The sequence below is a fragment of the Salvelinus namaycush genome, unplaced genomic scaffold, assembly GCF_016432855.1.
Source record: "Salvelinus namaycush isolate Seneca unplaced genomic scaffold, SaNama_1.0 Scaffold503, whole genome shotgun sequence".
Lineage (NCBI taxonomy): Eukaryota > Metazoa > Chordata > Actinopteri > Salmoniformes > Salmonidae > Salvelinus > Salvelinus namaycush.
The window spans coordinates 1,058-73,146 of record NW_024061202.1 but is presented as its reverse complement, the minus strand read 5'-3'; the positions used below and the strand labels follow the sequence as shown (position 1 = coordinate 73,146).

The following is a 72,089-nucleotide window of genomic DNA, read 5'->3' as shown; positions in this document are numbered from 1 at the left end:
ATGAACATGAAGTACCCTGAACATGAATAGATCAGTCTGGCCCTAAAAGATCAGATGGCATCAACATGTAACGAAACCAGGAGATATGAATCATCAAGTCATCCTACAGGTTCTAATACAACATTTACTCATGTAAAGATGAAGAGCATGTACTTTATTTTACAGGATGATATAATGCAAGAAGCAAGCAATGGAATGATTTAGTGAAATGTGAAGATGTAGACTCAGTAAAGGGGTCTTTCATCCCTCTGTGGCCTGGAACAATTCTTCAGCCTCAGAGTAGCATGGTTCTGATTATGGACTCTGCTGAACTCCTGTATATATATATATATATATATATTGGAATGACATTTCGATGTCGACGGAGGACCAAAGATGCCATAATTAAAATGAATATAGAGAAACCCACACAAAGGAAATACTGACAGATTTGATTCCACAGTCCAAGTCCTGCAGTCAGAGTTAGGATGTGAATATTTGTAAACTCTTTCAGTTGTGTTCCGTGGGTGTCACTGAGTAGGCTGATGCCCCATATCATGGACCCAAGATCCACAGGCATTAGGAAGGCCTTGCCTGTGCACGTGACTAAACCCCACAACCCCCTTCTTAGCTGTCAATCTTGCTGATTTCCACCAATCAGAGTTGATGTCAGAGTGATTAGAGGGACAATAGAGTGCTGAGTACCAGGCAGTTAGCAAGTGTGGTAGACTACTAATGACCATCACCAGCATCAGAGCTTGGAGAAGCCTAATTACTACATGGTCACGTGGAATTTGACTGCCTTCATGTCCTGTAACTGCCGGTGTGGTGGTAATACAGTCACCATAACAGTCCTACTCCTTCCTCCATTTCCCAGAAATGAACTGGTTCATATACATTGTTCAGCATATCACACCAACAATGAAGTAAGTAAAACAACAGTTTAATATCAGGATTTCTTCATGTATTTATTTGAATGGAATGTGAGTCAGTTCCTGTAGTACAGTAAAGACAACTGTCAGTCTTCTACATCTTACTTCCAACACCTTTCATCTACAATTAGAAAACAAAAAATACACATCAATAACCAGCTGCAAAGAAGTAACATTTAGTGAAAGAGTATGTATATACACACACCTTGGTGGAACAGTTGATAGCAGTGCCTGGTGGAGTCTCAGTACCCGGGATCTTCTGTCCGGTACTGGTCACACCAACAGTAACCTACCAGAAAGACATGTTGCATATACAATATAAACACATTGAATTGTCACATTCAACTGAATTGATTATTTTGTGCGTGTGCACCAGTGTTAACCTGTAGAGCCCCAACATTGCTCGGGGGTGTATTGTCCATTGTAATCACACGTGGGGACGTAGGCTCCAATTGAGCCATTTAAAGCGGCATGTCTAGCATCCTCACATGGGGTCTTGGGTCGTATCATAGCATCTGTACACAGGTAACATACATTGTAATGTGACCATAACATTGCAGGACAATATACATTTCTGGACATACATTCTGGAATCTTGGGGTGTGTCCCATATGGGCCTTATACAGAAGTAGTTTCCTGGCTAAATATTGAAGTTCTGCTACTTGTTTAAAAGGCCTGTGGAGTCAAATTCCAGTTTCTGTGTTTTGTAGAAGACCTGATGAAACTAAGACTGGAAATTGTATCAGTGTTATTTCCTGATAGTTGCTAGACAATCCAATCATACATCCAGTTGAATGATCAAACCGTTCATATCAGAATACCTCAGTCCAGCATCTAGACACCAATATACATCTCTGGAACTAGAGGAGTGGCAGGTAGCCTGCTGTTTGAGAGTTGGGCCAGCAGTTCAAATCAGTGAGCTGACAAGTTCATATATCTATCTATGTGCCCTTCTGCAAGGCACAACCTTCATTTCTCCAGTGTCAAGGTTGATAATGTCTGACCTCTCAGAGGGTGTTCCATGGAGAACTGGTTATGAATAGAAACGCATTTCCATTCACACCTGCATATTAATACCTACATGTGTGTGAAGTAGGACAGAGCAACACCAACAAATGTTTTTATTAAAATGTAGGTGAGTAGGTGTGAGGTATGTCACGCTTACCTCCCAGAGCAAAAGCTGTGCTGACAAGCAGAAGGATGGTCAATATCGCCATGGTGATCGTCTCCTGAGAGAGAAAGAGTGTAAGATTAGTTGAGCATTTTAAATCTGGAATGGCTGTGGGTACTAGAGGAGAGGTTAACTTCTTTGGGCTGCAAGCCCGAAGCCGGGCACAATATGACAACAGCCACTTCAAGTGCAGGGCGCGAAATTCAAAATATATTTTTTAGAAATATTTAACCTGATGAGGACAGAGGGCGCTGTTGTCACTTTGGGGGAAAAAACGTGCCCAATTTAAACGGCCTCGTACTCAATTCTTGCTCGTACAATATGCATATTATTATTACTATTGGATAGAAAACACTCTAGTTTCTAAAACCGTTTGAATTATATCTGTGAGTGAAACAGAACTAATTTGGCACAAACTTCCTGACCAGGAAGTGGAAAGTCTGAAATCGAGGCTCTCTTCTAAGTCCTGCCTATAAATGGGCATGATAGCTATTAGTATACATGCACGTCATACACCTTCCCCTGGATGTCAAGATGCAGTGAGAGAAGAAATGAGGTGATTATCTTGGTCTGAGATGGAATACGTCCTCTTGGAATGACGTGTCACCGATTTCATGTTTTCAGGAAGGCGCGAAGAGGACAGTGGGATTGCCTTCTGAATAGCTTTCGTTATAGGCGACTACTATCTCCGGCTTTGATTTTATTTGATACATGTGACAATATCATCGTAAAGTATGTTTTTTCAATATAGTTTTATTAGATTTTTGAAATTTATTCGGGACGTTAGGCGTGTTGCGTTGTGTGCCCTTTGTTCAGAATGGAGAGCTTCGCGCCACTTGGCCAGTGTGCTTGCTAGTTCAAGAGGGAAAAACGATGTTCTAAATCCAAACAACGACTGTTCTGGACAAAGGACCCCTTGTCCAACATTCTGATGGAAGATCACCAAAAGTAAGAAACATTTTATGATGCTTTTTCATATATCTGTCGAACTGTGTACTAGTAGTTTTGCGCCCAGGTTTTGGCCACTCTCTCGCTATAACATAAGCCTTATGTCGTAATGAAGATATTTTTAGAATTCTAACACTGCGATTGCATTAACAGAGATACTAGCTAGTGGAGGTGGTGATTCTGAACTGGAGGGATTAACAGAGATACTAGCTAGTGGAGGTGGTGATGCTGAACTGGAGGGATTAACAGAGATATTAGCTAGTGGAGGTGGTGATTCTGAACTGGAGGGATTAACTTCTTATGGCTGCAGTCCCGTTAACGGGATCGATATGACAACAGCCAGTCGAAGTGTCATATCGAATTTCTGTCTCCTTCGACCCCCCTTCACATTAGAGTCATCAGACTTAGTTCTATTGACTGTTTTCATCTAGTGGAAGACGTATGAAGTGCATGTATACTGATATATATCAAGGACATTTATACGCAGGGCCTAGAACAGAGCATCGATTTCAGATTTTCCACTTCCTGTCAGGAAGTTTGCTGCAAAATGAGTTCTGTTTTACTCACAGATATAATTCAAACGGTTTTAGAAACTAGAGAGTGTTTTCTATCCAATAGTAATAATAATATGCATATTGTACGAGCAAGTATTGAGTACGAGGCCGTTTGAAATGGGCACCTTTTATCCGGCTACTCAATACTGCCCCTGCAGCCCAAACAGGTTAACCTGTTAAGGCTAGGGGGTGCTGTTGTCACTATTTATGGAAATCGTGTAATTTTTGAAACGGCTTCCTACAAACTTCTTGATCGTACAATATGCATATTATCTAAGTGGAACAGAACTCATTCTACAGCAATTTCCCTGACATGGAGTCAGATTTCACACATTTTGGCCCCTGTTCTGGAGTCAGTTTTAAGGCCACTGTTATTCCTATTAGTATACGGACACTGCTTACGTCTTCCCCTGGATGCCTTTACGTGATGACGCTTTGAATGGTATCGATTGCCCAATCACAGCCACTATAAATGAAAAAATCCTGTAGGTAGGACCTCTTTTCTAGGTGCGTCATGCGCGCGGAGGATACCGACCTACTGTTTTTCCAAGCATTAGTGTAGCCTGTTATATTTCTCCGGTCATATTTTTACTCGTTATAGGAGTTAAAAACATCATAAGGTAGTTAATTTAAAGCGTTTTATAGCAATTTATATCCGTTTAGTGCGATTTTGGGACATTTATTTCTGAGCCACTGTGAATCTCTGGGCACCGTTCCAGTTCATGCCGAACGCAATGTGCATTTCTGCATGGCAAGAGGACAGCTTTCGACCAAAAGACGATTAGACCCAAGAAAGGATTCTTTGCCCAAGATTCTGATGGAAGAACAGCTCAAAGTAGGAACAATTTATTATGATAAATCGTGTTTCTGTCGAAAAATGTTAGTGGCTTAGGACGCCATCTTTTTTGACGTAGCTTCGCTTGGCGCAAACTGTATTGAAAAGTAAGGATAATTTAAAAAATGTAATTCCGCGATTGTATTAAGAATTAAATTGTCTATCAATCGCTGTCCACCCTATATTTTTTAGTCACGTTTATGAGTATTTATGTATACGACTAGATCACTGTCTAATATGGCGCACGGCATTTTCTGACCAGCTCGGCTACTTTTCTCATTGTATAACCACGATTTTGGTGGCTAAATATCCACATTTTCGAACAAACTGTATATGTATGTTGTAATATGATGTTACAGGAGTGTCATCTGAAGAATTCTGAGAAGGTTAGTGAAAAAATTAATATCTTTTGGCGATGTTGACGTTATCGCGCTCTTTGGCTAGAATCAATGCTGGGGTAACGTTTGCATATGTGGTATGCTAATATAACGATTTATTGTGTTTTCGCTGTAAGACACTTAGAAAATCTGAAATATTGTCTGTATTCACAGGATCTGTGTCTTTCGATTAGTGTATGCTGTGTATTTTTACGAAATGTTTTATGATTAGTAATTAGGTAAGACACGTTGCTCTATCTATTTATTCTAGTCGATTTGTGACGGTGGGTGCAATTGTAAACTATGATATCTACCTGAAATATTCACATTTTTCTAACAAAACCTATCCTATACCATAAATATGTTATCAGACTGTCATCTGAGGAGGTTTTTTCTTGGTTAGTGGCTATCAATATCTTAGTTTAGCCGAATTGGTGATAGCTAGTGGTGTTGGTGGACAAAGAAAAAATGGTCTCTTTTGCTAAGGTGTTTACCTAATAGATTTACATATTGTGTCTTCCCTGTAAAACATTTTAAAAATCGGACATGTTGGCTGGATTCACACGATCTGTATCTTTCATTAGCTGTATTGGACTTGTTAATGTGTGAAAGTTAAATATTTTAAAAAAATATTTTTTTTGAATTTCGCGCCCTGGCTTTTCAGTTGGGGGGGGGGGGGGGGGTGCCGCTAGCGGCACCCCAGTCCTAGACAGGTTAAGGAAACACACTGTTAGGTACAAAACTTAAGCAACTGCCAAAGCAGCATTTCCTAAACCCAGTCCTGAGGACCCCAAGAACTGAGTACGGGCAACACGGCACTACTAGTCTTCTGCCAAAACTCAGGTATCATCTCTTCAACCACATACGATAGATAAGCCTGGCACACAGGAATATGGATCCTTTCCAAATGGCTCCTCATTCCGTTTGTAGTGAACTACCTTTGATGAGGGCCTACAATGCACTACATAGGGAATGGGAAGCATTATAGATATTGTCAGACACTACCCATTTACTGCAAAGATACGGATTAGTCTACTCTCTTAAATTCAGGGCGCCGCTCCACAAAAATGCACAACAATATAGTGCAGTACATTTGACAAGGGCCACATAACATCAAGGTACCATTTGAGATGCAGATAGTCTATTAAATAATGATGCACTCTCACCTTCTGCACGCTTCCAAGGGATTCAATGGGTGTCTCTCTCTCTGTTGTCTGTGAGTTATGGTCTCCCTCTTCCACCTCCCCTTTTAAAGGACCTGTCACAGGTGTGACTAGTTGCCTCATTAACCTTTTCTCAATAGGGGGTGCTATTTGCACTTTGTAATAATTTCGTTCCCAAATTAAACTGCCTCGTACTCAATTCTTGCTCGTACAATATGCATATTATTGATACTATTGGATAGAAAACACTCTCTAGTTTCTAAAACCATTTGAATTATATCTGTGAGTAAAACAGAACTCGAGTTAGAGCAATTTTCCTATGAGGATGTGAGAATGCTGAATTCTGCAAGCTGTTCTGAGGTCGGTTTATTAATTTGCCTGTCTTCTATTGGTTGAATTGCACTGCATACGCCTTCCCCTGGATGTCAGCGAATAGTGAGAATTGAAATGGTGTCGCTAGGCAGATCTGAGAGCTTATAAATGGGTTGGCAACGTGGGGTCCTTCCTTTCTTATCTTCGCCATGACGCAAAAAGGACCTCTGGAAGTCGTATTAGAAAGCTCCCGTTATAGCCCTTAGATATATCCGGCTCTGTTTTTATTCGATATAGGTGTTAAAGACATCATAATGTTGTTATTTTAAACCGAGTTATATCAGTTTGTATCAGTATATTGCGATTTTCGGATATTTATTAGTGCTGCGTTATAGTGAATTGGACACGTCTTTGCCACATGGCTAATGTTTACTGCTAATTCCAACGTTGAAGACTACATTCTACAAGCGAGCAACGATTCTTTTGGACAAAGGACAACTTGCCCAAGATTCTGATGGGAGTTCATCAAAAAGTAAGAAGTATTTATGATGTTAATTCGTTGTTCTGTTGAAAAATGTAAAACGCATATTCCTCCATTAATTTCGGTGCGGTCTCGCTTTAACGCACGCTGTATGTCGTAGTAACGTTAATTTTAAAAATCTAACACAGCGATTGCATTAAGAACTAATGTATCTTTCATTTGCTGTCCAACCTGTATTTTTTAGTCAAGTTTATGATTAGTTACTGATTAGAATAGGTGCCTCTCCCAAGATTTCTCCCGACATATTGTTGGCAGCTTGGCTACTATTCTCATTGTATAACCACGATTTGTGCCGCTGTCGTGTCTTTGCTATCGTTAAATTGAAGACTTATAGTTTTTATCATAGATTCCTGTAATTAGGGCTTACGCTATCACTTGAGTAAAATCGTAACTAATTAACTATGAATTCGAGGGCACCAGGGAAAGTTATTAGATTACAAAGTTATAATTTCCCAATATAACCTTTCAGATATTTTCATATCTGATCAATAGTCTTCTGATTAATGATTTATTTACTGTACCTCACATCAGTCTCAGTCCAAACATCGTAAATCGTTGATTATCTGCACGAACCCAGTCTTCACTATGAGTCATCCATACATCAATTGTCTTAAATCATTTATTTATTACTAACTAATTAATTCACGGAAATGCATAAACAAACAAACAAACTTAAAATAGTTACATGAAATGATGGGAGCAATATGCCCTAGTGGGCTGAACCGGCATGGCGGCTTGTTAGACAAAAGGGATGGATGGGGGGTCGATTCAGAAGTCACTACAGAGTATACTCTTTATAACAATTGACATGCTAATCCTTACACATGAACGCTCACTCATTCGGGAACAATTGCAATCAATATATATATATTTACGCTCATTGTTTGTGTCGTCTTGATCGTCGGAGAGAAGTTCGTTTTGTTGGAGCTCCTTCTGTCGTAGTTATTGTGGATTGTTCAGAGTGACATTCGTTATAGAATGCTTGTTTCGGCGGTTGTCTTTCTTCGCGTTCAATGATACCGAATTCCTAGCTGCAGACTAGTAGTCAATATCAAAGACTTGTTCTCATTCGTCTTAAGAGTTTAACCACGTGGTATGGTTAAAGATGCACCAATGGTACTTTAACCTTCGTTCTCCTCCTAATGGAGAAAAGCATGGTCTAAATGGTAATTTCTTTAAGTTGGCTTTTATTCAGATAGCAGAAAGGGGTGGTCCCATGGTCTCTGACCCAACTGGCTCAGGGGCGGTCCTTGGATTTAGTTCAAATACAACAGGGAGTTGTATTTTCCTTCATTAAACAGTTCAAAATCATATTACACAATTATACAAACAGTATCATACTCACTCATTCATTTTATACAACACACAGATGTAAACCTCATATCTGAGGTCATTATATAAACAGCGGTATGGTAATGTGGTCCCACAGTCTCTCATGAATTTCCCACGTGGTGACAAATGGACCGGTTCATAGCTGGACTGTCCACCGATCTTTCATACTTTTGCAGGAATATGAAATATGTTCGTACCCCAAGTTCTGTGAGGTGGAAGAGAATTCCTTTGTCCTGAAAGTTTACCCTCTCTCTTAATACTGTTTGTGGTGGGGGGATTCTCAGGAATTTACGACATCTCTCTGTGATCACCGCATGGGTTGTGGTGGAAAGGGAGAGGCAGGGAGAGGGGGATGGGGTTTGCAGTACCCAAGCAGGCAACATCATGACACCGCTAAATATGCACATTTTCGAACAAACTCTATATGTATTGTGTAATATGATGTTATAGGACTGTCATCTGAAGAAGTTTGAGAAGGTTAGTGAAAAAATTAATATATTTTGCTGGTTTATACGTTATCGCTATTGTTGGCCTGAATCAATGCTGTTGTGTGGTTGGCTATTGTAGTAAGCTAATATAATGCTATATTGTGTTTTTGCTGTAAAACACTTAAAAAATCTGAAATATTGGCTGGATTCACAAGATCTTTGTCTTTCATTTGCTGTACACTGAGTATTTTTCAGAAATGTTTTATGATGAGTATTTAGGTAATTCACGTTGGTCTCTGTAGTTATTCTAGCTGCTTTGGTGAGAGTTGTGATGGTGGCTGCAATGGTAAACTATGATTTATACCTGAAATATGCACATTTTTCTAACAAAACATATGCTATACAATAAATATGTTATCAGACTGTCATCTGATGAAGTTGTTTCTTGGTTAGTGGCTATTTATATCTTTATTTGGTCGAAATTGTGATAGCTACCTATGCAGGAAAAAAATGGTGGAGTAAAAAAAGTTGTGTCTTTTGCTATCGTGGTTAGCTAATAGATTTACATATTGTGTCTTCCCTGTAAAACATTTTAAAAATCAGAAATGATGGCTGGATTCACAAGATGTGTATCTTTCATCTGGTGTCTTGGACTTGTGATTTAATGATATTTAGATGCTAGTATTTACTTGTGACGCTATGCTAGGCTATGCTAGTCAGCTTTTTTACTGATGGGGGTGCTCCCGGATCCGGGATTGTGTGCAAGTAGAAGTTAACCCAACGAGAGATCCCGTTGTCGGGCCATTAGTTAGTGGTGTTATTCTATTAACCTGTTTGGGATAGGGGGCAGCATTTTCACTTTGGATGAATCGCGTGCCCATAGTGAACTGCCTCCTACTCTGTCCCAGATGCTAATATATGCATATTATTATTGGATAGAAAAAAACTCTAAAGTTTCTAAAACTATTTGAATTAAGTCTGTGTATAACAGAACTCATATGGCAGGCAAACTTCCAAACAGGAAGTGAGAATTCTGAGAAGGGTCGATGTGAAAGTCATCGCCTATTCAATTCCCTGTAATATATGGATCTGTTTGCACTTCCTATGCCTTCCACTAGATGTCAACAGTCTGTAGAACGTGGAATGAAGCCTCTAGTGTGATGTGGGGCCGGATGGGAGCTATTTGAGTCAGTGGTCTGGCAGAATGCTAGTTCCTGGTCACGTGCGCTAGTCATGAAACGGCAATGTGTGCCATTACTTATACAGACATGAAGAAATGCTCCGTTTGGAACGTTATTGGATATATATGATAACAACATCCTGGACATTGATTCTCTACGAAGTTTGACCAGTTTTTTCGACTTGTAATATAACTTTTTGAAGTTTTCGTCCGACATTTGCCTGCATCTGCGCCAGCGTTTGGACACTTGTACTACACATGCTAGCTAAAGTTGCTCATCTTGCAGGTGCCTTGGTGGAGAGTGGGGTAACATCTCACAGCAAGAACGGTGCAGTCCATGAGGAGAAGATGCACTGCAGTTCTTAATGCAGCTGATGGCCACAGCAGATACTGACTGTTACTTGTGATTTTGACCCCCCCCCCCTTTGTTCAGGGACACATTTTTCCGTTTCTGTTAGTCACATGTCTGTGGAACTTGTTCAGTTTATGTCTCAGTTGTTGAATCTTGTAATGTTCATACAAATATTTACACATGTTGAGTTTGCTGAAAATAAACGCATTTGACAGTGAGAGGACATTTCTTTTTTGCTGAGTTTATATGTAACATGTTTTTAACTTGTCCATTTCTGGTAGGTTACTGTTGGTGTGTGAACAGTACTGGACAGAAGATCCGGGGTACTAATACGCCACCAAGATCAACTGTTTCACCAAGGTACACACTCATTCACTAAATGTTAATCCTTTGCAGCAGATTCTGAATGTTGTTTTTGTCTGTAATTGTAGATGTGAGCGTAGATGAAAGCCATTGGAACGAAGATGTTGAAAAGACGGACAGTTGTCTTTACTGTACTACAGGAACTGATTCACGTTCCATTAAAATAAATGAAGAAATCCAGAGATTAAACTGTCAATTTTACTTTCTTTATTGTCGTTTTGATATGCTGAACAATTCATCTGAACCTGTCCATTTCTGGGAAATGGAGGAAGGAGTTGGATTCTTTTAAATGAACTTTTTAAGACAACATATTTTGCTACAGGGGTACAATAATAACCATCTTACACAATAAACCTATTGCAAGACATTCCCTACATAGTACACTGCTTTTGACCAGGGCCTATAGGGTCACAACTAGTCCACTATGTAGGGAACAGGGTTCTATTTGGGACATACGTCATCCATCTATTCCATTGTCCTGTTCTTCCAGAAATACAGAAAGTCACGTTGATGACAAGGTTTGGTGAAAGAGAGCCTTGATCCTCACAAAGAAAAGGCACGCTAGCTATTCACCCTCTCCCACCTCTCCTCCTCACAAAGGAATGCTGCTGGTCCTAGGGCATATCTCTCTTCCAATACTTTAGCCTTGACATTGATCTATCACCTCTTATCTTGCAGACTGTTTTAAATTAAATCACACAGATATTATGTGGTTTATGGTATTTTTTGCACAATACTTTTGCACTACGATTATGTAAAAACCCACAAACTTCTGCTAAAAATAGCCACCGCTAGCTGAGAATCATTGGGAGTGGTGGGGCAGGCTGTGCCTGTCCTCCTCTCTTTTCGTTGCATTTTCAACGGTCTGAAAGATGCTGGAAATGAATATCTTGTTAATGCAAAGACCAGGAAACTCTGGAAATAAATACAAGTCGATTATTTCAATTAATGGCTCTGAATGCGCTGTCAGCATGCAGCCAAAAGTTACCAACCACTTTTGGAGCTAACTAGCTAGTGCTCAAATGGAATTCTTATGTCGACAGCCGATGAGAGTTGTGTTCATAACATGGCTAACTTACCTAGCTAACATTACCTAGCTAACAAAACAAGTTATATTAACAGGATAGATAGCTGGCCATTAGCAACATTGGGTTGTCAATGAGACAGAGCTCGCTAACCAGCTGAGCCAGAAAACAATATAACAAAATAATAATTTTGTATTTGAAAGAACTCCAACAGACTCTGCATTTCAGGAATCACAGTAGCAAGTATCTCTGGTGCACTGTTAAAAATATGTAGCCATTTAAACTATTCGTTTTTCAATAAACTCTACCTTTTTTGTAATCCTCTCAATGGATTTCATGTGTTGTAAACATGAGCTCTTCCAAGTTGTTGGACTTGACGACGGTTGCTATTCATTGGAGCTCTACGATCAGTTGCCCAACATTCTGGGGCAAAAGGTCAGTTAGACAGACGGCAGATAATTCAAATGAATTCAACATTCCAGAGCTTATAGTTAAAATGATGCTGCAACTAAAGTCTATCTGGTGACATCACAATGATGACAAGAGGTTTTCCTGCTCATTATTTATCTCCTTCTGAAATGTCATTGTGTTTCCAAGACATTGTAATGCACTTCAGACTACATCTTCATCAGCTTCAATTAGGTAGAATTAAGTATCTTCATAACCATATTGTGACCCAATATGCAGCACATGAATGTGTTACAAAAGTTGAATACCTTCACTTTGAATTGACTCCAACCCTGTCAAACAGGTAGATATCGGACAGGTCCAGCAGGTTTTGGGCTGGACAGAAAGTATGTGGAGGGTTGAAGGATGTGAGAGAGAGAGAGAGAGAGAGAGAGAGAGAGAGAGAGAGAGAGAGAGAGAAAAATAGAGGGAGGGGTCTGACTGGACAGGTCCTTAAATAGGAGTTGAGGGAGAGGTAGAACTCAACTCACAGGCAGGACAGAGAGAGAGAGAGACCCAGTGAAGACCTTTGAAGATCTCTGAAGAAGTGAAGCTACAACTGAAGACTTCAGAAGGTGAGATTTCAACATCTGTTCATCTAATACTGTACCTGTCTATGTCCCAACTGACCTCCTATTCCCTTAGTAGTGAGCTACTTTAGACAAGGGTCCATATTATCTTTGTGGCCCTGAGCTATTCTCTATGTTGTTCACTGTGGGCCCTGGTCCAATGTAGTGCACTACATAGGGGATAAGAAGCCATTTGGGAAGCATCCATGTTCCTGTGTGCAAGGAGAATCTATTGTCAGTGGTTGAAGAGATGATACCTGGGATCACCAGGACCGAGTTGGGAAAATGCTGCCTTAGCAGTTGCATAAGTTTTGTAGCTTACACAGGGTTTCCTTAACCTCTCTGTCACGGATCCCTCCAGTACTGTTGCTCTTTCTGTGCACCGGTTTCGGAGGCCAACGTCACCGGCCTCTAGGAACTGAACTGTGTCATTACCCACACCTGGTCCACATATTCTCCCCTGAATAGTAATTGTATGTTTGTGGCCTTTGTTCTCAATTACAGTAGGTTATGTATTAACACAGGGTTTCCTATCCTCTCCTCTAGTACCCACAGCTATACAGTAGGTTATGTACTTAACACAGGGTTTCCTCTCCTCTCCTCTAGTACCCACTGCTGTACAGTAGGTTATGTACTTATTAACACAGGGTTTCCTATCCTCTCCTCTAGTACCCACAGCTATACAGTAGGTTATGTATTAACACAGGGTTTCCTCTCCTCTCCTCTAGTACCCACAGCTATACAGTAGGTTATGTACTTAACACAGGGTTTCCTATCCTCTCCTCTAGTACCCACAGCTATACAGTAGGTTATGTATTAACACAGGGTTTCCTATCCTCTCCTCTAGTACCCACAGCTATACAGTAGGTTATGTACTTAACACAGGGTTTCCTCTCCTCTCCTCTAGTACCCACAGCTATACAGTAGGTTATGTACTTAACACAGGGTTTCCTATCCTCTCCTCTAGTACCCACAGCTATACAGTAGGTTATGTACTTAACACAGGGTTTCCTCTCCTCTCCTCTAGTACCCACAGCTATACAGTAGGTTATGTACTTAACACAGGGTTTCCTCTCCTCTCCTCTAGTACCCACAGCTATACAGTAGGTTATGTACTTAACACAGGGTTTCCTCTCCTCTCCTCTAGTACCCACAGCTATACAGTAGGTTATGTACTTAACACAGGGTTTCCTATCCTCTCCTCTAGTACCCACAGCTATACAGTAGGTTATGTATTAACACAGGGTTTCCTATCCTCTCCTCTAGTACCCACAGCTATACAGTAGGTTATGTACTTAACACAGGGTTTCCTCTCCTCTCCTCTAGTACCCACAGCTATACAGTAGGTTATGTACTTAACACAAGGTTTCCTTTCCTCTCCTCTAGTACCCACAGCTATACAGTAGGTTATGTACTTAACACAGGGTTTCCTATCCTCTCCTCTAGTACCCACAGCTATACAGTAGGTTATGTACTTAACACAGGGTTTCCTTTCCTCTCCTCTAGTACCCACAGCTATACAGTAGGTTATTGTTAGTGGAATTAAATAATTCCTACAATATACTCATTAATTAAATTCAATCTGTCTATTTATAAGAATTTGTAAGATACTTATTAACATAAAATAGACAGGATACAGTCTTATCAAAATTTGATAATAGTAGTATTTATTCTCGGAGCAAGCTACCATTTGATCATAAACACAGGTTTATATACAAGATATGACGTCATAGATTACAGAATTAAGTCTCATTGTCCTGACAAATAGAAAACAGGTTCAAAAGTTCATTCTAACCTCACAGGGCACTCACATGAAACACCATATAATCATTTATCCTGAAGGCTCACTATAATTGATTACCACTTTAGCAGACAACTCAAGATAATGGAAAACCTAAAAAGTTATCTAAGCACCTCAGGGCTAAGTTGGGTCAGTTCAACCATAGTTTAACGACCCTTTCTGCATATTTTATGACCCACAACACAAATCTCTTTTCACCAGGCATGCAGAGTTCAATTAGTTATAGTTTTATCTAAAGCTAGAATTTGTTTTAACTATTTATTAACAAAATTCCTAACAGTTATGTACTTAACACAGGGTTTCCTCTCCTCTCCTCTAGTACCCACAGCTATACAGTAGGTTATGTACTTAACACAGGGTTTCCTAACCTCTCAGCCATTCCAGTGATTTGGGGTTTTCCAGTACAACATATCTCTCTCTCTCTCTCTCCAGACTATCACCATGGTGGCATTGACCATCCTTCTGCTTGTCAGCACAGCTTTTGCTCTGGGAGACACCTTTGCTCCCATAGGTAAGAGTGACACACCTCACACTTACAGTTGAAGGTGGATGTTTACATACAATTAGGTTGGAGTCATTAAAACCTGTTTTTCAACCACTCCACACATTTCTTGTTAACAAACTATAGGTTTGGCAAGTCGGTTAGGACATCTACTTTGTGCATGACACAGGTCATTTTTCCCCAAAATTTTACAGACAGATTATTTCACTTATAATTCACTGTATCACAACTCCAGTGGGTCAGACGTTTACATACAATAAGTTGACTGTGCCTTTAAACAGCTTGGAAAATTCCAGAAAATAATATCATGGCTTTAGAAGCTTCTGATGGGCTAATTGACATAATTTGAGTCAATTGGAAGTGTACCTGTGGCTGTATTTCAAAGCCTACCTTCAAACTCAGTGCTTCTTTGTTTGACATCATGGGAAAATCAAAGGAAATCAGCCAAGACCTCAGAAAAAAATGTAGACCTCCAAGTCTGGTTCATCCTTGGGAGCAATTTCCAAACGGCTGAAGGTACCATGTTCATCTGTAAAAACAATAGTACGCAAGTATAAACACCATGGGACCACACAGCCGTCATACCACTCAGGAAGGAGACGCGTTCTGTCTCCTAGAGGTGAACGTACTTTGGTGTGGAAAGTGCAAATCAATCCCAGAACAACAGGAAAGGACCTTGTGAAGATGCTGGAGGAAACAGCTACAAGAGTATCTATATCCACAGTAAAACGAGTACTATATCGACACAACCTGAAAGGCCGCTCAGCAAGGAAGAAGCCACTGCTCCAAAACCGCCATAAAAATGCCAGACTATGGTTTGCAACTGTACATGGGGACAAATACTGTACTTTTTGGAGAAATGTCCTCTCGTCTGATGAAACAAAAACAGAACTAATTCGCCATAATGGACATTGTTAAGTTTGGAGGAAAAAGGGGAGGCTTGCAAGCCAAGAACACCATCCCAACCGTGAAGCACGGGGGTGGCAGCATCATGTTGTTGGGGTGCTTTGCTGCAGGAGGGACTGGTGTACTTTACAAAATAGATGGCATCATGAGGATGGAAAATGATGTGCATATATTGAAGCCACATCAAGACATCAGTCAGGAAGTTAAAGCTTGGATGCAAATGGGTCTTCCAAATGGACAATGATCCCAAGCAGACTTCGAAAGTTGTGGCAAAATGGCTTAAGGACAACAAAGTCAAGGTATTGGAGTTGCCATCACAAAGCCCTGACCTCAATCCTATAGAAAATTTGTGGGCAGAACTGAAAAAGCATGTGCAAACAAGGGGGCCTACAAACCTGACACAGATACACCAGCTCTGTCAGGAGGAATGGGCCAAAATTCAACCAACTTATTGTGGGAAGCTTGTGGAAGGCGATCCGCAAGAGGACAGTGTACAGTCTAGCCATTCTCCCAAGTACTTGTATGAGGTGACTACCTCAAGCTCTAAACCCTCAGAGGGGAGAGGGGCATTCTTCTTACCAAACCACATGACCTTTGTTTTGGAGGTGTTCAGAACAAGGTTAAGGCCAGAGAAAGCTTGTTGGACACTAAGATAGCTTTGGTGTAGAGCATTTAACACAAAATACAGGTAGGGGACAGCTGAGTATAAGACTGTATCATCTGCATATCATCTGGATGAGAGCTTCCTACTGCCTGAGCTATGTTGTTGATGTAAATTGAGAAGAGCGTGGGGCTTAGGATTGAGCCTTTTGGTACACCCTTGGTGATAGGCAGCAGCTGAGTCAGCAGATGTTCTGACATTATACACTGCACTCTTTGAGAGAGGTAGTTAGCAAACCAGGCCAAAGACCCCTCAGAGACACCAATACTCCTTAGCCGGCCCACAAGAATGGAATGGTCTTCCATATCAAAAGCTTTGACCAGGTCAATAAAAATAGCAGCACAACATTGCTTAGAATCAAGGGCAATGGCGACATCATTGAGTACCTTTTAAGTTTGCAGTGACACATCCATAACCTGAGCGGAAACCAGATTGCATACCAGAGAGAATACTATAGACATCAAGAAAGCCAGTCAGTTGATTATTGACAAGTTTTTCAAAACTTTTGAAAAACAGGGAAAAATAGCAATAGGCCATAAACAGTTAGGATCAGCTTGATCTCCCCATAAAAAAAAAAAAAGACAAACCGTGGATGTCTTCCAAGCCATGGAAACCTCCCTAGAGAGAAGAGACAGTTTAAAAAGGTCAGCCGTGACACCAGATAAATTAAGGTTGTGCCTTGCTCAAGGGCACATAGACAGATATTTCAACTTCTCATCTCAGGGATTCAAACTAGCAACCTTTGTGTTACTGGCCCAACTCTCTAACCGCTAGGCTACCTGCCACTCCTCTTGTTCCAGAGATGTATGTTGATGTATAAGATTGAGATTCACAGCCCAAGGTTCCAGCAATGTATATTGTGTCCATACGCATGTCCATACATTGTCCAGCAATGTTATGTTATGTCCACATTACAATGTATGTTACCTGTCTATCAAGATGGTATCATACAACTCAAGACCCCTTGTGAGCGTGCTCGAGATGCCGCGCTAAGGCGCCCAATTGGAGCCTTCATCCCCACTTGTGACGACGATGGACAATACACCCCTGAGCAATGTTCAGGCTCTACAGGTTAACACGCACACACATACAAGCCCACAGTAAATTCTCCAATTCAGTTGAACGTGACAAATTCAATGTGTTACAGTAAAATGTGTAAATATTATATATTTAACAGGTTATTAACATGTCCATTTCTGGTAGGTTACTGTTGGTGTGTCACCAGAACAGGACAGAAGATCCCGGGTACTGAGACTCCACCAGGCACTGCTATCAACTGTTAGCAACTTCTAGCCACTTGTCCACCAAGGTATATACACACAACAACACACACACTCTCACTCATTCACTAAATGTTATTTCTTTGTAGCTGGTTCTGGATGTTTATGTTGTTGTTGTGTCTGTAATTGTAGATGTGGACAGAGATGAAAAGCGTTGGAACGAAGATGTTGAAGACTTTGACAGTTGTCTTTACTGTACTACAGGACCTGATTCACATTCTATACAAATAAATGAAGAAATCCAGAGATTAAACTGTTGATTTACTTTCTTTCTTGTTGGTGTGATATGCTGAACAATGTATCTGAACCAGTTCATTTCTGGGAAGTGGAGGAAGGAGTAGGACTGTTATGGTGACTGTATTACCACCACACCGGCAGTTACAGGACATGAAGGCAGTTAAATTCCACGTGACAATGTAGTAGTTAGGCTTCTCCAAGCTCTGATGCTGCTGATGGTCATTAGTAGTCTACCACACTTGTTAACTGCCTGCTACTCAGTACTCTATTGTCCCTCTAATCACTCTGACATCAACACTGATTGGTGGAAATCAGAAAGATTGACATCCGAGAAGGGGTTGCGGGGTTTATTCACGTGCACAGGCAAGGCCTTTTTATGCTATGGCTCTTGGGTCCATGAAATGGGGCATCAGCCTACTCAGTGACACCCACGGAACACAACTGAAAGAGTTGACAAAATATTAGCATCCTAACTCTGACTGCAGGACTTGGACTGTGGAATGAAATCTGTCAGTATTTCCTTTGTGTGGGATTCTTTATATTCATTTTAATTATGGCAGCTTTGGTCCTCCGTCGACATCGAAATGTCATTCCAATATATATACAGGAGTTCAGCAGAGTCCACAATCAGAACCATGCTACTCAGAGGCTGAAGAATTGTTCCAGGCCACAGAGGGATGAAAGACCCCTTTACTGAGTCTACAGCTTCACATTTCACTAAATCATTCCATTGTTTGCTTCATGCATTATATCATCCTGTAAAATAAAGTACATGCTCTTCATCTTTACATGAGTAAATGTTGTATTAGAACTTGTAGGATGACTTGATGAAAGATGATTCATATCTCCTGGTTTCGTTACATCTCATCTCATTCCAAAATCATGGAGTTGGTCCCCTTTTGCTATAACAGCCTCCACTCTTCTGGGAAGGCTTTGCACTAGATGTTGGAACATTGCTGCGGGGACGTGCTTCATTCAGCCACGAGCATAAGAGCGGACGGGCACTGATTTTTGGCGATTAGGCCTGGCTCACAGTTGGCGTTCAAATTCATCCCAAAAGTATTCAATGGGGTTGAGGTCAGGTATCTGTGCAGGCCAGTCAAGTTCTTCCACACCAATCTAAACAAACCATTTCTGTATAAACCTGCATGGGGGGATTGTCATGTTGAAACAAAGGGCCTTCCCCAAACTGATGTGACAAAGTTGGAAGCACAGAATCGTCTACAATGTCATTGTACGCTGTAGCATTAAGATTTCCCTTCACTAGAACTAAGGGGCCCGAAACATGAACAACAGCACCAGACCATTATTCCTCCACCAAACTTTAGTTGGCACTATGCATTTGGGCAGTTCGCCTTCTCCTGGCAGACTTTATACAAACTGACTTGTTGAAAAGGTGGCTTCCTATGACAGTGCCACATTGAAGGTCCCTGAGCTCATCTGTAAAGCAATTCTACTGCCAATGTTTCCCTATGGATATTGCATGGCTGCGTGATGGCAGAGTCAGGATTTGGAGTAAGCTGCATCAGTCCACGGCCACAACCTATCTGGTGTCAACGGTACAGGCTGGTGGCGGAGGTGTAATGTTTCCCTGGTACATGTTAAGTCCCTTGATACCAATTGAGCAATGTTTCCAAGCCCTGAAGAATTCAGGATTTTCTGGAGGCAATGGGCTGGAGGCAATGGGGGGCTCTAACCCAGTACTAGATGGGTGTACCTAATAAACTGTATACGTCTATTCATTTTTTAAACTGGTACCGGTCTACCTTCAGACAAGCCATATTGTCTTTCGATGGTGAGGTCATATTAGTGTCTATTGATGGTGGGGTCATATTAGTGTCTATTGATGGTGGGGTCATATTAGTGTCTATTGATGGTGGGGTCAAATTAGTGTATTGATGGCAGGGTCATATTAGTGTCTCTTGATGGTGGGGTCATAGTGTATTGATGGTGGGGTCATATTAGTGTCTATTGATGGTGGGGTCATATTAGTGTATTGATGGTGGGGTCATATCAGTGTATTGATGGTGGGGTCATATCAGTGTATTGATGGTGGGGTCATATTAGTGTATTGATGGTGGGGTCATATTAGTGTATTGATGGTGGGGTCATATCAGTGTCTATTGATGGTGGGGTCATAGTGTCTCTTGATGGTGGGGTCATAGTGTCTCTTGATGGTGGGGTCATAGTGTCTCTTGATGGTGGGGTCATATTAGTGTCTCTTGATGGTGGGGTCATAGTGTCTCTTGATGGTGGGGTCATATTAGTATATTGATGGTGGGGTCATATTAGTGTATTGATGGTGGGGTCATATTAGTGTATTGATGGTGGGGTCATATTAGTGTATTGATGGTGGGGTCATATCAGTGTATTGATGGTGGGGTCATATCAGTGTCTATTGATGGTGGGTTCATATTAGTGTATTGATGGTGGGGTCATATCAGTGTATTGATGGTGGGGTCATATCAGTGTCTATTGATGGTGGGTTCATATTAGTGTATTGATGGTGGGGTCATATTAGTGTATTGATGGTGGGGTCATATTAGTGTATTGATGGTGGGGTCATATCAGTGTATTGATGGTGGGGTCAAATCAGTGTATTGATGGTGGGGTCATATTAGTGTATTGATGGTGGGGTCATATTAGTGTATTGATGGTGGGGTCGTATTAGTATATTGATGGTGGGGTCATATTCGTTTCTATTGATGGTGGGGTCATATTAGTGTATTGATGGTGGGGTCATATTAGTGTCTATTGATGGTGGGGTCATATTAGTGTCTATTGATGGTGGGGTCATATTAGTGTCTATTGATGGTGGGGTCATATCAGTGTCTTTTGATGGTGGGGTCATATTAGTGTATTGATGGTGGGGTCATATTAGTGTCTATTGATAGTGGGGTCATATTAGTGTATTGATGGTGGGGTCATATTAGTGTGTATTGATGGTGGGGTCATATCAGTGTCTAGTGATGGTGGGGTCATATCAGTGTCTATTGATAGTGGGGTCATATTAGTGTATTGATGGTGGGGTCATATCAGTGTCTAGTGATGGTGGGGTCATATTAGTGTCTAGTGATGGTGGGGTCATATCAGTGTCTAGTGATGGTGGGGTCATATTAGTGTCTATTGATGGTGGGGTCATATTAGTGTATTGATGGTGGGGTCATATCAGTGTCTAGTGATGGTGGGGTCATATTAGTGTATTGATGGTGGGGTCATATCAGTGTCTTTTGATGGTGGGGTCATATTAGTGTATTGATGGTGGGGTCATATCAGTGTATTGATGGTGGGGTCATATTAGTGTCTATTGATGGTGGGGTCATATTAGTGTTTATTGATGGTGGGGTCATATTAGTGTCTCTTGATGGTGGGGTCATAGTGTCTCTTGATGGTGGGGTCATATCAGTGTATTGATGGTGGGGTCATATCAGTGTATTGATGGTGGGGTCATATTAGTGTCTCTTGATGGTGGGGTCATAGTGTCTATTGATGGTGGGGTCATATTAGTGTATTGATGGTGGGGTCATAGTGTCTATTGATGGTGGGGTCATATTAGTGTATTGATGGTGGGGTCATATCAGTGTATTGATGGTGGGGTCATATTAGTGTCTCTTGATGGTGGGGTCATAGTGTCTATTGATGGTGGGGTCATATTAGTGTATTGATGGTGGGGTCATAGTGTCTATTGATGGTGGGGTCATATTAGTGTATTGATGGTGGGGTCATATCAGTGTCTATTGATGGTGGGGTCATAGTGTCTCTTGATGGTGGGGTCATATTAGTGTCTCTTGATGGTGGGGTCATATTAGTGTATTGATGGTGGGGTCATATTAGTGTATTGATGGTGGGGTCATAGTGTCTATTGATGGTGGGGTCATATTAGTGTATTGATGGTGGGGTCATATTAGTGTCTATTGATGGTGGGGTCATATTAGTGTTTTGATGGTGGGGTCATATTAGTGTCTATTGATGGTGGGGTCATATTAGTGTCTATTGATGGTGGGGTCATATTAGTGTATATTGATGGTGGGGTCATATTAGTGTATTGATGGTGGGGTCATATTAGTGTTTTGATGGTGGGGTCATATTAGTGTATTGATGGTGGGGTCATATTAGTGTCTATTGATGGTGGGGTCATATTAGTGTCTATTGATGGTGGGGTCATATTAGTGTCTATTGATGGTGGGGTCATATTAGTGTATATTGATGGTGGGGTCATATTAGTGTATTGATGGTGGGGTCATATTAGTGTATATTGATGGTGGGGTCATATCAGTGTATTGATGGTGGGGTCATATTAGTGTATTGATGGTGGGGTCATATTAGTGTATTGATGGTGGGGTCATATTAGTGTATTGATGGTGGGGTCATATTAGTGTATTGATGGTGGGGTTATATTAGTGTGTTGATGGTGGGGTCATATTAGTGTATATTGATGGTGGGGTCATATTAGTGTCTATTGATGGTGGGGTCATATTGTATATTGATGGTGGGGTCATATTAGTGTGTATTGATGGTGGGGTCATATTAGTGTATTGATGGTGGGGTCATAGTGTCTATTGATGGTGGGGTCATATTAGTGTATTGATGGTGGGGTCATATTAGTGTCTATTGATGGTGGGGTCATATTAGTGTTTTGATGGTGGGGTCATATTAGTATATTGATGGTGGGGTCATATTAGTGTATTGATGGTGGGGGTCATATTAGTGTCTATTGATGGTGGGGTCATATTAGTGTCTATTGATGGTGGGGTCATATTAGTGTATATTGATGGTGGGGTCATATTAGTGTATTGATGGTGGGGTCATATTAGTGTTTTGATGGTGGGGTCATATTAGTGTATTGATGGTGGGGTCATATTAGTGTCTATTGATGGTGGGGTCATATTAGTGTCTATTGATGGTGGGGTCATATTAGTGTCTATTGATGGTGGGGTCATATTAGTGTATATTGATGGTGGGGTCATATTAGTGTATTGATGGTGGGGTCATATTAGTGTATATTGATGGTGGGGTCATATCAGTGTATTGATGGTGGGGTCATATTAGTGTATTGATGGTGGGGTCATATTAGTGTATTGATGGTGGGGTCATATTAGTGTATTGATGGTGGGGTCATATTAGTGTATTGATGGTGGGGTTATATTAGTGTGTTGATGGTGGGGTCATATTAGTGTATATTGATGGTGGGGTCATATTAGTGTCTATTGATGGTGGGGTCATATTGTATATTGATGGTGGGGTCATATTAGTGTGTATTGATGGTGGGGTCATATTAGTGTATTGATGGTGGGGTCATATTAGTGTATTGATGGTGGGGTCATATTGTATATTGATGGTGGGGTTATATTAGTGTCTATTGATGGTGGGGTCATATTCATGTATTGATGGTGGGGTCATTAGTGTGTATTGATGGTGGGGTCATATTAGTGTCTATTGATGGTGGGGTCATATTAGTGTCTATTGATGGTGGGGTCATATTAGTGTCTTCTGATATATATTTTTTGATCTATCCACCTTCTATGGGGTTCTTGGAAGAACCTTTTGTGGGCCATTTTCAGTGCCAAGAACCGTAAGGTTCTAAAAAGAACTGCGGACCTTAGAACTCCAGTTGAACCTCACATTTTTAGAGCGTACTTGGACTAGGATTCAGAAGGCACTCGCACATCTGAGCTAGCTTTGTTGCAGGTGCATGATTACAGTTGAATAAGATAGGTGGGGTTCATCAATAAACCTCCTTAGCTGGTGGGGGTTCTTGCAGGAACCTACCTGCCCAACAAACATTTAGATAAGGACAGTAGAAGCAGGCTCTTAACTGAAAAATGGAATGATGAAGGTGAGGTTTGTCCCTTGTATGACAAATATTGTTTGATACCATCTTTTCCTGTGTCAATCTTAAACAGAACATGGACACAATTCAATGGATAAGGTTAGCTGTATTGCGTGCAGAAGACTTGTGTCCGCAGGTATACAGACGAGGTACGTCAATTGGTATTGGTATGTTATGCAGAGCACATTCATCCTCCCGTACCTCGTCAATTAACTTTTTAGGGATAGGGGGCAGCATTTTCACTATGGATTAATCGTGTGCCCATAGTGAACTGCCTCCTACTCTGTCCCAGATGCTAATATATGCATATTATTATTACTATTGGATAGAAAACACTCTGAAGTTTCTAAAACTGTTTGAATTATGTCTGTGATTATAACAGAACTCATATGGCAGGCAAAATTCCAAACAGGAAGTGGAAATTCTGGGGCTGGTTGATGTTAAACTCATTGTCTATTCACATCCCAGTAAGATATGGATCTGACGGCACTTCCTACGCCATCCACTAGATGTCAACAGTCAGTAGAACGTGGAAGGAAGCACTAGTCATGATATGGCCATGTGTTCCATTGCTCTGTAGACAAAAACGAACGCTCCGGTTGGAACGTTATTGGAGATATATGATAACATCCTGAAGATTGATTCTCTACTTAATTTGACCAGTTTATTCGACCTGGAATATAACTTTTTGAAGTTTTCGTCCGAGATCAACTGGACCGTCGCAAGGGTTTGGACATGTGAACTAAACGTGCTAGCAAAAGTAGCTAATTGGACACTAGTAATGGACATTATCGAACAAATCAACGATTTGTGGAACTAGGATTCCTGGCACTGCATTCTGATGAAAGATCAAGGGGAATATTTATGTAATTTGTTGACTCCAACATGGCGGAGAAATGTGTATTTCTGAGCGCCGTCTCAGATTATTGCACGGTAAGCTTTTCCTAAAGTTTTTTAAAAATCTGACAGCTGTTGCATTAACAAGTGTATTTTTAATTATATGTAAAACATGTATCTTTCATCAAAGTTTGAATATTTGTTATTTGACGTGGCTCTAATTACTCCGGATATTTTGGAGGCATTTCTGAACATAGCGCCAATGTAAACCGAGATTTGTGGATATAAATATGCACATTATCGAACAAAACAAATGTATTGTGTAACATGTCCTATGAGTCATCTGATGAAGATTAGTGATTCATTTTCTCTATTTCGGCTTTGACTATCTTTGGCTGGGAAAAATGGCTGTGTGCGTTTTGGAGATCTAGCATAAATGTTGATCTCGCTGTACATTTATCAGACACCATGGGTATATTAACAAGATGTTTCTTTCATTTGCTGTATTGGACTTGTTAAGGTGTGAAAATATTTTCTAAACAATATTTTTTAATTTCGCACGCTGCCTTTTCAGCGGAATGTTGTGGGGGGGAAACGTGTGTCCTAGAAATGTTAATACCCTATAGGACTCTACATTATGGACAAAGTATGAGAACTTTTAGCAAAAGTCAATCACCACAAACACCGAGGTATGAAATCTGTCGTGAGATAGTTTTGTTAATCTGTATAATAAAAATGTTCAGACTGCAACCTCCCTACACCACTGATGAATGTAACTGGAATCCTGTTCGATGTTGCAGTGCAAGGTGAGCATTCTGGCTACGGATAGAGAACATCAACACCCCAGATATAAAACATTGGACTTGAAGCTCCGCTGGCATTTCACCTCATGACTGAATTTTTGCTTTAAGGATCACTTACAAGGGATTCCCCCTAGTTACAACTTGAAGAAACCCTAAAGGGTACTCCAGGAACCTGTGCCTGAGTGGCACAGCAGTCAAAGGCACTGCATCTCAGTACAAGAGGCATCACTACAGTACCTGGTACAAATCCAGGCTATAGCACATTCAGCCATCATTCGGTTTCCTATAGGATGGCGCCGTCGTCATTGTAAACAAGTGGACTTTTTTTAGTGTGTAGTGACAAAGGACAGGCATAATGCTTAATGGCCTCAGTTCTTTAAAACTGAACTTCAGAAACAAACTTCATGATAGGTTAAACATGTCTTTTGAACCTCCTAAACATACTGCGTCATTTCACAGGTAAACATTTACAAAAAGTTAAGCACAACGACAGTTATATGTCCTGGTGACACAGTCGAGCATGGCACTTCCAACATCAGGGTTGTGGGTTTGAGTCCCACAGGGGACCCGTAAGAAAGAATACTATCTTCAACGTATCATTCATGTTCAATAACTCATTAGACAAAATAGTGTCCACATTTTATTGGCTGCAAACAATTCCTCAATATTTGTGTAGTAAATGAGACTTCATTTAACAGCAACAAAGTATTTGACGTTACCATGAAGTATTGATGCAGAACTACGGAATAGCATTGCTGCTTTTAATGTATAGTCTGACGAAGAGGCAGGAGTCTCAGGGAGCACACCGAGGGCAAGCTCATTACACATAATTCATCGTTCCAGCGCTGTTGACCTGAAGACGAAACACAACCTAAATATTCAGCTGTAGACAGACAACAGTAGGAAAGTCTATGAGAATAAATAGTTAAATGAACTAAGAATAAGTTTAATTTGATGACTGGATCAGTGAATGACAGCTTACTGTACCTCCAAAGTTGATATGAATACAAGTGTCTCTGGCACCAGCATCAGGCCTTCCTTTTGCCCAGTTCTGGTGATCAAAGTTGGCGCCATCGCTCCAGAACCACTGCCTGTCCTGGGGGGGGGGGGGGGGGGGGAAGTGGGGTTTCAGAATAAACTTAATGTATAGTCTTTCTTCGACCACCTGAAACTAAGCTACCACAACACACCGACTGATGCTTGTGTAAAGAACTTGGAGCCTACTCCTCACATTTGCAATCATCCCAATGCATTTCAAAGACCATAACTAGTCTACAACTTGAAGCTAGAAACCCCATACACATGTTTACAAGCAGACTGCCTGGAATATATTACTTCGATCGCATTTATACTTAACTACAACTGTTTTACATGTGTATAAAAGCCTCCTACTGAAGTTGACAGTTAAATGCATTAAAGTAATTTAGTAAATTCATCTAGAATGACTTACAGGATCAATTAGGGTTAAGGGTGTTGCTCAAGGGCATGTCAGATTTCAGGCTGTGAGCTCTGGCATTCAAACTACCAACCTTGCCTTTATTGCCCCCATGGCCTTAACGGCGAGGCTACCTGTCACCTGGGTAATCTTGACATTTTATTAGGAACCCATTTGAGTATCTGTTAAAAAAAGCAGCTACTCTTCCTGGGGTCCACACAACATCACATTAGAACATCACACAACTCAGACAACTCACAAATTACAGGTAGCCTACATGCCAAACCTCACATTTTTAACAAGGTTTGCTTTTCACTTGCGAAAGATGGAACGGCGTTACTTGCAATAATGGCTCTATATGACGCTGTGCTTAATGGTCCCACCTTAACAGAATAAAAGCCGCCAATCCAGGTAGGAGGGAAACCAACAGTCTTCACCAAGACCAACGCCTGTAGAAAGTGATCCTCCTCGGAGCTGTGCACAGATGCCAGGTTTGCGCCAAGGTACTTCACAACGTTGGGTACAGACACCAGTTGATCACCAAGGGACACACAGTGCCTCTAGAGAAGAAAGTATTTATTTAACTAGGCAAGTCAGTTTAGAAAAATATTATCTACAATAATAGCCAAGCAATTAACAAAGACATTTCATCTATTAGTCAGTCTACCAGCCTAGCTGAGAATTTGTCTTCTGGACTCTCAACCAAATATTGACCATCACAACTAACTCCCTTTTAAAACATTTCTTAAAGATACTAGTTTATCTGCGTCTTAAGCCATGTCCTGTGGGTCCCAATATACAGGCGGCACAACTCCACATTAAATATTCAAAAGTATAGAAAATTCCCATCTTAAAGGGAAGTCCAGTATTTTACAGTCATGTGTTGCCGTTAAAGAACGTATCACCTTTAAGGTCATGTCAAAGAGCTAATTTCAACAACACTTCCCCTTCAAATTCACAGTAGATGTAAGGGTGATACCTCTGCTTCAGGCCAGCTCCTTGTAGTCTTTACAAACATTAAGCAGCTTGATCCATATTTGGTCCAACCGGAAGGACACAAGTCTTCTTCTAGAAGTGAATCTGTAAGGAGAAGTTGTGGCTTTAAAGGCTATTGGAGAAAGATGTACAAATCACAGCTACAATTATTTGTAGATCAGTCAGTCACCTCTGCTACAAGAAACATACAGATCGAGTCAAGAAAAGTAGATTCTTACGTGCATCTCCCAGAGCAAAGGCAGCAGTGAGAAGCAGAAGACTGGTCAACATGGTCATGGAGTCGCCTGAGAGAAACAAAGAGTGAAGCCATCAAAACCAAGTCAGAGAACTTCAGCGTGTAGGGGAGTGCAGTGTTCCCCTGACCTCTCCACATACCCCAGAATTACACTTGTCAGATGTATCCCAGTACTAATCACAGATTCAACTAATGAAGGACTAGGCATCTTCCTTCACATATAGTAGATTAGAACAGGAATATGTCTGCTTTCCTAAACACAAACCTATTCCCTAAGCAGGGATGAGAAGAAATTCTGGGCAGGTATTTCTCACCACTCAGACAGGAGTAATAGAGTTCTAGTTCCCAAATGTAGAAATGCCCTGCAGCTTTGGGTATTGCCAAATCTTTCAGAATGCTGATATTATGGTTGAACAAAGTTATATTCTGGTTCTTTTATTATTGAACAAAAATTAAAAGCACAGTACAAAAGGCTGGCAGGTAAGGCTTAGTGGCTTGTAACACCAGTAGGTAAGGTGAAATGGCCATCAGGAAAGGCTGTGATAAGACGTGGTGCTGGAGGGAATACACCACATTAACATACGACTGACCAGTAAGCTACACCACAGCCCAATATTAGACCTATTAATTAATGAAGCAAGGTCTAAGGACATTCCATAGCAACAGCTTGCTAGACGTTGTTCAATGAGGTACCTGCTAGCAGCATGGGTCCCACCTCTGAAGATCAATCCATAATACACTAGATGGTTCTGATAAGTCATCATTTACAGCACTGAGCAAAAAATAAATCTAGTTTACAATACCAATTAAAATATGGCTGCCAATGTTTTGTTCTGGCTTTGCACATCCATGTTTCCTCTACATCCTGTCCGGCCCATCATGGTGCCCATGTTGTGAGGGGGATTAGCAAGGCAGCTGAGCACAACATGGAATGAATCTGTTTGATTTTGAGGGGGGGGGGTGAAAGTAAAAACAGCATTTCATAGTGTTTTATTCACTGAGACACAGTGCAAAAGGCAACCGAGCAGAACAGTGTACAGGATTATAGATGTAAGACATTCTGCTAGCAGGGACATTTCGGACCATGTCTCATCTCACAAGCTGTAACACTTCTCTTACAGTTATATTAAAGGTAGCTAGTCCAGTATTAGACACCATAACAATACACAAGCTAGGATGAACAGGATATTATGTCACAACGCAGGAATTTAAAACCCTAGAAAAGTTACAATAGCAGAAACTTACTTTAGCCAACCAACAAAAGGAACAATAAAGAAACTGGGACACCACAAACACTGAACAAACCCAGGTTAAACATGCTGCTTATATACCATAAGAATGGAAGAGGAATTGGTGATTAGCAGAGTGAGTTCAGGTGTGGTGAGTTAGCAGGAGAGGGGCGTGTCCAGAGGGTAATTGGGAGTTTGTGGAATTAGCATTATCCTTCAAAACAAGTGCACTACATGTGTCCAGGGCAACATATTCACTATGGGCTCTGGTCAAAAGTAGTGTACTTCATAGGGAATAGAGGGCTATTTGGGATACATTCACATACAGTATTAGATGAACAGATGTTGAAATCTCCCTTTCTGAAATCCTGCCTGTGAGTTGAGTTCTAACGCTCCCTTTGGCTGAGATTGAGTCCTACGTCTCCCTCCTCTCCTTTTTAAGGACCCATCCAGTCAGACCCCTCCCTCTTGATTTTTGTGAGGAGGTTGGTGGAGATGGCGGTAGCAAAAGTGTCATTTGAAGTTGAAATCAAGTTGAGTACAGTTAGCGAGAAAGATGAGTGGAGAACAGTGAAGTCCAAGAATGGAATAAAACGGGTTCAAATTGTTGTGGAAAATGAGTCTGATTAATCATTGTTTGTTGGACTACGTGATGTCATCACGTAACCATAAAGCATCAATCCTTTAATTATAAAAGCAAAGGGTTTTATTTTGACTTGTATTATGCCCACTGCATGCATTTTTTTTAATAACCAAACAAACACGTATACAAAACACAGGGCTGAAACCCATTCAAAAGAGCGAAGAGTACCTCAAATAAATACACGGGACGAGACTCGTAATCATCTATGCACAATACAAGCGGCACGAAAGCCAAAACAAGGCACAGGTACTCACACGACCAACGGACATTGGAACAATAAATCGAATGAGAACAAAGGGCACAAACATACAATTACTATTCAGGGGAGAATATGTGGATCAGGTGTGGGCAATGACACAGTTCAGTTCCTAGAGGCCGGTGACGTTGGCCTCCGAAACCGGTGCACGGAAAGAGCAACAGTACTGGAGGGATCCGTGACAGAGAGGTTAAGGAAACCCTGTGTAAGCTACAAAACTTATGCAACTGCTAAGGCAGCATTTTCCCAACTTGGTCCTGGTGATCCCAGGTATCATCTCTTCAACCACTTACAATAGATTCTCCTTGCACACAGGAACATGGATGCTTCCTAAATGGCTTATTATCCCCTATGTAGTGCACTACTTTGGACCAGGGCCCACAGTGAACAACATAGAGAATAGCTCAGTGCCACAAAGGTAATATGGACCCTTGTCTAAAGTAGCTCACTACTAAGGGAATAGGAGGTCAGTTGGGACATAGACAGGTACAGTATTAGATGAACAGATGTTGAAATCTCACCTTCTGAAGTCTTCAGTTGTAGCTTCACTTCTTCAGAGATCTTCAAAGGTCTTCACTGGGTCTCTCTCTCTCTCTGTCCTGCATTTGAGTTGAGTTCTACCTCTCCCTCAACTCCTATTTAAGGACCTGTCCAGTCAGACCCCTCCCTCTATTTTTCTCACTCTCTCATCCTTCAACCCTCCACATACTTTCTGTCCAGCCCAAAACCTGCTGGACCTGTCCGATATGTACCTGTTTGACTGGGTTGGGGTCAATTCAAAGTGAACGTTTTCAACTTTTGTAACACATTCATGTGCTGCATATTGGGTCACAATATGGTTATGAAGATACTTAATTCTACCTAATTGAAGCTGATGAAGATGTAGTCTGAAGTGCATTACAATGTCTTGGAAACACAATGATATTTCAGAAGGAGATAAATAATGAGCTGGAAAACCTCTTACATTTACATTTAAGTCATTTAGCAGACGCTCTTATCCAGAGCGACTTACAAATTGGTGCATTCACCTTATGATATCCAGTGGAACAGCCACTTTACAATAGTGCATCTAAATCTTTTAAGGGGGGGGGGGGGTTAGAAGGATTACTTTATCCTATCCTAGGTATTCCTTAAAGAGGTGGGGTTTCAGGTGTCTCCGGAAGGTGGTGATTGACTCCGCTGTCCTGGCGTCGTGAGGGAGTTTGTTCCACCATTGGGGTGCCAGAGCAGCGAACAGTTTTGACTGGGCTGAGCGGGAACTGTACTTCCTCAGAGGTAGGGAGGCGAGCAGGCCAGAGGTGGATGAACGCAGTGCCCTTGTTTGGGTGTAGGGCCTGATCAGAGCCTGAAGGTACGGAGGTGCCGTTCCCCTCACAGCTCCGTAGGCAAGCACCATGGTCTTGTAGCGGATGCGAGCTTCAACTGGAAGCCAGTGGAGAGAGCGGAGGAGCGGGGTGACGTGAGAGAACTTGGGAAGGTTGAACACCAGACGGGCTGCGGCGTTCTGGATGAGTTGTAGGGGTTTAATGGCACAGGCAGGGAGCCCAGCCAACAGCGAGTTGCAGTAATCCAGACGGGAGATGACAAGTGCCTGGATTAGGACCTGCGCCGCTTCCTGTGTGAGGCAGGGTCGTACTCTGCGGATGTTGTAGAGCATGAACCTACAGGAACGGGCCACCGCCTTGATGTTAGTTGAGAACAACAGGGTGTTGTCCAGGATCACGCCAAGGTTCTTAGCGCTCTGGGAGGAGGACACAATGGAGTTGTCAACCGTGATGGCGAGATCATGGAACGGGCAGTCCTTCCCCGGGAGGAAGAGCAGCTCCGTCTTGCCGAGGTTCAGCTTGAGGTGGTGATCCGTCATCCACACTGATATGTCTGCCAGACATGCAGAGATGCGATTCGCCACCTGGTTATCAGAAGGGGGAAAGGAGAAGATTAATTGTGTGTCGTCTGCATAGCAATGATAGGAGAGACCATGTGAGGTTATGACAGAGCCAAGTGACTTGGTGTATAGCGAGAATAGGAGAGGGCCTAGAACAGAGCCCTGGGGGACACCAGTGGTGAGAGCACGTGGTGAGGAGACAGATTCTCGCCACGCCACCTGGTAGGAGCGACCTGTCAGGTAGGACGCAATCCAAGCGTGGGCCGCGCCGGAGATGCCCAACTCGGAGAGGGTGGAGAGGAGGATCTGATGGTTCACAGTATCAAAGGCAGCCGATAGGTCTAGAAGGATGAGAGCAGAGGAGAGAGAGTTAGCTTTAGCAGTGCGGAGCGCCTCCGTGACACAGAGAAGAGCAGTCTCAGTTGAATGACTAGTCTTGAAACCTGACTGATTTGGATCAAGAAGGTCATTCTGAGAGAGATAGCAGGAGAGCTGGCCAAGGACAGCACGTTCAAGAGTTTTGGAGAGAAAAGAAAGAAGGGATACTGGTCTGTAGTTGTTGACATCGGAGGGATCGAGTGTAGGTTTTTTCAGAAGGGGTGCAACTCTCGCTCTCTTGAAGACGGAAGGGACGTAGCCAGCGGTCAAGGATGAGTTGATGAGCGAGGTGAGGTAAGGGAGAAGGTCTCCGGAAATGGTCTGGAGAAGAGAGGAGGGGATAGGGTCAAGCGGGCAGGTTGTTGGGTGGCCGGCCGTCACAAGACGCGAGATTTCATCTGGGGAGAGAGGGGAGAAAGAGGTCAAAGCACAGGGTAGGGCAGTGTGAGCAGAACCAGCGGTGTCGTTTGACTTAGCAAACGAGGATCGGATGTCGTCAACCTTCTTTTCAAAATGGTTGACGAAGTCATCCGCAGAGAGGGAGGAGGGGGGGGAGGGGGAGGAGGATTCAGGAGGGAGGAGAAGGTGGCAAAGAGCTTCCTAGGGTTAGAGGCAGATGCTTGGAATTTAGAGTGGTAGAAAGTGGCTTTAGCAGCAGAGACAGAAGAGGAAAATGTAGAGAGGAGGGAGTGAAAGGATGCCAGGTCCGCAGGGAGGCGAGTTCTCCTCCATTTCCGCTCGGCTGCCCGGAGCCCTGTTCTGTGAGCTCGCAATGAGTCGTTGAGCCACGGAGCAGGAGGGGAGGACCGAGCCGGCCTGGAGGATAGGGGACATAGAGAGTCAAAGGATGCAGAAAGGGAGGAGAGGAGGGTTGAGGAGGCAGAATCAGGAGATAGGTTGGAGAAGGTTTGAGCAGAGGGAAGAGATGATAGGATGGAAGAGGAGAGAGTAGCGGGGGAGAGAGAGCGAAGGTTTGGACGGCGCGATACCATCCGAGTAGGGGCAGAGTGGGAAGTGTTGGATGAGAGCGAGAGGGAAAAGGATACAAGGTAGTGGTCGGAGACTTGGAGGGGAGTTGCAATGAGATTAGTGGAAGAACAGCATCTAGTAAAGATGAGGTCAAGCGTATTGCCTGCCTTGTGAGTAGGGGGGGAAGGTGAGAGGGTGAGGTCAAAAGAGGAGAGGAGTGGAAAGAGGGAGGCAGAGAGGAGTGAGTCAAAGGTAGACGTGGGGAGGTTAAAGTCACCCAGAACTGTGAGAGGTGAGCCATCCTCAGGGAAGGAACTTATCAAGGCGTCAAGCTCATTGATGAACTCTCCAAGGGAACCTGGAGGGCGATAAATGATAAGGATGTTAAGCTTGAAAGGGCTGGTAACTGTGACAGCATGGAATTCAAAGGAGGCGATAGACAGATGGGTCAGGGGAGAAAGAGAGAATGTCCACTTGGGAGAGATGAGGATCCCAGTGCCACCACCCCGCTGACCAGAAGCTCTCGGGGTGTGCGAGAACACGTGGGCAGACGAGGAGAGAGCAGTAGGAGTAGCAGTGTTATCTGTGGTAATCCATGTTTCCGTCAGTGCCAAGAAGTCGAGGGACTGGAGGGAAGCATAGGCTGAGATGAACTCTGCCTTGTTGGCCGCAGATCGGCAGTTCCAGAGGCTGCCGGAGACCTGGAACTCCACGTGGGTCGTGCGCGCTGGGACCACCAGGTTAGGGTGGCAGCGGCACGCGGTGTGAAGCGTTTGTATGGTCTGTGCAGAGAGGAGAGAACAGGGATAGACAGACACATAGTTGACAGGCTACAGAAGAGGCTACACTAATGCAAAGGAGATTGGAATGACAAGTGGACTACACGTCTCGAATGTTCAGAAAGTTAAGCTTACGTAGCAAAAATCTTATTGACTAAAATGATTAAAATGATGCAGTACTGCTGACTGGTGAAGTAGGCTAGCTAGCAGTGGCTGCGTTGTTGACTTTGTTTGAAAGTGTTGCTGGCTAGGTAGCCTCGATAACTGGCTAGGTAACCTCGATAACTGGCTAGATAATTACTCTAAACTACACAATTATCTTAGATACAAGGACAGCAAAGACAACTAAGTAGCTAGCTAGCTAACACTACACTAATCAAATCGTTCCGTTGTACTGTTTCGGTAGAAGTTGGCTAGCTGGCTAGCTAGCAGTGTTGACAACGTTAGGACGGCGAAAATAGCTGGCTAGCTGACTTTGTTTGAAAGTGGAGCTGGCTAGGTAACCTCGATAACTGGCTAGATAATTACTCTAAACTACACAATTATCTTAGATACAAAGACAGCAAAGACAACTATGTAGCTAGCTAACACTACACTAATCAAATCGTTCCGTTGTACTGTTTCGGTAGAAGTTGGCTAGCTGGCTAGCTAGCAGTGTTGACAACGTTAGAAGATTCGATAATTCGATAATAATCTAAACTACACAATTATCTTTGATACAAAGACGGCTATGTAGCTAGCTAAGAAAAAAGTGCTAAGATCAAACAAATCAAACCGTTGTACTGTAATGAAATTAAATTAAATGTAATACTACCTGTGGAGCGAAGCGAAATGCGACTACTCGCTCTTGTCATCATTGTGATGTCACCAGCTAACTCTGGAATTTTTAATTCATTTGAATGAACTGTGTTCTATTTGAATTAACTGCCAACCCTGCTGTCTGTCTGTTAGCTAATAATGAGCTTTATTCACCCCAAATCACTGTATCAGAGATGGGCCACTACACCCCTTAGGGACCCACCAAGGCTGTCCCAAATGGCTTCCTATCGCCTATGATATTGTGCCCTACTTTTGACCAGGGCCCATATGACTTTGGTCAAAAGTAGGGCACTATAAAGATAGGAAGTTGTGATTTGTAATGCTACCCATGTAATTGAGTACATATGTTACACTGGCTTGTGTTGCTGTTTGTAACCTTATTTTACAATGAATTTAAAGAATCGACTTGTATTTTTTTCCAGAGTTTCCTGGTCTTTGCATTAACAAGATAATAATTTCCAGCACCCTTCAGACCGTTGAAAATGCAAGACAGGGAGAGGAGTACAGGCACAGCCTGCCCCACCACTCCCAATCATTCTCGGGTAGCGGTGGCTAATGTTAACAGAAGTTTGTAGGAAGTTGGTTGGTTTCTAAGATTCTTAAATATCCTCCTGATTTCAGTTGATGTGACACAACAATCAATGTAACATGTAGAGAATCACTGTACCATCTAAACCACTGTAATGTATATTTCCAATAACCAAAAATGTCAAAGATTAAGGTTAGAGAAACCATAGTGCACATAGAATAGATCTACAACTTATTGACTCACTTCCCATGGGAGTGACAGATCTATAACGTGACTTTCTATCTGAAATGAGTCCAGTCATACACCAAACTACATAATGGACCTATCGAAGAAAACGTAATGTAACTTGTATTATCCAGGCTTCTAATATGCATCAATAAAATAGATATTCCTAACATCACACCTTGTAAGGCTGCCGGTCCGGTCCAGCCAGCACGGAACGTTGAAATAGAACAGGAATGACTGTCGAATTCTACAACGTCTTCATTCTATTCATTCTATTACAGGTGAGGTGAAGGGTCAATGTCTTAAGGCTGAAGGGCTGGAAGGGAGATATGTAGTAGGACCAGGGTTGTGTTGTTAGGAGAGGGGGGAGAGGAGAAGAGGAGAGGGAAAGAGGAGAGGTGATGGGTCAATGTCTTAAGCCTGAAGTATTGGAGGAGAAATATGTTGTAGGACCAGCAGCATTCATTTGTGAGGAGGAGAGAAGGTGGGAGAGGGTGAATAGCTAGCCTACCTTTTCTTTGTGAGGGTCAATCCTCTCTTTCACCAAACCTTGTCATCAAGGTGACTTTCTGTATTTCTGGAAGAACACGTGGTACAAGAAAATAAGATATGAGACAAATGTGTGGATGAGAAGAGGGGAGAGAAGAGAGAGAGTGGAGGGGAGAGAAGAGAGAGAGGGGAGGGGAGAGAAGAGAGAGAGGGGAGGGGAGAGAAGAGAGCGAGGGTTGTTTCTAGACCAAAGCTCCTGTAACGTCAGGAGAATGATGGGTGTGGAGTCAGGCGCAGAGAGCAGAAGTTTCAAGGGAACAAACGCTTTAATGTCCACAGTCAAACAGGAACAGGTACAAAAATGGGTGACGCCAAAATACAGGCGCAAACACAACCCAAAGACCACTGTTAAATAAACTGGACAGCGAAAACCCAAAATCAATGATACACCTCCTACGTACAATCACAACCAATAAGCCCGCACAAACACTAGCGGGCGAAACGAAACTAAATAGTACACCTCCCAAAACCCCAACAAGGAACAGGTGAAAACAATTAGACAGAGATAAACGAAAAGGAAAAAGGGATCGGTGGCAGCTAGTAGACCGGCGACGACGACCGCCGAGCGCCACCCGAACGGGAAGGGGAGCCACCTTCGGTAGTATTCGTGACAGCTCCCTACCTTTTTGCATGTTGTACAGCCCAGCTTTGAATTTTGCATGACAAGCCAGGGGTAATACATTTGCTTGTTATTGAACTGCAAATTGAACCTGCTCCAAGCACTTGGTTAGTGGATGCACTTTCCCAGCTTCCCATCTCCCTCGCCCACTGAGTCTGACTCACTAGTAGACCTACTGTCTAGTGGAGGTGGTGATGCTGAACTGGAGGGATTAACAGAGATACTAGCTAGTGGAGGAGGTGATGCTGAACTGGAGGGATTAACAGAGATACTACCTAGTGGAGGTGGTGATTCTGAACTGGAGGGATTAACAGAGATACTAGCTGTGGAGGTGGTGATGCTGAACTGGAGGGATTAAACCTTTTCTCAATAGGGGGGCGCCATTTCGACTTTGTAAAAAATCGTTCCCAAATTAAACTGCCTCGTACTCAATTCTTGCTCGTACAATATGCATATTATTATTACTATTGGATAGAAAACACTCTCTAGTTTCTAAAACCGTTTGAATTATATCTGTGAGTAAAACAGAACTCATTTTGCAGCAAACTTCCTGTCAGGAAGTGAGAAATCTGAAATCGGGGGCTCTGTTCCAGGGTCAGTTTATTAATTTGCATGTAATCTATGGGTCTACATGCACTGCATACGCCTTCCCCTAGATGTCAGTAAACAGTGAGAATTGGAATGGGGTGTCTAGGTAGATCTGAGGCCGAACAAGAGCTCTTGGAACCGGGGGTGCAATCTATTCAACGTTCGTCATGACGCGAGACAGACCTCAGGATTGCGTTCTGAAAAGCTGTTGTTATAGGCGTTAGATATATCCGGCTCTGATTTTATTCGATATACGTGTTAAAAACATCATAATGTAGTTATTTTAAACCGAGTTATATCAGTTTATATCAGTATATTGCGATTTTCGGGATTTTCTTTGTGCTGCGTTCTGGGGATTTGGACACGTCTGCACCACATGGCTAACGTTTGCTGCTAATTCCACAGTTGAAGACGACATTCTACAACCGAGCAACGATTATTCTGGACAAATGACAACTTGTACAAGATTCTGATGGAAGCTCATCAAATAGTAAGAACTATTTATGATGTTAATTCGTAATTTCTGTCGAAAAAGTTAAACTATTATTCCGCCATTAATTTCGGCGCGGTCTCGCTTTAACCTGTTTGGGCTGCAGGGGGAGTATTGAGTAGCCAGATAAAAGGTGCCCATTTCAAACGGCCTCGTACTCAATTCTTGCTCGTACAATATGCATATTATTATTACTATTGGATAGAAAACACTCTCTAGTTTCTAAAACCGTTTCAATTATATCTGTGAGTCAAACAGAACTCATTTGGCACAAACTTCCTGACCAGGAAGTGGAAAGTCTGAAATCGATGCTCTGTTCTACTTCCTGCCTATACATGGGCATGATACGTAAGAGTCTACGTGCACTTCATAGACCTTCCCCTGGATGTCAAGAGGCTGTGAGAGAAGAAATTTCGTGTTTATCTTGGTCTGAATGGAATACAAGCTCTTTGTATGACGTGTCCCTCATTTCCGGTACTCTTGGCAGCGCGAGGTGGACAGTGGGATTGCCTTCTGTTTAGCTGCCGTTATGGACGACTACTATCTCCGGCTCTGATTTTATTTGATACATGTGACCATATCACCGTAAAGTATGTTTTTTCAATATAGTTTAATCAGATTATTGAAATTTTTTCGGGAGTTTTGCCGTGTTCCGTTCTCTGACTTTGTTGACGTTGGAGAGATCCGTGCCACTTGGCAAGTGCGCATGCTAAATGAAGAGGGAAAGTTGCCGTTCCAGATCCAAACAACGACTGTTCTGGACAAAGGACACCTTGTCCAACATTGATGGAAGATCAGCAAAAGTAAGAAACATTTTATGATGCTATTTCATATATCTGTCGTAGATGTGAACTGGTCGTCGGCGCCCAACTGTTTCTGGCTATTGTGCTAAGCTAATATAACGCTACATTTTGTTTTCGCTGTAAAACACTTAATAAATCGGAAATATTGTCTGGAATCACAAGATGCCTGTCTTTCAATTGCTGTACACTATGTATTTTTCAGAAATGTTTTATGATGAGTAATTAGGTATTTGACGTTGGTGTCTGTAAGTTTTATGGCTGCTTTCGGTGCAATTTCTGATTGTAGCTGCAATGTAAACTATGATTTATACCTGAAATATGCACATTTTTCTAACAAAACATATGCTATACAATAAATATGTTATCAGACTGTCATCTGATGAGGTTGTTTCTTGGTTAGTGGCTATTTATATCTTTATTTGGCCGAATTTGTGATAGCTACTGATGGAGTAAAAAAATGGTGGAGTAAGAAAAGTGGTGTCTTTTGCTAACGTGGTTAGCTAATAGATTTACATATTGTGTCTTCCCTGTAAAACATTTTAAAAATCAGAAATGATGGCTTTATTCACAAGATGTGTATCTTTCATTTGGTGTCTTGGACTTGTGATTTCATAAACATTTTATTATATGATATCCCTGTGGCTTTAGGCTAGGCTATGCTAGTCAGCTTTTTTGATGGGGGGGATCCCGGATCCGGGTTTGGGAGGTGTTAGAGGTTATGTCAGTATATTGCAATTTTTCGGATATGTATTAGTGTTGCGTTCTAGGGAGTTGGTGATGTCTGGACCACATGCCTAATGTTTACTGCTAATTGCAACGTTGAAGAGGACATTCTACAACCGAGCAACGATTCTTTTGGACAAAGGACACCTTTCCCAAGATTCTGATGGGAGTTCATCAAAAAGTAAGAACTATTTATGCTGATAATTTGTTGTTCTGTTGAAAAATGTTACATGCATAAGCCGCCATTCATTTCAGTGTAGCCTCGCTTTAACGCACGCTGTATGTTGTAGTAACGTTAATTTTAAAAATGTAACACAGCGATTGCATTAAGAACTAATTTGTCTTTCATTTGCTGTCCAACCTGTATTTTTTAGTCAAGTTTTGGATTAGTTACTGATTAGAATAGGTGCCTCTCCAAAGATTTCTCCTGACATTTTCTTTGCTACTTTTCTCATTGTATAACCACGATTTGTGCCGCTAAATATGCACATTTTCGAACAAACTCTATATGCATTGTGTAATATGATGTTATAGGACTGTCATCTGAAGAATTCTGAGAAGGTTAGTGAAAAAATTAATATATTTTGGTGGTTTATACGTTATCGCTATTTTTGGCTTGAATCAATGCTGTTGTGATGTTTGCTATTGTGGTAAGCTAATATAACGCTATATTGTGTTTTTGCTGTAAAACACTTAGAAAATCTGAAATATTGGCTGGATTCACAAGATCTGTGTCTTTCATTTGCTGTATTGGACTTGTTAATGTCTGAAAGTTAAATATTTCTAAAAAATATATTTTGAATTTCGCACCCTGCACTTGGCCTGGCTGTTGTCATATTGTGCCCGACATCGGGCTTGCAGCCCAAAGAAGTTAAGAAATGGGTTTGCATGGCCGAGCAGCCGCACACAACCCTAAGATCACCATGCTCAATGGCAGGAGTCGACTGGAGCGGTGTGAAACTCACCGCAATTGGAGCAGTGGAAATGCGATCTCAGGAGTGATTTGTCACCATCTGGCAGTCCGACTGACGTATCTGGATATGGCAGATGCCAGGATAATGCGACCTGCCCGAATGCATAGTGCCAACTGTAAAGTTTGGTGGAGAAGGAATAATGGTCTGGTGCTGTTGTTCTTGGTTTGGGCACCTTAGTTCCAGTGAAGGCAAATCCTATTGCTACAATGACATTGTAGACGATTCTGTGCTTCCAATTTGTCGCATCAGTTTGGGGAAGGCCCTTTCCTGTTTCAGCATGACAATCCCCCCCGTGCAGGTTTATACAGAAATGGTTTGATGAGATTGGTGTGGAAGAACTTGACTGTCCTGCACAGAGCCCTGACCTCAACCCCATCGAATACTTTTGGGATGAATTGGAACGCCAACTGTGAGCCAGGCCTAATCGCCTAAAATCAGTGCCCGACCTCACTAAAGCTGTTGTAGCTGAATGGAAGCACATCCCCCACAGCAATGTTCTGACATCTAGTGCAAGGCCTCCCCAGAACACTGGAGGTTGTTAAGGGGGGGGGGGGCGACTCCATGATTTTTGAATATGTTTGATGAGCAGGTGACCACATACTTTGTCATGTGGTGTGCGTTCTAGTTATAAATTAACTATTTAGCAAATTATAGGCTGAACATTTACTTACCCCACTAAAGTTATTCATTTCACTTCTTGGATGTCCTGTTCACAGAGGGCAATCATGTGAATCACCAATACATTCTAGCTAGCTAATACTGTACTGACCATGTTCAGGCAAGTTTCCTCCCTGCCTCCAAATATGGGCATGAACATGAAGTACCCTGAACATGAATAGATCAGTCTGGCCCTAAAAGATCAGATGGCATCAACATGTAACGAAACCAGGAGATATGAATCATCAAGTCATCCTACAGGTTCTAATACAACATTTACTCATGTAAAGATGAAGAGCATGTACTTTATTTTACAGGATGATATAATGCAAGAAGCAAGCAATGGAATGATTTAGTGAAATGTGAAGATGTAGACTCAGTAAAGGGGTCTTTCATCCCTCTGTGGCCTGGAACAATTCTTCAGCCTCAGAGTAGCATGGTTCTGATTATGGACTCTGCTGAACTCCTGTATATATATATATATATATATATTGGAATGACATTTCGATGTCGACGGAGGACCAAAGATGCCATAATTAAAATGAATATAGAGAAACCCACACAAAGGAAATACTGACAGATTTGATTCCACAGTCCAAGTCCTGCAGTCAGAGTTAGGATGTGAATATTTGTAAACTCTTTCAGTTGTGTTCCGTGGGTGTCACTGAGTAGGCTGATGCCCCATATCATGGACCCAAGATCCACAGGCATTAGGAAGGCCTTGCCTGTGCACGTGACTAAACCCCACAACCCCCTTCTTAGCTGTCAATCTTGCTGATTTCCACCAATCAGAGTTGATGTCAGAGTGATTAGAGGGACAATAGAGTGCTGAGTACCAGGCAGTTAGCAAGTGTGGTAGACTACTAATGACCATCACCAGCATCAGAGCTTGGAGAAGCCTAATTACTACATGGTCACGTGGAATTTGACTGCCTTCATGTCCTGTAACTGCCGGTGTGGTGGTAATACAGTCACCATAACAGTCCTACTCCTTCCTCCATTTCCCAGAAATGAACTGGTTCATATACATTGTTCAGCATATCACACCAACAATGAAGTAAGTAAAACAACAGTTTAATATCAGGATTTCTTCATGTATTTATTTGAATGGAATGTGAGTCAGTTCCTGTAGTACATTAAAGGCAACTGTCAGTCTTCTACATCTTACTTCCAACACCTTTCATCTACAATTAGAAAACAAAAAATACACATCAATAACCAGCTGCAAAGAAGTAACATTTAGTGAAAGAGTATGTATATACACACACCTTGGTGGAACAGTTGATAGCAATGCCTGGTGGAGTCTCAGTACACTGGATCTTCTGTCCAGTACTGGTCACACACCAACAGTAACCTACCAGAAAGACATGTTGCATATACAATATATACACATTGAATTGTCACATTCAACTGAATTGATTATTTTGTGCGTGCGTGTGCACCAGTGTTAACCTGTAGAGCCCCAACATTGCTCGGGGGTGTATTGTCCATTGTCATCACACGTGGGGACGTAGGCTCCAATTGAGCCATTTAAAGCGGCATGTCTAGCATCCTCACATGGGGTCTTGGGTCGTATCATAGCATCTGTACACAGGTAACATACATTGTAATGTGACCATAACATTGCAGGACAATATACATTTCTGGACATACATTCTGGAATCTTGGGGTGTGTCCCATATGGGCCTTATACAGAAGTAGTTTCCTGGCTAAATATTGAAGTTCTGCTACTTGTTTAAAAGGCCTGTGGAGTCAAATTCCAGTTTCTGTGTTTTGTAGAAGACCTGATGAAACTAAGACTGGAAATTGTATCAGTGTTATTTCCTGATAGTTGCTAGACAATCCAATCATACATCCAGTTGAATGATCAAACCGTTCATATCAGAATACCTCAGTCCAGCATCTAGACACCAATATACATCTCTGGAACTAGAGGAGTGGCAGGTAGCCTGCTGTTTGAGAGTTGGGCCAGCAGTTCAAATCAGTGAGCTGACAAGTTCATATATCTATCTATGTGCCCTTCTGCAAGGCACAACCTTCATTTCTCCAGTGTCAAGGTTGATAATGTCTGACCTCTCAGAGGGTGTTCCATGGAGAACTGGTTATGAATAGAAACGCATTTCCATTCACACCTGCATATTAATACCTACATGTGTGTGAAGTAGGACAGAGCAACACCAACAAATGTTTTTATTAAAATGTAGGTGAGTAGGTGTGAGGTATGTCACGCTTACCTCCCAGAGCAAAAGCTGTGCTGACAAGCAGAAGGATGGTCAATATCGCCATGGTGATCGTCTCCTGAGAGAGAAAGAGTGTAAGATTAGTTGAGCATTTTAAATCTGGAATGGCTGTGGGTACTAGAGGAGAGGTTAACTTCTTTGGGCTGCAAGCCCGAAGCCGGGCACAATATGACAACAGCCACTTCAAGTGCAGGGCGCGAAATTCAAAATATATTTTTTAGAAATATTTAACCTGATGAGGACAGAGGGCGCTGTTGTCACTTTGGGGGAAAAAACGTGCCCAATTTAAACGGCCTCGTACTCAATTCTTGCTCGTACAATATGCATATTATTATTACTATTGGATAGAAAACACTCTAGTTTCTAAAACCGTTTGAATTATATCTGTGAGTGAAACAGAACTAATTTGGCACAAACTTCCTGACCAGGAAGTGGAAAGTCTGAAATCGAGGCTCTCTTCTAAGTCCTGCCTATAAATGGGCATGATAGCTATTAGTATACATGCACGTCATACACCTTCCCCTGGATGTCAAGATGCAGTGAGAGAAGAAATGAGGTGATTATCTTGGTCTGAGATGGAATACGTCCTCTTGGAATGACGTGTCACCGATTTCATGTTTTCAGGAAGGCGCGAAGAGGACAGTGGGATTGCCTTCTGAATAGCTTTCGTTATAGGCGACTACTATCTCCGGCTTTGATTTTATTTGATACATGTGACAATATCATCGTAAAGTATGTTTTTTCAATATAGTTTTATTAGATTTTTGAAATTTATTCGGGACGTTAGGCGTGTTGCGTTGTGTGCCCTTTGTTCAGAATGGAGAGCTTCGCGCCACTTGGCCAGTGTGCTTGCTAGTTCAAGAGGGAAAAACGATGTTCTAAATCCAAACAACGACTGTTCTGGACAAAGGACCCCTTGTCCAACATTCTGATGGAAGATCACCAAAAGTAAGAAACATTTTATGATGCTTTTTCATATATCTGTCGAACTGTGTACTAGTAGTTTTGCGCCCAGGTTTTGGCCACTCTCTCGCTATAACATAAGCCTTATGTCGTAATGAAGATATTTTTAGAATTCTAACACTGCGATTGCATTAACAGAGATACTAGCTAGTGGAGGTGGTGATTCTGAACTGGAGGGATTAACAGAGATACTAGCTAGTGGAGGTGGTGATGCTGAACTGGAGGGATTAACAGAGATATTAGCTAGTGGAGGTGGTGATTCTGAACTGGAGGGATTAACTTCTTATGGCTGCAGTCCCGTTAACGGGATCGATATGACAACAGCCAGTCGAAGTGTCATATCGAATTTCTGTCTCCTTCGACCCCCCTTCACATTAGAGTCATCAGACTTAGTTCTATTGACTGTTTTCATCTAGTGGAAGACGTATGAAGTGCATGTATACTGATATATATCAAGGACATTTATACGCAGGGCCTAGAACAGAGCATCGATTTCAGATTTTCCACTTCCTGTCAGGAAGTTTGCTGCAAAATGAGTTCTGTTTTACTCACAGATATAATTCAAACGGTTTTAGAAACTAGAGAGTGTTTTCTATCCAATAGTAATAATAATATGCATATTGTACGAGCAAGTATTGAGTACGAGGCCGTTTGAAATGGGCACCTTTTATCCGGCTACTCAATACTGCCCCTGCAGCCCAAACAGGTTAACCTGTTAAGGCTAGGGGGTGCTGTTGTCACTATTTATGGAAATCGTGTAATTTTTGAAACGGCTTCCTACAAACTTCTTGATCGTACAATATGCATATTATCTAAGTGGAACAGAACTCATTCTACAGCAATTTCCCTGACATGGAGTCAGATTTCACACATTTTGGCCCCTGTTCTGGAGTCAGTTTTAAGGCCACTGTTATTCCTATTAGTATACGGACACTGCTTACGTCTTCCCCTGGATGCCTTTACGTGATGACGCTTTGAATGGTATCGATTGCCCAATCACAGCCACTATAAATGAAAAAATCCTGTAGGTAGGACCTCTTTTCTAGGTGCGTCATGCGCGCGGAGGATACCGACCTACTGTTTTTCCAAGCATTAGTGTAGCCTGTTATATTTCTCCGGTCATATTTTTACTCGTTATAGGAGTTAAAAACATCATAAGGTAGTTAATTTAAAGCGTTTTATAGCAATTTATATCCGTTTAGTGCGATTTTGGGACATTTATTTCTGAGCCACTGTGAATCTCTGGGCACCGTTCCAGTTCATGCCGAACGCAATGTGCATTTCTGCATGGCAAGAGGACAGCTTTCGACCAAAAGACGATTAGACCCAAGAAAGGATTCTTTGCCCAAGATTCTGATGGAAGAACAGCTCAAAGTAGGAACAATTTATTATGATAAATCGTGTTTCTGTCGAAAAATGTTAGTGGCTTAGGACGCCATCTTTTTTGACGTAGCTTCGCTTGGCGCAAACTGTATTGAAAAGTAAGGATAATTTAAAAAATGTAATTCCGCGATTGTATTAAGAATTAAATTGTCTATCAATCGCTGTCCACCCTATATTTTTTAGTCACGTTTATGAGTATTTATGTATACGACTAGATCACTGTCTAATATGGCGCACGGCATTTTCTGACCAGCTCGGCTACTTTTCTCATTGTATAACCACGATTTTGGTGGCTAAATATCCACATTTTCGAACAAACTGTATATGTATGTTGTAATATGATGTTACAGGAGTGTCATCTGAAGAATTCTGAGAAGGTTAGTGAAAAAATTAATATCTTTTGGCGATGTTGACGTTATCGCGCTCTTTGGCTAGAATCAATGCTGGGGTAACGTTTGCATATGTGGTATGCTAATATAACGATTTATTGTGTTTTCGCTGTAAGACACTTAGAAAATCTGAAATATTGTCTGTATTCACAGGATCTGTGTCTTTCGATTAGTGTATGCTGTGTATTTTTACGAAATGTTTTATGATTAGTAATTAGGTAAGACACGTTGCTCTATCTATTTATTCTAGTCGATTTGTGACGGTGGGTGCAATTGTAAACTATGATATCTACCTGAAATATTCACATTTTTCTAACAAAACCTATCCTATACCATAAATATGTTATCAGACTGTCATCTGAGGAGGTTTTTTCTTGGTTAGTGGCTATCAATATCTTAGTTTAGCCGAATTGGTGATAGCTAGTGGTGTTGGTGGACAAAGAAAAAATGGTCTCTTTTGCTAAGGTGTTTACCTAATAGATTTACATATTGTGTCTTCCCTGTAAAACATTTTAAAAATCGGACATGTTGGCTGGATTCACACGATCTGTATCTTTCATTAGCTGTATTGGACTTGTTAATGTGTGAAAGTTAAATATTTTAAAAAAATATTTTTTTTGAATTTCGCGCCCTGGCTTTTCAGTGGGGGGGGGGGGGGGGGGGGTGCCGCTAGCGGCACCCCAGTCCTAGACAGGTTAAGGAAACACACTGTTAGGTACAAAACTTAAGCAACTGCCAAAGCAGCATTTTCTAAACCCAGTACTGAGGACCCCAAGAACTGAGTATGGGCAACACAGTGCTACTAGTCTTCTGCCAAAACTCAGGTATCATCTCTTCAACCACATACGATAGATAAGCCTGGCACACATGAATATGGATCCTTTCCAAATGGCTCCTCATTCCGTTTGTAGTGAACTACCTTTGATGAGGGCCTACAATGCACTACATAGGGAATGGGAAGCATTATAGATATTGTCAGACAACCATTTACTGCAAAGATAAGGATTAGTCAACTCTCTTAAATTCAGGGCGCCGCTCCACAAAAATGCACAACAATATAGTGCAGTACATTTGACAAGGGCCACATAACATCAAGGTACCATTTGAGATGCAGATAGTCTATTAAATAATGATGCACTCTCACCTTCTGCACGCTTCCAAGGGATTCAATGGGTGTCTCTCTCTCTGTTGTCTGTGAGTTATGGTCTCCCTCTTCCACCTCCCCTTTTAAAGGACCTGTCACAGGTGTGACTAGTTGCCTCATTAACCTTTTCTCAATAGGGGGTGCTATTTGCACTTTGTAATAATTTCGTTCCCAAATTAAACTGCCTCGTACTCAATTCTTGCTCGTACAATATGCATATTATTGATACTATTGGATAGAAAACACTCTCTAGTTTCTAAAACCATTTGAATTATATCTGTGAGTAAAACAGAACTCGAGTTAGAGCAATTTTCCTATGAGGATGTGAGAATGCTGAATTCTGCAAGCTGTTCTGAGGTCGGTTTATTAATTTGCCTGTCTTCTATTGGTTGAATTGCACTGCATACGCCTTCCCCTGGATGTCAGCGAATAGTGAGAATTGAAATGGTGTCGCTAGGCAGATCTGAGAGCTTATAAATGGGTTGGCAACGTGGGGTCCTTCCTTTCTTATCTTCGCCATGACGCAAAAAGGACCTCTGGAAGTCGTATTAGAAAGCTCCCGTTATAGCCCTTAGATATATCCGGCTCTGTTTTTATTCGATATAGGTGTTAAAGACATCATAATGTTGTTATTTTAAACCGAGTTATATCAGTTTGTATCAGTATATTGCGATTTTCGGATATTTATTAGTGCTGCGTTATAGTGAATTGGACACGTCTTTGCCACATGGCTAATGTTTACTGCTAATTCCAACGTTGAAGACTACATTCTACAAGCGAGCAACGATTCTTTTGGACAAAGGACAACTTGCCCAAGATTCTGATGGGAGTTCATCAAAAAGTAAGAAGTATTTATGATGTTAATTCGTTGTTCTGTTGAAAAATGTAAAACGCATATTCCTCCATTAATTTCGGTGCGGTCTCGCTTTAACGCACGCTGTATGTCGTAGTAACGTTAATTTTAAAAATCTAACACAGCGATTGCATTAAGAACTAATGTATCTTTCATTTGCTGTCCAACCTGTATTTTTTAGTCAAGTTTATGATTAGTTACTGATTAGAATAGGTGCCTCTCCCAAGATTTCTCCCGACATATTGTTGGCAGCTTGGCTACTATTCTCATTGTATAACCACGATTTGTGCCGCTGTCGTGTCTTTGCTATCGTTAAATTGAAGACTTATAGTTTTTATCATAGATTCCTGTAATTAGGGCTTACGCTATCACTTGAGTAAAATCGTAACTAATTAACTATGAATTCGAGGGCACCAGGGAAAGTTATTAGATTACAAAGTTATAATTTCCCAATATAACCTTTCAGATATTTTCATATCTGATCAATAGTCTTCTGATTAATGATTTATTTACTGTACCTCACATCAGTCTCAGTCCAAACATCGTAAATCGTTGATTATCTGCACGAACCCAGTCTTCACTATGAGTCATCCATACATCAATTGTCTTAAATCATTTATTTATTACTAACTAATTAATTCACGGAAATGCATAAACAAACAAACAAACTTAAAATAGTTACATGAAATGATGGGAGCAATATGCCCTAGTGGGCTGAACCGGCATGGCGGCTTGTTAGACAAAAGGGATGGATGGGGGGTCGATTCAGAAGTCACTACAGAGTATACTCTTTATAACAATTGACATGCTAATCCTTACACATGAACGCTCACTCATTCGGGAACAATTGCAATCAATATATATATATTTACGCTCATTGTTTGTGTCGTCTTGATCGTCGGAGAGAAGTTCGTTTTGTTGGAGCTCCTTCTGTCGTAGTTATTGTGGATTGTTCAGAGTGACATTCGTTATAGAATGCTTGTTTCGGCGGTTGTCTTTCTTCGCGTTCAATGATACCGAATTCCTAGCTGCAGACTAGTAGTCAATATCAAAGACTTGTTCTCATTCGTCTTAAGAGTTTAACCACGTGGTATGGTTAAAGATGCACCAATGGTACTTTAACCTTCGTTCTCCTCCTAATGGAGAAAAGCATGGTCTAAATGGTAATTTCTTTAAGTTGGCTTTTATTCAGATAGCAGAAAGGGGTGGTCCCATGGTCTCTGACCCAACTGGCTCAGGGGCGGTCCTTGGATTTAGTTCAAATACAACAGGGAGTTGTATTTTCCTTCATTAAACAGTTCAAAATCATATTACACAATTATACAAACAGTATCATACTCACTCATTCATTTTATACAACACACAGATGTAAACCTCATATCTGAGGTCATTATATAAACAGCGGTATGGTAATGTGGTCCCACAGTCTCTCATGAATTTCCCACGTGGTGACAAATGGACCGGTTCATAGCTGGACTGTCCACCGATCTTTCATACTTTTGCAGGAATATGAAATATGTTCGTACCCCAAGTTCTGTGAGGTGGAAGAGAATTCCTTTGTCCTGAAAGTTTACCCTCTCTCTTAATACTGTTTGTGGTGGGGGGATTCTCAGGAATTTACGACATCTCTCTGTGATCACCGCATGGGTTGTGGTGGAAAGGGAGAGGCAGGGAGAGGGGGATGGGGTTTGCAGTACCCAAGCAGGCAACATCATGACACCGCTAAATATGCACATTTTCGAACAAACTCTATATGTATTGTGTAATATGATGTTATAGGACTGTCATCTGAAGAAGTTTGAGAAGGTTAGTGAAAAAATTAATATATTTTGCTGGTTTATACGTTATCGCTATTGTTGGCCTGAATCAATGCTGTTGTGTGGTTGGCTATTGTAGTAAGCTAATATAATGCTATATTGTGTTTTTGCTGTAAAACACTTAAAAAATCTGAAATATTGGCTGGATTCACAAGATCTTTGTCTTTCATTTGCTGTACACTGAGTATTTTTCAGAAATGTTTTATGATGAGTATTTAGGTAATTCACGTTGGTCTCTGTAGTTATTCTAGCTGCTTTGGTGAGAGTTGTGATGGTGGCTGCAATGGTAAACTATGATTTATACCTGAAATATGCACATTTTTCTAACAAAACATATGCTATACAATAAATATGTTATCAGACTGTCATCTGATGAAGTTGTTTCTTGGTTAGTGGCTATTTATATCTTTATTTGGTCGAAATTGTGATAGCTACCTATGCAGGAAAAAAATGGTGGAGTAAAAAAAGTTGTGTCTTTTGCTATCGTGGTTAGCTAATAGATTTACATATTGTGTCTTCCCTGTAAAACATTTTAAAAATCAGAAATGATGGCTGGATTCACAAGATGTGTATCTTTCATCTGGTGTCTTGGACTTGTGATTTAATGATATTTAGATGCTAGTATTTACTTGTGACGCTATGCTAGGCTATGCTAGTCAGCTTTTTTACTGATGGGGGTGCTCCCGGATCCGGGATTGTGTGCAAGTAGAAGTTAACCCAACGAGAGATCCCGTTGTCGGGCCATTAGTTAGTGGTGTTATTCTATTAACCTGTTTGGGATAGGGGGCAGCATTTTCACTTTGGATGAATCGCGTGCCCATAGTGAACTGCCTCCTACTCTGTCCCAGATGCTAATATATGCATATTATTATTGGATAGAAAAAAACTCTAAAGTTTCTAAAACTATTTGAATTAAGTCTGTGTATAACAGAACTCATATGGCAGGCAAACTTCCAAACAGGAAGTGAGAATTCTGAGAAGGGTCGATGTGAAAGTCATCGCCTATTCAATTCCCTGTAATATATGGATCTGTTTGCACTTCCTATGCCTTCCACTAGATGTCAACAGTCTGTAGAACGTGGAATGAAGCCTCTAGTGTGATGTGGGGCCGGATGGGAGCTATTTGAGTCAGTGGTCTGGCAGAATGCTAGTTCCTGGTCACGTGCGCTAGTCATGAAACGGCAATGTGTGCCATTACTTATACAGACATGAAGAAATGCTCCGTTTGGAACGTTATTGGATATATATGATAACAACATCCTGGACATTGATTCTCTACGAAGTTTGACCAGTTTTTTCGACTTGTAATATAACTTTTTGAAGTTTTCGTCCGACATTTGCCTGCATCTGCGCCAGCGTTTGGACACTTGTACTACACATGCTAGCTAAAGTTGCTCATCTTGCAGGTGCCTTGGTGGAGAGTGGGGTAACATCTCACAGCAAGAACGGTGCAGTCCATGAGGAGAAGATGCACTGCAGTTCTTAATGCAGCTGATGGCCACAGCAGATACTGACTGTTACTTGTGATTTTGACCCCCCCCCCCTTTGTTCAGGGACACATTTTTCCGTTTCTGTTAGTCACATGTCTGTGGAACTTGTTCAGTTTATGTCTCAGTTGTTGAATCTTGTAATGTTCATACAAATATTTACACATGTTGAGTTTGCTGAAAATAAACGCATTTGACAGTGAGAGGACATTTCTTTTTTGCTGAGTTTATATGTAACATGTTTTTAACTTGTCCATTTCTGGTAGGTTACTGTTGGTGTGTGAACAGTACTGGACAGAAGATCCGGGGTACTAATACGCCACCAAGATCAACTGTTTCACCAAGGTACACACTCATTCACTAAATGTTAATCCTTTGCAGCAGATTCTGAATGTTGTTTTTGTCTGTAATTGTAGATGTGAGCGTAGATGAAAGCCATTGGAACGAAGATGTTGAAAAGACGGACAGTTGTCTTTACTGTACTACAGGAACTGATTCACGTTCCATTAAAATAAATGAAGAAATCCAGAGATTAAACTGTCAATTTTACTTTCTTTATTGTCGTTTTGATATGCTGAACAATTCATCTGAACCTGTCCATTTCTGGGAAATGGAGGAAGGAGTTGGATTCTTTTAAATGAACTTTTTAAGACAACATATTTTGCTACAGGGGTACAATAATAACCATCTTACACAATAAACCTATTGCAAGACATTCCCTACATAGTACACTGCTTTTGACCAGGGCCTATAGGGTCACAACTAGTCCACTATGTAGGGAACAGGGTTCTATTTGGGACATACGTCATCCATCTATTCCATTGTCCTGTTCTTCCAGAAATACAGAAAGTCACGTTGATGACAAGGTTTGGTGAAAGAGAGCCTTGATCCTCACAAAGAAAAGGCACGCTAGCTATTCACCCTCTCCCACCTCTCCTCCTCACAAAGGAATGCTGCTGGTCCTAGGGCATATCTCTCTTCCAATACTTTAGCCTTGACATTGATCTATCACCTCTTATCTTGCAGACTGTTTTAAATTAAATCACACAGATATTATGTGGTTTATGGTATTTTTTGCACAATACTTTTGCACTACGATTATGTAAAAACCCACAAACTTCTGCTAAAAATAGCCACCGCTAGCTGAGAATCATTGGGAGTGGTGGGGCAGGCTGTGCCTGTCCTCCTCTCTTTTCGTTGCATTTTCAACGGTCTGAAAGATGCTGGAAATGAATATCTTGTTAATGCAAAGACCAGGAAACTCTGGAAATAAATACAAGTCGATTATTTCAATTAATGGCTCTGAATGCGCTGTCAGCATGCAGCCAAAAGTTACCAACCACTTTTGGAGCTAACTAGCTAGTGCTCAAATGGAATTCTTATGTCGACAGCCGATGAGAGTTGTGTTCATAACATGGCTAACTTACCTAGCTAACATTACCTAGCTAACAAAACAAGTTATATTAACAGGATAGATAGCTGGCCATTAGCAACATTGGGTTGTCAATGAGACAGAGCTCGCTAACCAGCTGAGCCAGAAAACAATATAACAAAATAATAATTTTGTATTTGAAAGAACTCCAACAGACTCTGCATTTCAGGAATCACAGTAGCAAGTATCTCTGGTGCACTGTTAAAAATATGTAGCCATTTAAACTATTCGTTTTTCAATAAACTCTACCTTTTTTGTAATCCTCTCAATGGATTTCATGTGTTGTAAACATGAGCTCTTCCAAGTTGTTGGACTTGACGACGGTTGCTATTCATTGGAGCTCTACGATCAGTTGCCCAACATTCTGGGGCAAAAGGTCAGTTAGACAGACGGCAGATAATTCAAATGAATTCAACATTCCAGAGCTTATAGTTAAAATGATGCTGCAACTAAAGTCTATCTGGTGACATCACAATGATGACAAGAGGTTTTCCTGCTCATTATTTATCTCCTTCTGAAATGTCATTGTGTTTCCAAGACATTGTAATGCACTTCAGACTACATCTTCATCAGCTTCAATTAGGTAGAATTAAGTATCTTCATAACCATATTGTGACCCAATATGCAGCACATGAATGTGTTACAAAAGTTGAATACCTTCACTTTGAATTGACTCCAACCCTGTCAAACAGGTAGATATCGGACAGGTCCAGCAGGTTTTGGGCTGGACAGAAAGTATGTGGAGGGTTGAAGGATGTGAGAGAGAGAGAGAGAGAGAGAGAGAGAGAGAGAGAGAGAGAGAGAGAGAGAAAAATAGAGGGAGGGGTCTGACTGGACAGGTCCTTAAATAGGAGTTGAGGGAGAGGTAGAACTCAACTCACAGGCAGGACAGAGAGAGAGAGAGACCCAGTGAAGACCTTTGAAGATCTCTGAAGAAGTGAAGCTACAACTGAAGACTTCAGAAGGTGAGATTTCAACATCTGTTCATCTAATACTGTACCTGTCTATGTCCCAACTGACCTCCTATTCCCTTAGTAGTGAGCTACTTTAGACAAGGGTCCATATTATCTTTGTGGCCCTGAGCTATTCTCTATGTTGTTCACTGTGGGCCCTGGTCCAATGTAGTGCACTACATAGGGGATAAGAAGCCATTTGGGAAGCATCCATGTTCCTGTGTGCAAGGAGAATCTATTGTCAGTGGTTGAAGAGATGATACCTGGGATCACCAGGACCGAGTTGGGAAAATGCTGCCTTAGCAGTTGCATAAGTTTTGTAGCTTACACAGGGTTTCCTTAACCTCTCTGTCACGGATCCCTCCAGTACTGTTGCTCTTTCTGTGCACCGGTTTCGGAGGCCAACGTCACCGGCCTCTAGGAACTGAACTGTGTCATTACCCACACCTGGTCCACATATTCTCCCCTGAATAGTAATTGTATGTTTGTGGCCTTTGTTCTCAATTACAGTAGGTTATGTATTAACACAGGGTTTCCTATCCTCTCCTCTAGTACCCACAGCTATACAGTAGGTTATGTACTTAACACAGGGTTTCCTCTCCTCTCCTCTAGTACCCACTGCTGTACAGTAGGTTATGTACTTATTAACACAGGGTTTCCTATCCTCTCCTCTAGTACCCACAGCTATACAGTAGGTTATGTATTAACACAGGGTTTCCTCTCCTCTCCTCTAGTACCCACAGCTATACAGTAGGTTATGTACTTAACACAGGGTTTCCTATCCTCTCCTCTAGTACCCACAGCTATACAGTAGGTTATGTATTAACACAGGGTTTCCTATCCTCTCCTCTAGTACCCACAGCTATACAGTAGGTTATGTACTTAACACAGGGTTTCCTCTCCTCTCCTCTAGTACCCACAGCTATACAGTAGGTTATGTACTTAACACAGGGTTTCCTATCCTCTCCTCTAGTACCCACAGCTATACAGTAGGTTATGTATTAACACAGGGTTTCCTATCCTCTCCTCTAGTACCCACAGCTATACAGTAGGTTATGTACTTAACACAGGGTTTCCTCTCCTCTCCTCTAGTACCCACAGCTATACAGTAGGTTATGTACTTAACACAAGGTTTCCTTTCCTCTCCTCTAGTACCCACAGCTATACAGTAGGTTATGTACTTAACACAGGGTTTCCTATCCTCTCCTCTAGTACCCACAGCTATACAGTAGGTTATGTACTTAACACAGGGTTTCCTTTCCTCTCCTCTAGTACCCACAGCTATACAGTAGGTTATTGTTAGTGGAATTAAATAATTCCTACAATATACTCATTAATTAAATTCAATCTGTCTATTTATAAGAATTTGTAAGATACTTATTAACATAAAATAGACAGGATACAGTCTTATCAAAATTTGATAATAGTAGTATTTATTCTCGGAGCAAGCTACCATTTGATCATAAACACAGGTTTATATACAAGATATGACGTCATAGATTACAGAATTAAGTCTCATTGTCCTGACAAATAGAAAACAGGTTCAAAAGTTCATTCTAACCTCACAGGGCACTCACATGAAACACCATATAATCATTTATCCTGAAGGCTCACTATAATTGATTACCACTTTAGCAGACAACTCAAGATAATGGAAAACCTAAAAAGTTATCTAAGCACCTCAGGGCTAAGTTGGGTCAGTTCAACCATAGTTTAACGACCCTTTCTGCATATTTTATGACCCACAACACAAATCTCTTTTCACCAGGCATGCAGAGTTCAATTAGTTATAGTTTTATCTAAAGCTAGAATTTGTTTTAACTATTTATTAACAAAATTCCTAACAGTTATGTACTTAACACAGGGTTTCCTCTCCTCTCCTCTAGTACCCACAGCTATACAGTAGGTTATGTACTTAACACAGGGTTTCCTAACCTCTCAGCCATTCCAGTGATTTGGGGTTTTCCAGTACAACATATCTCTCTCTCTCTCTCTCCAGACTATCACCATGGTGGCATTGACCATCCTTCTGCTTGTCAGCACAGCTTTTGCTCTGGGAGACACCTTTGCTCCCATAGGTAAGAGTGACACACCTCACACTTACAGTTGAAGGTGGATGTTTACATACAATTAGGTTGGAGTCATTAAAACCTGTTTTTCAACCACTCCACACATTTCTTGTTAACAAACTATAGGTTTGGCAAGTCGGTTAGGACATCTACTTTGTGCATGACACAGGTCATTTTTCCCCAAAATTTTACAGACAGATTATTTCACTTATAATTCACTGTATCACAACTCCAGTGGGTCAGACGTTTACATACAATAAGTTGACTGTGCCTTTAAACAGCTTGGAAAATTCCAGAAAATAATATCATGGCTTTAGAAGCTTCTGATGGGCTAATTGACATAATTTGAGTCAATTGGAAGTGTACCTGTGGCTGTATTTCAAAGCCTACCTTCAAACTCAGTGCTTCTTTGTTTGACATCATGGGAAAATCAAAGGAAATCAGCCAAGACCTCAGAAAAAAATGTAGACCTCCAAGTCTGGTTCATCCTTGGGAGCAATTTCCAAACGGCTGAAGGTACCATGTTCATCTGTAAAAACAATAGTACGCAAGTATAAACACCATGGGACCACACAGCCGTCATACCACTCAGGAAGGAGACGCGTTCTGTCTCCTAGAGGTGAACGTACTTTGGTGTGGAAAGTGCAAATCAATCCCAGAACAACAGGAAAGGACCTTGTGAAGATGCTGGAGGAAACAGCTACAAGAGTATCTATATCCACAGTAAAACGAGTACTATATCGACACAACCTGAAAGGCCGCTCAGCAAGGAAGAAGCCACTGCTCCAAAACCGCCATAAAAATGCCAGACTATGGTTTGCAACTGTACATGGGGACAAATACTGTACTTTTTGGAGAAATGTCCTCTCGTCTGATGAAACAAAAACAGAACTAATTCGCCATAATGGACATTGTTAAGTTTGGAGGAAAAAGGGGAGGCTTGCAAGCCAAGAACACCATCCCAACCGTGAAGCACGGGGGTGGCAGCATCATGTTGTTGGGGTGCTTTGCTGCAGGAGGGACTGGTGTACTTTACAAAATAGATGGCATCATGAGGATGGAAAATGATGTGCATATATTGAAGCCACATCAAGACATCAGTCAGGAAGTTAAAGCTTGGATGCAAATGGGTCTTCCAAATGGACAATGATCCCAAGCAGACTTCGAAAGTTGTGGCAAAATGGCTTAAGGACAACAAAGTCAAGGTATTGGAGTTGCCATCACAAAGCCCTGACCTCAATCCTATAGAAAATTTGTGGGCAGAACTGAAAAAGCATGTGCAAACAAGGGGGCCTACAAACCTGACACAGATACACCAGCTCTGTCAGGAGGAATGGGCCAAAATTCAACCAACTTATTGTGGGAAGCTTGTGGAAGGCGATCCGCAAGAGGACAGTGTACAGTCTAGCCATTCTCCCAAGTACTTGTATGAGGTGACTACCTCAAGCTCTAAACCCTCAGAGGGGAGAGGGGCATTCTTCTTACCAAACCACATGACCTTTGTTTTGGAGGTGTTCAGAACAAGGTTAAGGCCAGAGAAAGCTTGTTGGACACTAAGATAGCTTTGGTGTAGAGCATTTAACACAAAATACAGGTAGGGGACAGCTGAGTATAAGACTGTATCATCTGCATATCATCTGGATGAGAGCTTCCTACTGCCTGAGCTATGTTGTTGATGTAAATTGAGAAGAGCGTGGGGCTTAGGATTGAGCCTTTTGGTACACCCTTGGTGATAGGCAGCAGCTGAGTCAGCAGATGTTCTGACATTATACACTGCACTCTTTGAGAGAGGTAGTTAGCAAACCAGGCCAAAGACCCCTCAGAGACACCAATACTCCTTAGCCGGCCCACAAGAATGGAATGGTCTTCCATATCAAAAGCTTTGACCAGGTCAATAAAAATAGCAGCACAACATTGCTTAGAATCAAGGGCAATGGCGACATCATTGAGTACCTTTTAAGTTTGCAGTGACACATCCATAACCTGAGCGGAAACCAGATTGCATACCAGAGAGAATACTATAGACATCAAGAAAGCCAGTCAGTTGATTATTGACAAGTTTTTCAAAACTTTTGAAAAACAGGGAAAAATAGCAATAGGCCATAAACAGTTAGGATCAGCTTGATCTCCCCATAAAAAAAAAAAAAGACAAACCGTGGATGTCTTCCAAGCCATGGAAACCTCCCTAGAGAGAAGAGACAGTTTAAAAAGGTCAGCCGTGACACCAGATAAATTAAGGTTGTGCCTTGCTCAAGGGCACATAGACAGATATTTCAACTTCTCATCTCAGGGATTCAAACTAGCAACCTTTGTGTTACTGGCCCAACTCTCTAACCGCTAGGCTACCTGCCACTCCTCTTGTTCCAGAGATGTATGTTGATGTATAAGATTGAGATTCACAGCCCAAGGTTCCAGCAATGTATATTGTGTCCATACGCATGTCCATACATTGTCCAGCAATGTTATGTTATGTCCACATTACAATGTATGTTACCTGTCTATCAAGATGGTATCATACAACTCAAGACCCCTTGTGAGCGTGCTCGAGATGCCGCGCTAAGGCGCCCAATTGGAGCCTTCATCCCCACTTGTGACGACGATGGACAATACACCCCTGAGCAATGTTCAGGCTCTACAGGTTAACACGCACACACATACAAGCCCACAGTAAATTCTCCAATTCAGTTGAACGTGACAAATTCAATGTGTTACAGTAAAATGTGTAAATATTATATATTTAACAGGTTATTAACATGTCCATTTCTGGTAGGTTACTGTTGGTGTGTCACCAGAACAGGACAGAAGATCCCGGGTACTGAGACTCCACCAGGCACTGCTATCAACTGTTAGCAACTTCTAGCCACTTGTCCACCAAGGTATATACACACAACAACACACACACTCTCACTCATTCACTAAATGTTATTTCTTTGTAGCTGGTTCTGGATGTTTATGTTGTTGTTGTGTCTGTAATTGTAGATGTGGACAGAGATGAAAAGCGTTGGAACGAAGATGTTGAAGACTTTGACAGTTGTCTTTACTGTACTACAGGACCTGATTCACATTCTATACAAATAAATGAAGAAATCCAGAGATTAAACTGTTGATTTACTTTCTTTCTTGTTGGTGTGATATGCTGAACAATGTATCTGAACCAGTTCATTTCTGGGAAGTGGAGGAAGGAGTAGGACTGTTATGGTGACTGTATTACCACCACACCGGCAGTTACAGGACATGAAGGCAGTTAAATTCCACGTGACAATGTAGTAGTTAGGCTTCTCCAAGCTCTGATGCTGCTGATGGTCATTAGTAGTCTACCACACTTGTTAACTGCCTGCTACTCAGTACTCTATTGTCCCTCTAATCACTCTGACATCAACACTGATTGGTGGAAATCAGAAAGATTGACATCCGAGAAGGGGTTGCGGGGTTTATTCACGTGCACAGGCAAGGCCTTTTTATGCTATGGCTCTTGGGTCCATGAAATGGGGCATCAGCCTACTCAGTGACACCCACGGAACACAACTGAAAGAGTTGACAAAATATTAGCATCCTAACTCTGACTGCAGGACTTGGACTGTGGAATGAAATCTGTCAGTATTTCCTTTGTGTGGGATTCTTTATATTCATTTTAATTATGGCAGCTTTGGTCCTCCGTCGACATCGAAATGTCATTCCAATATATATACAGGAGTTCAGCAGAGTCCACAATCAGAACCATGCTACTCAGAGGCTGAAGAATTGTTCCAGGCCACAGAGGGATGAAAGACCCCTTTACTGAGTCTACAGCTTCACATTTCACTAAATCATTCCATTGTTTGCTTCATGCATTATATCATCCTGTAAAATAAAGTACATGCTCTTCATCTTTACATGAGTAAATGTTGTATTAGAACTTGTAGGATGACTTGATGAAAGATGATTCATATCTCCTGGTTTCGTTACATCTCATCTCATTCCAAAATCATGGAGTTGGTCCCCTTTTGCTATAACAGCCTCCACTCTTCTGGGAAGGCTTTGCACTAGATGTTGGAACATTGCTGCGGGGACGTGCTTCATTCAGCCACGAGCATAAGAGCGGACGGGCACTGATTTTTGGCGATTAGGCCTGGCTCACAGTTGGCGTTCAAATTCATCCCAAAAGTATTCAATGGGGTTGAGGTCAGGTATCTGTGCAGGCCAGTCAAGTTCTTCCACACCAATCTAAACAAACCATTTCTGTATAAACCTGCATGGGGGGATTGTCATGTTGAAACAAAGGGCCTTCCCCAAACTGATGCGACAAAGTTGGAAGCACAGAATCGTCTACAATGTCATTGTACGCTGTAGCATTAAGATTTCCCTTCACTAGAACTAAGGGGCCCGAAACATGAACAACAGCACCAGACCATTATTCCTCCACCAAACTTTAGTTGGCACTATGCATTTGGGCAGTTCGCCTTCTCCTGGCAGACTTTATACAAACTGACTTGTTGAAAAGGTGGCTTCTTATGACGGTGCCACATTGAAGGTCCCTGAGCTCATCTGTAAAGCAATTCTACTGCCAATGTTTCCCTATGGATATTGCATGGCTGCGTGATGGCAGAGTCAGGATTTGGAGTAAGCTGCATCAGTCCACGGCCACAACCTATCTGGTGTCAACGGTACAGGCTGGTGGCGGAGGTGTAATGTTTCCCTGGTACATGTTAAGTCCCTTGATACCAATTGAGCAATGTTTCCAAGCCCTGAAGAATTCAGGATTTTCTGGAGGCAATGGGCTGGAGGCAATGGGGGGCTCTAACCCAGTACTAGATGGGTGTACCTAATAAACTGTATACGTCTATTCATTTTTTAAACTGGTACCGGTCTACCTTCAGACAAGCCATATTGTCTTTCGATGGTGAGGTCATATTAGTGTCTATTGATGGTGGGGTCATATTAGTGTCTATTGATGGTGGGGTCATATTAGTGTCTATTGATGGTGGGGTCAAATTAGTGTATTGATGGCAGGGTCATATTAGTGTCTCTTGATGGTGGGGTCATAGTGTATTGATGGTGGGGTCATATTAGTGTCTATTGATGGTGGGGTCATATTAGTGTATTGATGGTGGGGTCATATCAGTGTATTGATGGTGGGGTCATATCAGTGTATTGATGGTGGGGTCATATTAGTGTATTGATGGTGGGGTCATATTAGTGTATTGATGGTGGGGTCATATCAGTGTCTATTGATGGTGGGGTCATAGTGTCTCTTGATGGTGGGGTCATAGTGTCTCTTGATGGTGGGGTCATAGTGTCTCTTGATGGTGGGGTCATATTAGTGTCTCTTGATGGTGGGGTCATAGTGTCTCTTGATGGTGGGGTCATATTAGTATATTGATGGTGGGGTCATATTAGTGTATTGATGGTGGGGTCATATTAGTGTATTGATGGTGGGGTCATATTAGTGTATTGATGGTGGGGTCATATCAGTGTATTGATGGTGGGGTCATATCAGTGTCTATTGATGGTGGGTTCATATTAGTGTATTGATGGTGGGGTCATATCAGTGTATTGATGGTGGGGTCATATCAGTGTCTATTGATGGTGGGTTCATATTAGTGTATTGATGGTGGGGTCATATTAGTGTATTGATGGTGGGGTCATATTAGTGTATTGATGGTGGGGTCATATCAGTGTATTGATGGTGGGGTCAAATCAGTGTATTGATGGTGGGGTCATATTAGTGTATTGATGGTGGGGTCATATTAGTGTATTGATGGTGGGGTCGTATTAGTATATTGATGGTGGGGTCATATTCGTTTCTATTGATGGTGGGGTCATATTAGTGTATTGATGGTGGGGTCATATTAGTGTCTATTGATGGTGGGGTCATATTAGTGTCTATTGATGGTGGGGTCATATTAGTGTCTATTGATGGTGGGGTCATATTAGTGTCTATTGATAGTGGGGTCATATTAGTGTATTGATGGTGGGGTCATATCAGTGTCTAGTGATGGTGGGGTCATATTAGTGTCTAGTGATGGTGGGGTCATATCAGTGTCTAGTGATGGTGGGGTCATATTAGTGTCTATTGATGGTGGGGTCATATTAGTGTATTGATGGTGGGGTCATATCAGTGTCTAGTGATGGTGGGGTCATATTAGTGTATTGATGGTGGGGTCATATCAGTGTCTTTTGATGGTGGGGTCATATTAGTGTATTGATGGTGGGGTCATATCAGTGTATTGATGGTGGGGTCATATTAGTGTCTATTGATGGTGGGGTCATATTAGTGTTTATTGATGGTGGGGTCATATTAGTGTCTCTTGATGGTGGGGTCATAGTGTCTCTTGATGGTGGGGTCATATCAGTGTATTGATGGTGGGGTCATATCAGTGTATTGATGGTGGGGTCATATTAGTGTCTCTTGATGGTGGGGTCATAGTGTCTATTGATGGTGGGGTCATATTAGTGTATTGATGGTGGGGTCATAGTGTCTATTGATGGTGGGGTCATATTAGTGTATTGATGGTGGGGTCATATCAGTGTATTGATGGTGGGGTCATATTAGTGTCTCTTGATGGTGGGGTCATAGTGTCTATTGATGGTGGGGTCATATTAGTGTATTGATGGTGGGGTCATAGTGTCTATTGATGGTGGGGTCATATTAGTGTATTGATGGTGGGGTCATATCAGTGTCTATTGATGGTGGGGTCATAGTGTCTCTTGATGGTGGGGTCATATTAGTGTCTCTTGATGGTGGGGTCATATTAGTGTATTGATGGTGGGGTCATATTAGTGTATTGATGGTGGGGTCATAGTGTCTATTGATGGTGTGGTCATATTAGTGTATTGATGGTGGGGTCATATTAGTGTCTATTGATGGTGGGGTCATATTAGTGTTTTGATGGTGGGGTCATATTAGTGTCTATTGATGGTGGGGTCATATTAGTGTCTATTGATGGTGGGGTCATATTAGTGTATATTGATGGTGGGGTCATATTAGTGTATTGATGGTGGGGTCATATTAGTGTTTTGATGGTGGGGTCATATTAGTGTATTGATGGTGGGGTCATATTAGTGTCTATTGATGGTGGGGTCATATTAGTGTCTATTGATGGTGGGGTCATATTAGTGTCTATTGATGGTGGGGTCATATTAGTGTATATTGATGGTGGGGTCATATTAGTGTATTGATGGTGGGGTCATATTAGTGTATATTGATGGTGGGGTCATATCAGTGTATTGATGGTGGGGTCATATTAGTGTATTGATGGTGGGGTCATATTAGTGTATTGATGGTGGGGTCATATTAGTGTATTGATGGTGGGGTCATATTAGTGTATTGATGGTGGGGTTATATTAGTGTGTTGATGGTGGGGTCATATTAGTGTATATTGATGGTGGGGTCATATTAGTGTCTATTGATGGTGGGGTCATATTGTATATTGATGGTGGGGTCATATTAGTGTGTATTGATGGTGGGGTCATATTAGTGTATTGATGGTGGGGTCATAGTGTCTATTGATGGTGGGGTCATATTAGTGTATTGATGGTGGGGTCATATTAGTGTCTATTGATGGTGGGGTCATATTAGTGTTTTGATGGTGGGGTCATATTAGTATATTGATGGTGGGGTCATATTAGTGTATTGATGGTGGGGTCATATTAGTGTCTATTGATGGTGGGGTCATATTAGTGTCTATTGATGGTGGGGTCATATTAGTGTATATTGATGGTGGGGTCATATTAGTGTATTGATGGTGGGGTCATATTAGTGTTTTGATGGTGGGGTCATATTAGTGTATTGATGGTGGGGTCATATTAGTGTCTATTGATGGTGGGGTCATATTAGTGTCTATTGATGGTGGGGTCATATTAGTGTCTATTGATGGTGGGGTCATATTAGTGTATATTGATGGTGGGGTCATATTAGTGTATTGATGGTGGGGTCATATTAGTGTATATTGATGGTGGGGTCATATCAGTGTATTGATGGTGGGGTCATATTAGTGTATTGATGGTGGGGTCATATTAGTGTATTGATGGTGGGGTCATATTAGTGTATTGATGGTGGGGTCATATTAGTGTATTGATGGTGGGGTTATATTAGTGTGTTGATGGTGGGGTCATATTAGTGTATATTGATGGTGGGGTCATATTAGTGTCTATTGATGGTGGGGTCATATTGTATATTGATGGTGGGGTCATATTAGTGTGTATTGATGGTGGGGTCATATTAGTGTATTGATGGTGGGGTCATATTAGTGTATTGATGGTGGGGTCATATTGTATATTGATGGTGGGGTTATATTAGTGTCTATTGATGGTGGGGTCATATTCATGTATTGATGGTGGGGTCATTAGTGTGTATTGATGGTGGGGTCATATTAGTGTCTATTGATGGTGGGGTCATATTAGTGTCTATTGATGGTGGGGTCATATTAGTGTCTTCTGATATATATTTTTTGATCTATCCACCTTCTATGGGGTTCTTGGAAGAACCTTTTGTGGGCCATTTTCAGTGCCAAGAACCGTAAGGTTCTAAAAAGAACTGCGGACCTTAGAACTCCAGTTGAACCTCACATTTTTAGAGCGTACTTGGACTAGGATTCAGAAGGCACTCGCACATCTGAGCTAGCTTTGTTGCAGGTGCATGATTACAGTTGAATAAGATAGGTGGGGTTCATCAATAAACCTCCTTAGCTGGTGGGGGTTCTCGCAGGAACCTACCTGCCCAACAAACATTTAGATAAGGACAGTAGAAGCAGGCTCTTAACTGAAAAATGGAATGATGAAGGTGAGGTTTGTCCCTTGTATGACAAATATTGTTTGATACCATCTTTTCCTGTGTCAATCTTAAACAGAACATGGACACAATTCAATGGATAAGGTTAGCTGTATTGCGTGCAGAAGACTTGTGTCCGCAGGTATACAGACGAGGTACGTCAATTGGTATTGGTATGTTATGCAGAGCACATTCATCCTCCCGTACCTCGTCAATTAACTTTTTAGGGATAGGGGGCAGCATTTTCACTATGGATTAATCGTGTGCCCATAGTGAACTGCCTCCTACTCTGTCCCAGATGCTAATATATGCATATTATTATTACTATTGGATAGAAAACACTCTGAAGTTTCTAAAACTGTTTGAATTATGTCTGTGATTATAACAGAACTCATATGGCAGGCAAAATTCCAAACAGGAAGTGGAAATTCTGGGGCTGGTTGATGTTAAACTCATTGTCTATTCACATCCCAGTAAGATATGGATCTGACGGCACTTCCTACGCCATCCACTAGATGTCAACAGTCAGTAGAACGTGGAAGGAAGCACTAGTCATGATATGGCCATGTGTTCCATTGCTCTGTAGACAAAAACGAACGCTCCGGTTGGAACGTTATTGGAGATATATGATAACATCCTGAAGATTGATTCTCTACTTAATTTGACCAGTTTATTCGACCTGGAATATAACTTTTTGAAGTTTTCGTCCGAGATCAACTGGACCGTCGCAAGGGTTTGGACATGTGAACTAAACGTGCTAGCAAAAGTAGCTAATTGGACACTAGTAATGGACATTATCGAACAAATCAACGATTTGTGGAACTAGGATTCCTGGCACTGCATTCTGATGAAAGATCAAGGGGAATATTTATGTAATTTGTTGACTCCAACATGGCGGAGAAATGTGTATTTCTGAGCGCCGTCTCAGATTATTGCACGGTAAGCTTTTCCTAAAGTTTTTTAAAAATCTGACAGCTGTTGCATTAACAAGTGTATTTTTAATTATATGTAAAACATGTATCTTTCATCAAAGTTTGAATATTTGTTATTTGACGTGGCTCTAATTACTCCGGATATTTTGGAGGCATTTCTGAACATAGCGCCAATGTAAACCGAGATTTGTGGATATAAATATGCACATTATCGAACAAAACAAATGTATTGTGTAACATGTCCTATGAGTCATCTGATGAAGATTAGTGATTCATTTTCTCTATTTCGGCTTTGACTATCTTTGGCTGGGAAAAATGGCTGTGTGCGTTTTGGAGATCTAGCATAAATGTTGATCTCGCTGTACATTTATCAGACACCATGGGTATATTAACAAGATGTTTCTTTCATTTGCTGTATTGGACTTGTTAAGGTGTGAAAATATTTTCTAAACAATATTTTTTAATTTCGCACGCTGCCTTTTCAGCGGAATGTTGTGGGGGGGAAACGTGTGTCCTAGAAATGTTAATACCCTATAGGACTCTACATTATGGACAAAGTATGAGAACTTTTAGCAAAAGTCAATCACCACAAACACCGAGGTATGAAATCTGTCGTGAGATAGTTTTGTTAATCTGTATAATAAAAATGTTCAGACTGCAACCTCCCTACACCACTGATGAATGTAACTGGAATCCTGTTCGATGTTGCAGTGCAAGGTGAGCATTCTGGCTACGGATAGAGAACATCAACACCCCAGATATAAAACATTGGACTTGAAGCTCCGCTGGCATTTCACCTCATGACTGAATTTTTGCTTTAAGGATCACTTACAAGGGATTCCCCCTAGTTACAACTTGAAGAAACCCTAAAGGGTACTCCAGGAACCTGTGCCTGAGTGGCACAGCAGTCAAAGGCACTGCATCTCAGTACAAGAGGCATCACTACAGTACCTGGTACAAATCCAGGCTATAGCACATTCAGCCATCATTCGGTTTCCTATAGGATGGCGCCGTCGTCATTGTAAACAAGTGGACTTTTTTTAGTGTGTAGTGACAAAGGACAGGCATAATGCTTAATGGCCTCAGTTCTTTAAAACTGAACTTCAGAAACAAACTTCATGATAGGTTAAACATGTCTTTTGAACCTCCTAAACATACTGCGTCATTTCACAGGTAAACATTTACAAAAAGTTAAGCACAACGACAGTTATATGTCCTGGTGACACAGTCGAGCATGGCACTTCCAACATCAGGGTTGTGGGTTTGAGTCCCACAGGGGACCCGTAAGAAAGAATACTATCTTCAACGTATCATTCATGTTCAATAACTCATTAGACAAAATAGTGTCCACATTTTATTGGCTGCAAACAATTCCTCAATATTTGTGTAGTAAATGAGACTTCATTTAACAGCAACAAAGTATTTGACGTTACCATGAAGTATTGATGCAGAACTACGGAATAGCATTGCTGCTTTTAATGTATAGTCTGACGAAGAGGCAGGAGTCTCAGGGAGCACACCGAGGGCAAGCTCATTACACATAATTCATCGTTCCAGCGCTGTTGACCTGAAGACGAAACACAACCTAAATATTCAGCTGTAGACAGACAACAGTAGGAAAGTCTATGAGAATAAATAGTTAAATGAACTAAGAATAAGTTTAATTTGATGACTGGATCAGTGAATGACAGCTTACTGTACCTCCAAAGTTGATATGAATACAAGTGTCTCTGGCACCAGCATCAGGCCTTCCTTTTGCCCAGTTCTGGTGATCAAAGTTGGCGCCATCGCTCCAGAACCACTGCCTGTCCTGGGGGGGGGGAAAGTGGGGTTTCAGAATAAACTTAATGTATAGTCTTTCTTCGACCACCTGAAACTAAGCTACCACAACACACCGACTGATGCTTGTGTAAAGAACTTGGAGCCTACTCCTCACATTTGCAATCATCCCAATGCATTTCAAAGACCATAACTAGTCTACAACTTGAAGCTAGAAACCCCATACACATGTTTACAAGCAGACTGCCTGGAATATATTACTTCGATCGCATTTATACTTAACTACAACTGTTTTACATGTGTATAAAAGCCTCCTACTGAAGTTGACAGTTAAATGCATTAAAGTAATTTAGTAAATTAATCTAGAATGACTTACAGGATCAATTAGGGTTAAGGGTGTTGCTCAAGGGCATGTCAGATTTCAGGCTGTGAGCTCTGGCATTCAAACTACCAACCTTGCCTTTATTGCCCCCATGGCCTTAACGGCAAGGCTACCTGTCACCTGGGTAATCTTGACATTTTATTAGGAACCCATTTGAGTATCTGTTAAAAAAAGCAGCTACTCTTCCTGGGGTCCACACAACATCACATTAGAACATCACACAACTCAGACAACTCACAAATTACAGGTAGCCTACATGCCAAACCTCACATTTTTAACAAGGTTTGCTTTTCACTTGCGAAAGATGGAACGGCGTTACTTGCAATAATGGCTCTATATGACGCTGTGCTTAATGGTCCCACCTTAACAGAATAAAAGCCGCCAATCCAGGTAGGAGGGAAACCAACAGTCTTCACCAAGACCAACGCCTGTAGAAAGTGATCCTCCTCGGAGCTGTGCACAGATGCCAGGTTTGCGCCAAGGTACTTCACAACGTTGGGTACAGACACCAGTTGATCACCAAGGGACACACAGTGCCTCTAGAGAAGAAAGTATTTATTTAACTAGGCAAGTCAGTTTAGAAAAATATTATCTACAATAATAGCCAAGCAATTAACAAAGACATTTCATCTATTAGTCAGTCTACCAGCCTAGCTGAGAATTTGTCTTCTGGACTCTCAACCAAATATTGACCATCACAACTAACTCCCTTTTAAAACATTTCTTAAAGATACTAGTTTATCTGCGTCTTAAGCCATGTCCTGTGGGTCCCAATATACAGGCGGCACAACTCCACATTAAATATTCAAAAGTATAGAAAATTCCCATCTTTAAGGGAAGTCCAGTATTTTACAGTCATGTGTTGCCGTTAAAGAACGTATCACCTTTAAGGTCATGTCAAAGAGCTAATTTCAACAACACTTCCCCTTCAAATTCACAGTAGATGTAAGGGTGATACCTCTGCTTCAGGCCAGCTCCTTGTAGTCTTTACAAACATTAAGCAGCTTGATCCATATTTGGTCCAACCGGAAGGACACAAGTCTTCTTCTAGAAGTGAATCTGTAAGGAGAAGTTGTGGCTTTAAAGGCTATTGGAGAAAGATGTACAAATCACAGCTACAATTATTTGTAGATCAGTCAGTCACCTCTGCTACAAGAAACATACAGATCGAGTCAAGAAAAGTAGATTCTTACGTGCATCTCCCAGAGCAAAGGCAGCAGTGAGAAGCAGAAGACTGGTCAACATGGTCATGGAGTCGCCTGAGAGAAACAAAGAGTGAAGCCATCAAAACCAAGTCAGAGAACTTCAGCATGTAGGGGAGTGCAGTGTTCCCCTGACCTCTCCACATACCCCAGAATTACACTTGTCAGATGTATCCCAGTACTAATCACAGATTCAACTAATGAAGGACTAGGCATCTTCCTTCACATATAGTAGATTAGAACAGGAATATGTCTGCTTTCCTAAACACAAACCTATTCCCTAAGCAGGGATGAGAAGAAATTCTGGGCAGGTATTTCTCACCACTCAGACAGGAGTAATAGAGTTCTAGTTCCCAAATGTAGAAATGCCCTGCAGCTTTGGGTATTGCCAAATCTTTCAGAATGCTGATATTATGGTTGAACAAAGTTATATTCTGGTTCTTTTATTATTGAACAAAAATTAAAAGCACAGTACAAAAGGCTGGCAGGTAAGGCTTAGTGGCTTGTAACACCAGTAGGTAAGGTGAAATGGCCATCAGGAAAGGCTGTGATAAGACGTGGTGCTGGAGGGAATACACCACATTAACATACGACTGACCAGTAAGCTACACCACAGCCCAATATTAGACCTATTAATTAATGAAGCAAGGTCTAAGGACATTCCATAGCAACAGCTTGCTAGACGTTGTTCAATGAGGTACCTGCTAGCAGCATGGGTCCCACCTCTGAAGATCAATCCATAATACACTAGATGGTTCTGATAAGTCATCATTTACAGCACTGAGCAAAAAATAAATCTAGTTTACAATACCAATTAAAATATGGCTGCCAATGTTTTGTTCTGGCTTTGCACATCCATGTTTCCTCTACATCCTGTCCGGCCCATCATGGTGCCCATGTTGTGAGGGGGATTAGCAAGGCAGCTGAGCACAACATGGAATGAATCTGTTTGATTTTGAGGGGGGGGGGTGAAAGTAAAAACAGCATTTCATAGTGTTTTATTCACTGAGACATAGTGCAAAAGGCAACCGAGCAGAACAGTGTACAGGATTATAGATGTAAGACATTCTGCTAGCAGGGACATTTCGGACCATGTCTCATCTCACAAGCTGTAACACTTCTCTTACAGTTATATTAAAGGTAGCTAGTCCAGTATTAGACACCATAACAATACACAAGCTAGGATGAACAGGATATTATGTCACAACGCAGGAATTTAAAACCCTAGAAAAGTTACAATAGCAGAAACTTACTTTAGCCAACCAACAAAAGGAACAATAAAGAAACTGGGACACCACAAACACTGAACAAACCCAGGTTAAACATGCTGCTTATATACCATAAGAATGGAAGAGGAATTGGTGATTAGCAGAGTGAGTTCAGGTGTGGTGAGTTAGCAGGAGAGGGGCGTGTCCAGAGGGTAATTGGGAGTTTGTGGAATTAGCATTATCCTTCAAAACAAGTGCACTACATGTGTCCAGGGCAACATATTCACTATGGGCTCTGGTCAAAAGTAGTGTACTTCATAGGGAATAGAGGGCTATTTGGGATACATTCACATACAGTATTAGATGAACAGATGTTGAAATCTCCCTTTCTGAAATCCTGCCTGTGAGTTGAGTTCTAACGCTCCCTTTGGCTGAGATTGAGTCCTACGTCTCCCTCCTCTCCTTTTTAAGGACCCATCCAGTCAGACCCCTCCCTCTTGATTTTTGTGAGGAGGTTGGTGGAGATGGCGGTAGCAAAAGTGTCATTTGAAGTTGAAATCAAGTTGAGTACAGTTAGCGAGAAAGATGAGTGGAGAACAGTGAAGTCCAAGAATGGAATAAAACGGGTTCAAATTGTTGTGGAAAATGAGTCTGATTAATCATTGTTTGTTGGACTACGTGATGTCATCACGTAACCATAAAGCATCAATCCTTTAATTATAAAAGCAAAGGGTTTTATTTTGACTTGTATTATGCCCACTGCATGCATTTTTTTTTATAACCAAACAAACACGTATACAAAACACAGGGCTGAAACCCATTCAAAAGAGCGAAGAGTACCTCAAATAAATACACGGGACGAGACTCGTAATCATCTATGCACAATACAAGCGGCACGAAAGCCAAACAAGGCACAGGTACTCACACGACCAACGGACATTGGAACAATAAATCGAATGAGAACAAAGGGCACAAACATACAATTACTATTCAGGGGAGAATATGTGGATCAGGTGTGGGCAATGACACAGTTCAGTTCCTAGAGGCCGGTGACGTTGGCCTCCGAAACCGGTGCACGGAAAGAGCAACAGTACTGGAGGGATCCGTGACAGAGAGGTTAAGGAAACCCTGTGTAAGCTACAAAACTTATGCAACTGCTAAGGCAGCATTTTCCCAACTTGGTCCTGGTGATCCCAGGTATCATCTCTTCAACCACTTACAATAGATTCTCCTTGCACACAGGAACATGGATGCTTCCTAAATGGCTTATTATCCCCTATGTAGTGCACTACTTTGGACCAGGGCCCACAGTGAACAACATAGAGAATAGCTCAGTGCCACAAAGGTAATATGGACCCTTGTCTAAAGTAGCTCACTACTAAGGGAATAGGAGGTCAGTTGGGACATAGACAGGTACAGTATTAGATGAACAGATGTTGAAATCTCACCTTCTGAAGTCTTCAGTTGTAGCTTCACTTCTTCAGAGATCTTCAAAGGTCTTCACTGGGTCTCTCTCTCTCTCTGTCCTGCATTTGAGTTGAGTTCTACCTCTCCCTCAACTCCTATTTAAGGACCTGTCCAGTCAGACCCCTCCCTCTATTTTTCTCACTCTCTCATCCTTCAACCCTCCACATACTTTCTGTCCAGCCCAAAACCTGCTGGACCTGTCCGATATGTACCTGTTTGACTGGGTTGGGGTCAATTCAAAGTGAACGTTTTCACTTTTGTAACACATTCATGTGCTGCATATTGGGTCACAATATGGTTATGAAGATACTTAATTCTACCTAATTGAAGCTGATGAAGATGTAGTCTGAAGTGCATTACAATGTCTTGGAAACACAATGATATTTCAGAAGGAGATAAATAATGAGCTGGAAAACCTCTTACATTTACATTTAAGTCATTTAGCAGACGCTCTTATCCAGAGCGACTTACAAATTGGTGCATTCACCTTATGA

At 41.6% G+C, this 72,089-nt stretch overlaps 1 protein-coding gene across 1 annotated transcript; it reads left to right on the top strand.

The window, feature by feature from the left end:
* The first annotated feature begins 14,750 nt into the window (after nucleotides 1–14,750).
* On the top strand, nucleotides 14,751–58,726 carry LOC120041682 (equistatin-like). Its single transcript, XM_038986545.1, has 6 exons — nucleotides 14,751–14,820; nucleotides 17,318–17,449; nucleotides 17,582–17,656; nucleotides 27,304–27,315; nucleotides 58,383–58,514; nucleotides 58,647–58,726. Exons 1-6 carry the CDS (start codon nucleotides 14,751–14,753, stop codon nucleotides 58,724–58,726), a joined length of 501 nt encoding a protein of 166 aa, XP_038842473.1.
* Nucleotides 58,727–72,089: the final 13,363 nt, after the last annotated feature.

What these genes read in the sequence shown, in the direction of transcription:
- LOC120041682 (XM_038986545.1), top strand. Translation starts at nt 14,751, where the DNA reads ATGGTGGCATTGACCATCCTTCTGCTTGTCAGCACAGCTTTTGCTCTG. An exon ending in GCAATGTTCAGGCTCTACAG is followed by an intron (nt 17,450 to 17,581) that starts GTTAACACGCAC and finishes CATTTCTGGTAG; the next exon opens with GTTACTGTTGGTGTGTCACC. An exon ending in GCAATGTTCAGGCTCTACAG is followed by an intron (nt 58,515 to 58,646) that starts GTTAACACGCAC and finishes CATTTCTGGTAG; the next exon opens with GTTACTGTTGGTGTGTCACC.